We start from the raw sequence: 72,089 nt of genomic DNA on the forward strand, positions 1-72,089 counted from the left end.
ATGTGCCTCTGGGGATCGAACCCGGAACCTTGGAATATCCGGACAATGCTCTAACCAACTGAGCTACACAGCCAAGGCCAACATTTCTCCTATTTTAGCCTCAAGAATTCTTGTACTCAGATCCATCTGGACTGGATTTCAGTCCACTCCTTCACCTTCGTAATTAGTCTCCATGCTCAGGTCCCTAAAGCTCCAGTCTCCCCTGGCTCTGTTCTCTCTCATCTATTCTGACTCACCTTTATATCCCCTTTTCAAGGTTGGTTCTGTCCTTGGTGAAGTGCCGCTTCTTCGCCTATTGTTCTAAGCTGAGCTCAGTGCTTAGTCTTTCAGGGGTCAGATGGCCTCACTGGTCAGGGTCATCATGTCAGGGGCCTCTGCACTGCATGTCACAGCTGTCACACCACTGTCTCTCCTTCCTGCAAAGGCTCTGGCCACTGAGGGGCTGGCTCCCAGCACCATGGAGGGTGGAGGGGTCACTCCTAGATCTTCATCTACTTGTCATACAGAGCTGATTAGCATCCCTGAGATCAGTAAATGAATGAGCCTTCCTCTGTAGCTGTGAATGGCACCCCCTACTTATGTGTTTTCCCCATTGTGTTTGTTTGAAAAGCTAACCTGCTATAACAAAGAGACCTTGAATTACAGTGGCTTAAAAATAAAGTTTCCTTCTTGCTCATGTTACAGTTCAGAAAAGTTACCAGCTGTTTGCTGGGCGGAGTCATTCAAGGTCTCATTTATTTTATCTCCTTACCGTGTTTTAGAGAACTCTCCTATGTTCAGTAGATATTTGAGCACTTACTATTTAAAAGGTGTGGGTCACATTTCACGAGAGATACAGTCTCCGCCTCCTCCGAGTCCTGATCTAATGGGATGACAAACAAATAAATGAATAAGTATGTCCGGAGAAGAAAAACAAGCACAACAGAAGGTTTGTAGGTGTGGAAAAAGGGAGGCATCGCCTTCCATTCAAGGGCAACAGCAGAGCCTTCACAGAGGAAGTTATATGTGAGATGGAATTTGAAGGATAAGTAAAATTTTAGTAGATAAAGAAGAGGATAAAATGTTACCAGTGGAGAAAACAGTATGAACCAAAGCTTAGAAACAATAAAATGTAGAAAGTCTAGGAAGCAGTGAGCATAAGCACATAGTGTATTAGCAGAACAAGGCTCAGGGGAGAGGGCAGAGCCTCATTGTAGAGGGTGGATGAAGAACCAAGCCTTCAGGTGTGTGGAGGGGGGGGCGGGGAAGGGGGATCTTTTGGGGTTTCAAGTTGAAGAGTGAATGGGCTGAGCTCTGAATTTGTTGAGAGAGGTAGATTAAAGGGGAAGGTTGGAGATGAAGGAACTAAAAGAAAACCACCGCCCAGTCGGGAGGAGACAACACTGTCTGCAACCAGGTTACACGTCAGAGAAAGGAGCCGGGAGGGAAGCCTGCAATGGAGACAACACAGATGAGATCTGACAACTGTTTGAATGTCAGAAGTGAAAGGAGAAAAACAACACAACTCAGAGCGGGCACAGTTCAGCTCCCCAAAAATGGTGCTGCTGCTGAGCCACACATGCCCATCATTCACTTACTCCCGCCTTCCCCACTAAGCCACGAGCTCCCTAAGAGAATGGACTTGTAGTTGCCTCGCACACAGTAGGGATCCATTTGAAGAACTGAATGAGAATGAATTTGTATTCCTTACTAGAGGAAAAGGTTGACAGCTTGGAAAAATTAATACTCAGACACACAAAATTTATGAGTACTTTCTTATTTCACGGGTTCTGAGATAGCCATGTTTTCACGTTTCAGCATCTCTGAAATGGAGTGACCCCTGCCATCCAAGCAAGAGTAATGGCTAGTTGTCACTGCCTGACAGGCAACTTGGTCATAGCTGTTCATGCTGCCACCTCAGTTGAGGTTAGTGTCAGGTAACCACGGAATTTAATCCTCCAGACCAAGACTCTTTTGAGAGTGAAAGGGGACACTAGCCAGATGGGATGCCATGACCAGAGTAAACAGGGGCTGCCCCACATAGACGCGGGCAGGGGGACACCTCGGCGAGGCACCTTGTTGGTACCACGTACATTGGATCTAAATGTCATTCAAAGTGTCTTCAAATAGAGGACACTGTGATGGCCTTGAGGTTCACACTGCCATGTCCACAAAAAGCACAGAAACAGCAGTGGGACATGAATTAGATATTAGTAAAACAAATCTTCATTTATGGAGAAATGCCCCCAACTCCATATTTTCTTACAAAACAAAAACTAAGTAGATACTTCAAGTCCACAGAGATGGGTTACATTTGGGGGGGTTGGGAGTGGGAAATACATTGCAAAAACATATTTTAATAACTATATTTACATGCCAAACAATGTGACTAAAAACAGAGAAAATCATCACATCCCTCAAAATGGAAGACAGAAATGTCAAACCAAGGAGAGGTTCTGTAACCAGTTCATATACCGGTACTGTTGTCACTGACCATTTAAATGGCAGCTTTTGCTTTCTTTCTCAGTGACACACAAAATCATGGTGTGTTTTGCAATCCTTGGCACCGTAACTTCGAAAGATACAATACTTTGTCCAGATAAATGGAAAGACCATCCTCATCATCGCAAACCAGGCTGAACCTGACCATAAGTGTTTGTCGGGGCGCTGTATCAGGGCCCCTCAGGTCCTCCCGAAGTGTGCTTTGGCCAACTTCAGGCCCAGCTCTGGTCAGAAAGCAAGACTCTCTGAGTGGGCTTACCTGCCTCTCATACCCAATGAAGGTGAAGGAAACCCCTAGGCAGATAAAACCTACTGTCTGCTTCCTGATGTGTACCATCAAGCTCTCTCCTTCAATGGTCGCATTCAGGATGCCTAGGATATGGGAACCTTATGATCCTAAATCCTGGCATTTTGCTAACCAAGGATTCTGCTTAGGAAGATGGTTTATTTCATCCCTCCCACCAGTGCTTCTTCCTCTCCCCACACCATAGTTAAGGGACTCAGAGCCTCTTCCACTAAAGAACAGGCATGGGAGTCAGAGGTGGGAGTGGACGGGCATCCACCAGCTGCACCACCATACCCGCTCACTCCGCGATTTCCCTGATCCTTAAATTCTTTCTCTAATGGATGCTGGGAATGGGCTCATGAAATTGACTGGTATCTTTAAGGGCAAGATTCAGGGTCCAAGACCCTCTTCAGGCCCTATGCACTGCTGTTCAGAAAATAAACCCATCTACTTCCCCTGCCCCAAAGAGCAATCTCATTGCTTCCTGGAGGGGGCAGTGGGTATCACTGAAAGTTGTGAGAAATCAAGTAAAATCCCTGAAGGCTTCCTTAGGTCATCTCAGTCATCCTCTCCCAGGGCTAGGGGTCAGCCTACCCCCAGCATGCCCTGCCAAAGGAGCCTCCTGGGGCAGACCTCCAGACCCCTCTCATCTGTAACTCCATTGTGCCTGTGATACCAAAAAAAAAATGTCATGGTGGAGCCTGGCCAGGTGGCTCAGTTGGTTGCAGCATCATCCCACACACCAAAGGGTTGAGGGTTCAGTCCCGGATGGGGAGCATGTGGGAGGCGACCGATCAATGTTTCTCTCTCTCTCCCATCCTCTCTCTCTAAAATCAATAAAAATATCCTGGAGTGAAGATTTTTTTTTAAAGCTAAAAAAAAAAAGTCATGGTACATTTAATCATTTTTCCAGGGGTGGTGATGTAGGATCTTGGTCTGGCATAGTGATTTTTCCCACGCAAATTAAGGAAGATAGGCTGCCTAATCTCCAATGTTCTTTCCAGTGGAAACTCTGTATTATCAACATTTGATTCTTCACCTGAGTGTCCACATGTCAAAATGCCAGAGTATTTGCACAACTATTTTGGGATTCAAGGGGAAGCTTGTGGCCATGAGACTGGCTGCCTGTGGAAGAATCATAATAAGTGGCCAGGACGCCCTACTATCAATGCCAGACAGGCCCCTCCAGATGACAATTCAGCTGGTTTCAAGTGGCCACATCTGGCATCTTCCCTGCCCTTCATGGTTCCTCAGGGCAGCCTCTGGCTCTGTTCTCGAGCCATCTTCACCCTCACATGGCAAACTCCGTTGGTCAAGGCCCTCCACCCTGCTCAGTCTTCATCAGGGTGACTATTACCTCCCCCCGATCCTCCCCCCCTCCCGCCCCCAATGAACTATGAAGATGATGGAGAGACCCAGAAAGGTGCCACTCCCTCAAGGGTGCCTGAGCCACACCGATCCTCACACCTCTCCAAGTGTAGGGAAGACAGAAACTTCCGTCTGCACGTGAGAATTCCACTGGGTCCCCTGGGCATGTGCTTGTCTATGCCTAAAAGGAAAACAAGTGAGAAAGTTCTCTACTCACAACACTTCTGACACGGAATGTGTGGGTTTTCTCACACCAAGCAGTTCTCCAACTCTTGGCAGAACCTGACGGTGTCTCCTGCAATTAAACTCAATTCTGACACTAACTACCCAGAGTTAGTGCAGACAGTACCCTAAGACGTCCTCCCCACTTCACACGCCAATCACAGCCCCAGGTTGTCCCATGTACTCTGACCACTCAGCTATAATTCAGGAGTTCCCATGACAACCTCCTCAGGTTCAATAATTTGCTAGAACTGTTCACAGAACCCAGAAAAAAAGCGTTTGCTTACTGTTAACTGATTTATTATAAGGGGTACCACTCAGGAATCGCCAAATGGATGAGATGCATAAGGCAGGGGAGACAGTGCTGCCATGGCCTCTCTGCATCTCTGTGTATTCACCAACCTTTAAGCTCTCTGGAGACTGAAGGTTAGGGACTTTTCTGGAGGCTTCACCTTCTAGGTATGATTGTTATCTTAATCTCCAGTCTCTCTTTCCTCCCGGAAGATGGGAGGCAGGGCTAAAAGTTCCAAGTGTCTAATCCAGTGACCAGCCCCCATCCTGAAGCTAACCAGGAGCCGCCAAGTGTTGCTTCATGAGAACAAAGACACTCAATCACCCAGGTCATCTCAAGGGATTTAGGAGCTCTATGGAAGTAGCTGGAATCAAAGACCAAATATTAAGGGGAAAAAATATGCTCCTAGCACTCCTAACGCTTAGGAAATTACAAGGGTTTTAGGAGCTTTGTGTCAAGAACCAAGAGCAGAAACCAAATATCTATTTCTAAGTTTGTCACAATTTCATTCTTTTCTGATATAAGAGGCATCTCATGTGCTACTAGCACTTTGCTCCCCTGCCTCCCAGTATAATGCTCTCCCTTCCTCTCCTCCCTGTAGTAAGGTGTCCTCGAGCCTCTGTGCACCGTGCGAATGGAGCCTGGCATCGCCCAAGCCACTGAGCCGCTTATTGCTCCCTTCAGCTCTTCCTCATAGATAGGCCTCAGGGACAGAAAGCCCTGGAACAAAGGAGGGTGGGGGAAACAGAGGTGCCTGCTCCGGGGTCCCTCACACTGCCCTCCACAACCTCCCCTCCCCTCCACCATGTCTGCCAAGCTGTCAGGAGCTACCAACCCACGCAGCAGGTGCCCAGCCATGGAATGAAGGAGGAAGCCAACACAGAAACTTCGTGGTTGGGAGTATCTGAGGGTTGTTCCCAATACAAGGGGAAGGAGATGAATACTAATCCTGCCTGCGCTCTGCGGGTTTGTGTTTACTCTAGCCAAACCTGCCTTGTTTTCCCCTCAACATGCCGCTCAGGCCATCACCATACCCACTGAGACCCAACAGCCCGCCTGACTGCACATGTGCCCTGTTTCTGAGCCCTCCAGCTACTGAAGCCAAACCGGCAACACCCACAGCCAACCCACATCCTTCCAGCAACAACCAGCCACTCAAATCTGCAGAAAACTTGTTTCCTTGGTATATGAAAACAACCTTTCCTGGGATTTTTAAAAATGTGCTTAATTCTACGTAAACAATTCTGGAATTATGCAAATGAAGTGTACTGAAGGGTGTTTTCAGCACAAGCACTCGGATCTTTTGCAAATCAATTTCTCAGCTTCCATGCATTTCAGCTCTTCTGATGACATTTAACATCTGCCATGCTTCTGCAGGGCACTAGGCATTTCTGCATCAAACTTCCTCTAGGAAATCATTAGACTTTGAGTTTGGGGTGCAGGAATGGTCTACAGGTCAATGGTTACAAAGTCTTCAGTGTTGGGTTCAGTTTGTGGAAAGAGAAAGGGGTTATACTTATAACATTTCTTAACAAGGAAAACTGGTGGAATGTCCTCGGCTTTGTTTTATCTTCTATGTACCGCTTATACCCGGAGACCATTATCTCTGCTGGATTCTCTGGCAGGGTTCAGCATGGCTGGCGCTCATGGGGGGCACACTATGTGCACAGCTCCATAAGCACAGTAAAGTGCTGTGGGAATACAGAGAAGAAGAAAGAGACTACCTGGTTGGGGATGGTGGATGGATATGCAAACCACTGACCAGAATGGAAAGCAGCATGAATTCAGCATCATTTCAAGTAAGAAACAGCATGAAATGGTCCATTGAATCTATCCTGGTGCAAACTACGTGGAGAAGGCAGCATTCCTAGTGAATCTGGAAAACCACTGAGTTATCAGGTAGAGCCAGAGCAGGGTCTCTCAACCTTCAGTATTCATTAATAATCATGGGTGGCAGTTATTCCACTTCTGGGAATATGTCACAAGAAACCCTAACCACTAATTCCAAAGAACATCTACCCGTTTTGTTCATTGCAGCATTATTTGTAATAGCCAAGGTCTTGAAACAGACCAAGTGCCCATCAGTAAATGAGTGGGAAAAAAGCTGTGGTACCTTCACACAATGGAATATTACTCAGATATTAAAAAAGAAGGAAATCTTAGCTTTTATGACAGCATGGATAGACCTGGAGATGATTGTGCTAAGAGAAGTAAGCCAGTCAGAGAAAGACAAATACCATATTTCACTTATATGTGGAATCCAATAAACAAACACTAGCAAACAAAATAGAAACAGACTCACAAATACAGAGAACAGACTGACAGCTATCACAAGGGAAGGGGTTAGGGGGTCTGTGTAAAAAAAGGTGAAGTGATTAAGCAAAAACAGCAGCACACATAGACACAGACAACAGTATGATGATTACCAGAGGGAAAAGGGGATGAGGGAAGAGAGTAGAGGGTATAGGTGGAATAAATGGTGATGGAAGGAGACTTACTTGGGTAGTGAACACAAAATGCAATATATAGATGATGTATTATAGAATTGTACACCTGAAATCCATGTAATTTTCTTAACCAATGTCATCCCAATAAATTCAATTAAAAAAAGAATCACTTGGGTGGGAAGGGCAGGGATTTCTTTTAGAAATGTAGCAACTATAAGAGATGTATTCTATCAGTCAGAGAAGTGCCTACACAAAGCTCTCAAATCTGCCTGGGCATTAGAGCACCCCAGAAACTCATCCAAACTGCAGATATCTTTCCCAATGAGCAGATGAGCAGGTCTCAAACATTTTGCTCTCAGAACCCCTTTTCTTTCTTATAAATTATCAAGGACCCCAAAAAGATTTATTTTAATATGACTTATTAAAGTGTTAATAAATTAAAGTAATTAATTAATTAAAATGTACTTATTATATTAGAAATTAAAACTAAGAAATTTTAAAATATTTACTAGTCATTTAAAATAACAATAACGCACCATTACATATCCACAGAGATAATCTTATAATAAAAAATAACAGTGCTTTCCAAACTGAGAAAGTTACTGAAAAGGTTGGCACTGTTTTACAAATTTGTGAATCTCCCGAATGTTTGGCTTTGTGGGAAACAGCTGGATTTTCTGCTCCTCCAGTCAATCTGTTAGTCCATCACAAGTCAGATAGCCTCTAGAGACCTCCTCTGTACATTCCTGAGAGGATGAAAGAGTAAAAGGCAAACTAATTTGTTATGAAATTAGTTTGCACTTTGAAGATCTTCTGAATCAGTCTCAGGGAACTCTGAGTACCTCCGGAACACACTTTGAGAAACAAGGTTCTCTAGATTTCATGGTCCTAAATGTGGTTGGGCCATGAGATTCAGAGCCAAGATTGGAAGACCAAGAGATGATACCCATCTGAAGCCCTGAAATATCAAGTGTTATACAAATCCAGACAGACTAGAAAGGTGTCCAGGAACTCACTCTGTTTAGGACCAGGAGACAGAACCAAAATTAGGTTAAACAGCAATTGTGGGTAAAGATGAATGAGAAAAATGTCAGAAAATACCTAACATGTGATTTCTTTACATTTTGCTATAGAGGAGTTCACAACACTGACTGTACATCAATATAGACCCCCTTTTCCCGTTTTCAAATCATTTTTACTTTTCAATTACAGTTGACATACATTATTATATTAGTTTCAAGTGTATACCCCAGCGACTGAACATTACATAACTTACTAAGTGATCAACCCAAAAAATATCGCACCCATCTGACACCATACATAGTTATTACAATATTATTGACTATATTCCCTATGCTGTGTCTATTTTGTAACAACCAATTTGTACTTCTTAATCTTTTCACCTTTTTCACCCATCCCTCAACCCCCTCCCATCTGGCACCTGTCAAAATGTTCTCAGTAACCATGATTCTGTTTCTGTTCTGCTTGTTCGTTTATTTTGTTTTTTAAATTCAGTTGTTGATAGGTATGTATTTATTGCCATTTTATTGTTCATAATTTTTATCAAAAAATACCCTCTTTTAAAACATCAGGAAGTGTGGTTTAAAATACAGCTATCTTGGGCCTCCTTTCAAAAGATTCTGAATTAGGAAGGGATAGAGGCTAGGCAAAGATATTTCTAACCAGCTCCACTGGTGGCTCTGCTATAAAGAATATATAAATCTGTATTATATAGTTTATACATAATGAAAAGGCTAGTCAATTATATTAAAATGGCATTCATTTTTATTCTTATTCCCAAACAAAAATCTTTTCTTAGGATTCTGCCTATATCTGAAAGATAACTAGCTTTTAAAAATCATGTACCCATTATCTAAGTATTATAAGCACAATACCTACGTTTTGAACAGGGAAATATGGGCTTTTCATACATTTTATTTTTGTAAAACCTAACTAAATTAAAGGGATCGGAAATGCCACTGCTATTCATAGACAAATAATGGATTCCTTGTTTACATAATAAACTTTTAAAAGCCTGTGCTCCTAATGGAAACTCATTGTTACTGAATAAAAATCCTCTTAGGGAGGAAAAAAGTACCTTCATATATAATCTACAGTGGGGATGCAAATTGTAGAGAAACAGACTCCAAGGATTTGCATTTAATAAAATCTCAAGCAAGTCATTTCAGAAGCATCACTACCGTGTGCAGAGGCCATTTCCTTCAGGATCAGGCTGACTGTGTAGGAGGCCAGGACCTTTACCCAGGAGAGCACGCCGCTTGCTCACCAGAAACCCTGCATCCCGTCAAGAAGGATATTCACCAGAACCACCAAGAATGGAAGGTGGTGAGTCAGCATTGATTTTTACATTTTTTATAAAGCTTTTAATAAACCTTATGTTTATTTTTGTCATTGTAAAATCATAAATGAAGCTAAGAACCAGAAGAAATATCCTTAGCCCTGGCTAGAACATATACAAATATGAAAACACACACCAGACACCAACAATTTAGAACTCTTGGTAACATTTTCATAATTCTAGTCACATATAATTCTTAATTGTTAGATTTCGTTTTGTTGCATAAAGTTTAGGTTGGCACTTTTTCTGAAAGATCAACTCTATTGAACATTATTTTTATGAAGTGAGGACTTGGATATTAAAGTATTCTTTCAGTCTAGTGAAATTTTATGTTAAATGTAACGATTTCCAGTAAGCCCTTTGCTATAAGGAAAGTGCAAGAGAAAGAGCCACATATATACAGAACTTGAAATATCTTTTACTCATGCATCTTGCTTTGAGCTCTTAAGCTAAGGATGAAGGTCTTCCCACATACACGTAAGGGAGAACCTGAGCCGTTATTTCATGAATTCAAACTTTATACAGATCTTTCTCAGCTTGTTCACTCTGAAGACATAGATGCTAGAGTCAGCAGAGAGGAAAACCCAACCAAATTTGAGATGAAAAAGTGAACATTTTAAATGTCAATAATGACAAGAACTATTTCAAATATTCCTTGGGCAGTACCTTGGAAGAAAAACTAATATTTTAAGGCACCACAGCTCTTCAAAGTCTGATCTCAGAAGATAAGGAGACAGCCAGAGCCACACAAGCTCCTATAACCTGCAGCATGGATTGGTTATTGGCAGAATTGCTAAGTTTCTGGATCCAGCTATGAGGCTCTAAAGGTGCGAAGGGGGGCTGGTGGGGTATTGGGAGGGGCTGTGATGGGTGCCTGCTACGTGGGCTAGACAAACTGACAAAATCCTAACAGGTTAGCTAATTTGGCTTCACTTCTTAAAAAGTTTTAGTCTTTATTTCAAAAACAGTATATATTATTTTCTGCTCAATAATCAATATTTGGAACATTTCTAGAGAAGTTGCTGAATGTGCCTTTCCTTGTGTCCTCCTGGAGGTTCCCCATAATAATACTAAAATGATACCATTTCCCAGATAAGACATGGAAGCACAGACGCTGAGACTTGTGAAGGTAGACCTAGCACTATTATTCCTGGGTGGCATCTGCCTCCCCATGAGGGGATCTGCCCCTCAGCAAGGCAGGCAGAGCTGGGCTAGTGGCCCAACAGAGCCCCACGGTGCCAGGGCTGCTCCTGAGCCAGGTGGTGCACCGACACACTGCATTGCCACTGGACTGTCCGGACCTCATTCTTGGCACTTTCCTGACAGACAGAGAAATAAAACCAACATGGGTGCTGTTCACCAGTAACTCGTCACTTAGGATTTTTATTCTGCTCTGTCTTGAGTGAGAGAGTGCCTATATTCTGTACCTTGAGAGTCTACGATGCAGGGAGAATTTATCTATTATCTTTTTTTTTTTTTTTAATCCTCACCTGAGGATATTTTTATTGATTTTCGAGAGAAAGAAAGGGAGAGAGAGAGAAACATTGATGTGAGAGAGAAACATCAATTGGTTGCCTCCCATATACACCCCAACCTGGATGGAACCCAAAACCTAGGTATATGCCCTGACCAGAAATCAAGCCCACCACCTTCTCTGTGTATGGGGTGACACTCCATGCAACTGAGCTACCTGGCCAAGGATCATCTTCTATCTTATTCTGGAATTGTCTAATGATATAACTCAAAATATAAGTTATTATTTTCTAAAGTTATGAGATGAGTTTTTGTTTTATTCTTTTTCTGTTTTGAACTATCTCTTTATTCCCTTCCTATGTGACAAGCACCTACTTAGAGACTCTAAAATTTTGAAAGCAAGAAAATGTATTCCAGAGAATGTCATAAAAAATAGAAAAATAAGTATGTACTTCAAATACCATAAATGTATTCAATATTTAATAACAAAAAATGGTTTGGGAATCATATACATTTAAAATATTAAATTTCAAAATATATGAATTTTATTTGATGCAGAAACTGTTTAATTTTCAAAAATAATATTAAGGTAACTGCACCATTATATTTACTATGGGCCAAATTATTCAGCAAAATAAACGGGAATAAGGAGTGGGCATGACTGAGACAATTTGGTGCATATATATATATCACAATACCACAGTACAATTTTTTTCCCAAATTGTAAAGAACAAATAGATTCTTATTAATAAATTTGTGTTGTTTTCTCTCCGGAAACTTGTCTTTGTTTTCTCAACAACTGATCTGAATGCAAGCTTGTACATAGAGTATTTGAATAACAACTCAAGTGTCTCCAGGTTTATACAGGTGTGTAATCTTTAAATAGACACAAAACACAGGGAAAATAATGTTTGGGAGTAGGAATACTGGAAACATTTTTAAACTCTAAATATTACTGCACTCCAACAAAGGAGGGCAGGGTAGTTAAGCCACTTTGAGAATTCTCAAAAACATGAAGACTATTCCAGATGATAATTGAAATAATTTGTACTAGGTTCCATTGCTTAGTTAAACTTTATTTTAATTCACCTTAGGTGCTGTGGGAAATGTTGGCATTTGCTTTTTTGTACCACTGCTTCAGAGCATGATTTATCGCCACTGCCACTGTTTTCTCACAACCAGAGAAAGGGTTTCGCTGCCACCTCTTACAAAACTGCTCCCCTGTGCGCTCAAAAAGATCCGCCCCTTTGCAAACCTGTGGTCTTTCTGGGCCTTCATTTTCCTCAACTTCTCTAAAGCACTTTATTTACTCCACAAGTTTTTATTGAGCACCTACTAGTTATTTCTCTTTCTCTACGGGCCCTCTTTCTTTCATTTCTCTGATGCTGTCCTGATGGTACATTACTTATGTTTCTGATCCTCCCCGCTTTACCCCTGCCTTCCCCTGAGAACCAGAACTGTAGCCTTTCCCCATACTCATTGCTTGGATTTCTATTCCTCTGTTGCTACAAAGTCTTCGTTGGAGAACTTCATTTTCATAGCTTTCATTACCATACATTTAATAATGTTTCTTAGATGTACAGTTCTAATCCTTGTCAAAGTTCCTGTCCTATATATTTTATTTTATTAAGCCACCACAATTACACTAGTTCTTCACCCTTTCTTCACATGCCTTGCTCCTTCTTGCCTCTGCTTTTGCTCATGCCATTCCTGATGTCTAAAACACCTTTCTTCCTCCTCCTAGCCCATCCACATCCTTCTAAATCCAACCCAAGTCCCACCCCTTCCCACAAAACATTTATCAACAATCCAGAGTGTACTCTTCCCCTACCTTTCACCTGTGAATGTCTTATTTCTCTCACTAAAATAGGATCTCTTTGAGGACATCTGTTATATGTTCTAAACTTATTTTGCATCCCCTGTGGCATAAAGCCCCATACAACAAGTCGGTGCCAACTGGTACGTAAGACTGATTGTTTTATGATAAAACTTCAGAAGTGTTGATCTGGTTGTTTACCATCCCATGAACTTTATCCCTCTATTCATTGCTATGTGGTTATTTGTTAAACTTATTTAGAATAGGTGTAATCCCCCTAGGTTTTTTGGCATACACATAAAGCATAAGTAGATCATTCAGATGGAAATCAGCAATTAAAAAGCCTTCAGAAAAAAGTGAAGCCAAGACTGCAAACACACAAAGGATCCAGCCTGGACCTCTTCAGCTTCCACCTCCTCCTCGCAGACCTTAGTTCACACCTGCCATCAATCAGTCAGGTGTTCTCCTTTATGCTTAGCCAGGATGCCTCTTTTAGAGTTGGCCCCCACCTCTGCAGGAACCTTATCCAAAGTCCTTCCTCTTATGTATGCCTGTGGTTCTCATCAGAATCACCAGGAGCACTCATTAAAAAATGGATTTCTGGGCCCCCACCACTAAAGTTTCTGATTCGGTTCATCTGGAGGAGAGCCTGAGAACCTGCACGCCGTCCCAGCTTCTGGCTGATGCCCTTGCTGCTGGTGCAGAGATCACACTTGGAGGATCACTGGGGTGTATTCTCACATACGCTTGTCTATCTGGCTTTGACCCCTGCCTTCTTGTGACATTTAGTACTTGAGTTGTTCTCCTGCACCAGGCTGCTTCCAGGGGCACTAGAGTAGAGGTGCCTTGGTCATTGAGCATACCACCCCTCCCCCTTTCTTTACTCCAGTCTCAGAGTTTGAGAACCAACTTGTGCCCTTGACCCCAATTTCTTACTTCTTTTTCAAAATGTTCTTCCATCATTTTCTCTCTCTTTTCCTAAATCTTTAGTCCTTTCTTCTGTCCTACTTCAATATCCTCTAATCTCTACCATCCATCTATAATAATATGCTAATTAGACTGGATGTCCTTCTGGATGACCTTCCGGAAGAAGCCGAGGCTGTGAGGGAAGCGCAGGTCCTGGGTGCCTGCCAGCAGCCGGAGGGAAGCCCGGGTTCCAAGTGCCAGAGGGAAGCCGATACCGGCAGCCAGGGAAAGGAAGGCTTACTCTTGCACGAATTTCGTGCATCAGGCCTCTAGTAAGTACATAAATGGATTTAAAAACATAAACAAATGTCTCCTTGACCCTTTAGTTTTCTCCAGTTATCATCCAATCTCTTGCTTCCCTTTCTCATTCAAACTTCAAGAAGTCATTTCCCTCCCTGTCTCCACCTCTTCCCTTAACATTATTATCTGTAAGGAGGAGAGTATTAGGAGATGAGGTCAGAGGTATCATGGAACAAAGTTCTAGCTACCTTACTCTCCCAAAATTGCCATTGGGAAAGTCTAACACCACCCACTGCATTGAAAAGATGCTTTGCTGTCTCTATCTTCCTGGATCACTCTGCTGCATCTCATACCTTTTCCTTCTTTCTTAAAATCTCCTCCCCTAAATGCTGTGGTACCTTATTCCCCTGGTTTGACCTGGTTCTTTTCCAACCATTTCTTCTTCATTGGGTTTTCTCCTCCTCTGATAACCCTTCAAATGAGGATGTTCCACGGGACCATCTTTAAGCATTTATTTATTTATTTACTTACTTACTTACTTACTTACTTATTTATTTATTTATTTATTTTAGGCATTAGCAGTGTTGTCCGCACTAGATGTTCATTGGACAGTAGCGCAACCCCAAGAAAAGGATGGTTCCATCTTTAACCATTTAGTCCAGTGTTTTAGGAATCGGTGTTACGGGAGTCCCCAGGATATTGATTCTCTCAGCCCTCAGCAACAGCCTGGCCTGTTTATTCCCATATGCCAGACACATATTGTTTCTATGTGTGCCATCATGTGACTCTACCTTTTAAACACTCCTCCAAGAGATTTCATCTTCTTTCCTGGTATCATTACCATCAACATCATGATGGCTCTGGGCCTTCTGTACCTAGACCAACCCCATGATGGAAACTTGAGAATCACCCTTGAATCTTCCCTCTCCTTTCCCTCCCACATACAAATCATTGCCAAATCTGTCTGCTGCTTGCCCTCCTATCTACCGCTGCTCAGACCACATTACCTCTTGCCCAAATTATTCTAGAAACCCCCTGCCTGATTTCCTTGTGGTTTTGTGATTAAGTCCATTCTTCACACAGCTGACAGAAAAGTCCATCTAAAATGCAAATCTAACCACAATACACCCATGATTAAAAGCCTGCAATGGCTCCGTATCGAATAGGATGGAGTACAAACTCCTTCACATACCAGAAACTTCATGACTGAGCCCTACTCATTTTAGTCCCCCAGGCTCACTTCTTGCCACATCCTCCCTCACATACCTCTGTATTCTTGCCTCCAGGCCATTGTCCATGCTGTCTCTATGCCTGAATGTTCTTGCCCATTTTGCCATCACCACACACCCCTTATCTCAGCTCAAGTGTCACCTTGCCTTCCCTAACACCCTGCCAAACTCACAAGGAAGTGACACATTCTGTGTTTTTCTGAATATCTTAGGCATATTTCTCTTGTTGTACTTAACATATTTGCATTGTAATTACTTTTTTGGTATTTTTCTCCTCCCATTTGATAGCATGTTCTTTTGTATCCCCTGTTCTGAAATGCCTGACACAAAAAATATTCAATAAATAATTTATGAGTAAATACAGCCTTAGGCTTTTCTGAAAAATAAGTCATCACATTTAATTCTAGGAACAACACTTAGGTTCCTTTGGAAAAAAAATCATAAGGTCATTAAGCTTTAAATTTGAGGCTATTTTGAAAGACGAACTTTAAGCCTCTTTAATTAAAAGATACATAGTCTCATCCATGCTGTTGCAAATGGTAAGAATTCTTTCTTTTTTACAGCAACGTAGAATTCCATTGTGTAGATGTACCACAGTTTTCTAATCCACTCATCTGCTGATGGGCACTTAGGCTGTTTCCAAATCTTAGCTATTGTAAATTGTGCTGCTGTGAACATAGGGGTGCACATATCCTTTCTTATTGGTGTTTCTGTTTTTCTGGAATACATTCCTAGAAGTGGGATCTCTGGGTCAAATGGGAGTTCCATTTTTAATTTTTTGAGGAAACGCCATACTGTTCACAATGGCTGCACCAGTCTGCATTCCCACCAGCAGTGCAGGAGGGTTCCTTTTTCTCCGCATCCTCACCAGCACTTGTCGTTTGTTGATTTGTTGATGATAGCCAACCTGGCAGGTGTGAGATGGTACCTCATTGTTGTTTTGATTTGCATCTCTTGGATGAATTGTGACTTTGAGCATGTTTTCATATGTCTCTTGGCCTTCAGTATGTCCTCTTTTGAAAAGTGCCTATTTAGGTCCTTTGCCCATATTTTGATTGGATTGTTTATCTTCCTTTTGTTAAGTTGTATGAGTTCCCTGTAAATTTTGGAGATTAAATCATTATCGGAGATAACATTGACAAATATGTTTTCCCATGCAGTGGGCTTTCTTGTTGTTTTCTTGATGGTTTCTTTTGCTGTGCAGAAGCTTTTTATTTTGATGTAGTCCCATTGTTTATTTTCTCCATTTGCAACAGCATGGATGGAACTAGAGAGCATTATGCTAAGCGAAATAAGGCAGTCAGAGAAAGATAAATATTACATGATCTCATTCATTTGTGGAATACAATGAACAACATAAACTGATGAACAGAAATAGAACCAGAGACATAGAAGCATCGAACAGACTGTACAACTTATGAGGGAAGGCGGGGGGTGAGGCGGTAAGAGATCAACCAAAGGACTTTTATGCATGCATATGAGCATAGCCAATGGACACAGACAGTAGCGGGGGTGAGGGCTTGTGCTTGGGAGACGGGGTGGCGGGAGAGAGGTCAATGGGGGGAAAAGGAGACTCATGTAATACTTTCAACAATAAAGAATTTTAAAAAACGATATATAGTCCAACCCCTGTCAAAATTAGACCCAAGGGACCTTTTAAATAACTTTGTTTTGCTGAGACCAGATTGTGTGTGATTTTATTTGTATTAAACAATACATTGTCTTGGAACCTATATATTATTTCTTCTTCATGAGGCCAAGAGATGGTGATTTTCCCAAGTCAGTGACTAGTATGTGGTTGTGTAGCACTGACTCATAGGCCAGCAGCCTTTGTACCAATGCATCATCTTGCCCCTGGTTTGGGTTTGGTTTCCTCCTTCCTTCCTTTCATCTTCTTTGCAATGAGATTTTACTTATAAGTCAAATATATGCTAGATTATTTACAAATTCAACCAGATTGAAGAATATTTCTGGTTATATACCTAATACATATATATGTTAGTATGTTCTGCCATATACACTGATGCTGAATTCTAAGCCAGCTAAAATTGCTGATAAGCCAGCAACACCTCAATGAATCAAAACCATCCAACCTTCTACAGAACAACAATTTCAGAGTTTAAAAATGTCTTATAATTCCTGTAGTTAACCACCAATTAAGAGCTTAAATACTTCTATAATCATCCAAGCAAAAGGTTCTCCAGTCTTTGTTTGATCACCCTTAGTGACAAGGAACTTACTGTCCCCAAAAGCAATGTTCCCAATTTCAGAACCTTGGGGGAATATTTTCTCTATAGCCTGTTATCTCTCTGTCATTTCATCAGGGTAAAATAGCAAGTTTTCTGGTTGTTAGAGCTACAATCTGACCTCAGTCTGGATCCTAGCCACTAAGTCTGCTGCTTAGTAGCTATGAGACCTTGGCAAATCACTTAGTCCCAGACCGCAGCTTCTTCATCTATAAAATGGATCAAATGAAATAATACATGTACATTGTCCAGCACCATAATCTGGTTGATAAGTACATGTGGTAAGTGCTCAATAAATATTTTTAAATGAATGAATGACACTTCCCTGATCCTTGGACTAGTTTCAAAGCAGCAACTCCTAATGGTGTATAACTGTATTTTCAAAAATAAAAAATACATAAATTAGTACAGTGAACAGAAACAAATGACTTTCTCCTTAATAACATAATCTTCCTGCCCTAGCCTGGTGTTTCTCAGTGGCTGGAGCATAGGTCTGCTCAACAGATGATCACTGTTTTGATTCCCAGTCAAGGACACGTACCTGGGTTGCAGTCTCTGATCAGTGTGTGTGTAGGAGGCAACCAATTGATGTGGCTTTCTCTCTCCTCCCTCTTTTCCACTCTCTCTAAAAATCAATGGGAATAATATCCTGGGGTGAGGATTAACAACAACCAAAAAAGAACATAATCTTCCTGAAACAGTCCAATTGATCTGCTCACCCACAGCAGGTAGGAATGTGAGCCAGCAGGAACACTTTCCCTCTGTAATCTGAATCATGCAAATCCAACTTTGTACCATGTAGTTGTATCTAACCCTTGATCTTGCTATTAAAGCATAAATTTTAAGTCTTCCTTAAGTAGATCTTGGCAAACCAGAGTACAAATAAGAAGACACTTTGAAGAGTTGTTGTGTAGAAATTGGAATAGTGTTTCTTCCACTTAATCAGAGCTTGGTTGGGTTTCCATTCAGGGCCAGGAGATGGGACTAGAAGACCTCTGTGAAGCCACTTCAAATTCAATTCTATCAGTCTAACAAGAAAACAGCATTACAATCATCGGCTCTGAATACATCCCTCTAGTTGTTAACCTGATTACTCCACCCACATTTGATTGTTACTATTCCATATGCTTAAGTCCCAGGAGACTACAGCAAACGAGTATATCAAGGCGTGAGAGTGAAGCACACAGTCAAAGATCTGCTGGCAGAAAAACGATCCAAGCAGACAAGTAACTCAAGATTTAATGTAAGTCTCATACATTCTGAAGTCTTTTTTGGGAGGATGGGGGGTAAGTCTTATATTAAGATTAGTTATCTCCCCTCTTCCTTTATTTACACAGCAACCTCTCACCTCTTGAGTCTGATATTTTCCACTGAAAAACTTTCCTTCTACTGGCACTTACAGTATAATTACTATTATTAACACTATGGCACATCTGTCAAGCTATTCCAAGAGCTCTGCTCACTGTTTGGCTGACTACTGCAGCTGGCGGCAGTGGGAGGAAACTGTGCTCTGCCTTTTCAACCTCCTGCCCAACCCGTCATGAATCAACAAAGGCTCAGTTGGTAAAAATAATCACATGTTATTCTAAGCCTGATAGAGACAACTTAGAAGAATCCTCTCTGTAATATGCAAAGTCAGATTTTAAAATCCTAGTAAGACGCAGCCATGAGAAAAGATGAAATACTGCTGTTTGCAACAATATAGATGCATCTTGAGAATATCATGTTAATAGAAATAAGTCAAACAGAAAAAGTCAAGAACCATATGATTTCATTCATATGTGGGATATAAAACTGAAAGCAACAAGTCAACAAACAAACAAAAACTCATAGACACAGACAACAGTACGGTAGTTACCAGAGAGAATGGGGATGAGGGGGTAATAAAAGATAAAGGGGATCAAACAGATGTTAACTGAAGGAGTTCTGAGGTTGGATGGTAAACACACACTATAATATGCAAATGATGTATTATAGAATTGTACATTTGAAACCTATATAAGTTTATTAACCAAGTCACCCCAATACATTTAATAAAAAGTTTAAAGAAAAATCCTAGTAGGAGACATATTAAGTCTAACACCCTTATCTGCCAGCTGTGTCTCTATAAATAGCTACGCTCTGTGCCTAAAATGCTTAAGTAGTGGCACTAATTCTCAAAAAAAAGATTCAAGAATGGAAAAGTATTTGGCTATCAAGACAGTATATAATCATTATCTATTAGGTAAAATACAACAACATAAATATCAAGATCTGTCAGGGATTTCTGGGTGCAGGACACAGAGCAGATGACCAGGAATAACTGAGCAAGCATGGACAGCATCTCACCCAGGGGCTGGCATACAGTGGGCACTGGTCTCCCAGTGTGTCTACTCTGAATGTCAGCACCATGTCCAACACTGCTCCAAAATCAAATCTCTAGGACATGTCTTAAATGAGCAACCCCAGATTCTATTTCCTCCCATCCACATTTTCTGCCTCCCTTTCTTTTAAACCATCTACTCTCTTCTAGTTCAGCAAATGGAGCTTAGCTGACAAAGAGAAATCGAAATAATTGGCTTCTTGTCTGCTCCTAGTGCAGTGTTTCTCATAGTGCCTGCTTAGAATCATCTGGGGTGTGTGGGGCATGTGTTAAAACTATCCATACCAATCTAGAGGGAGAGAGAGAGAGAGAGAGAGAGAGAGAGAGAGAGAGAGAGAGAGAGAGAGAGAGAATTCAGCATCTACTCTAAATGAACCACAGCTTCATGGATGTACTGTAAATTGCTTGGCCACAACTCTAGCTAAAATTGTGCAACATGATAAAAGTTACAGGCAAACTGTCAATTGGGAAGATAAAGATCACAGTGAAGATAACACCATAGTCAAGGAGCAGATAATATATCTTCCCAGTGTGAGTGAGGAGGTAACTCACTCCTTGGCATTGTCATCAAACTATAATAATAAAAGCATAATATGCTAATTAGACTGGACAGCTGAATAACCTTCCAGACATCATTCCCAATGTCCTTCCGGAAGAAGCCACGGGGGCTGAGGCAGAGGCAGTTAGGGGTGATCAGGCAGGTAGGCAAGTGGTTAGAGGCAATCAAGAAGGCAGGCAGAGGGGTTAGGGGCGATCAGGCAGGCAGGCAAGCAGTTAGGAGCGATCAGGCAGGCAGGCAAGCAGTTAGGGGCAATCAGGCAGGCAGGCAAGCAGTTAGGGGTGATCAGGCAGGCAGGCAAGCAAGCAGTTAGGAGCCAGCAGTCCTGGATCGCGAGAGGGTACAGGCCTGGCTGAGGGACCCTTCCCACCCTCCATGCACAAATTTTGTGCACTGGACCTCTAGTATCTATATACAAATGATAAGGCCCTGTACCCAACAGAGTTACATAAAAAGACCAAATGGTAATATATTTTTCTTTTAAAAATGACCTAACATGACTTCTTGTTCAATATCTGTGACTATCAAATAGTGTTTTTTTTATTTGTTGATGTTACTTTTTAAAAGCTATAACAATATAAACATAATTAATAATAAACTGTATTATTTTATGAGAATGAAGATTCCTGGACCTTTTACCATGTCTACTAACACAGAGTTATTTGGCTGGAGCCAAGGAATGGTCATTGTTAATAAGTTCTTTGGGTGCATCTTTACACATCATACCTTGAGAATTTTACCATGGACCAAAGAGCAAGCATCGAAGCCTTACACACCACAGCCATAGTTCTAATCTTTACCCAGATAAGAACTTGTTGAACTACTGCTATTGGCCCAGTGACATTGAAAATGTTATAGTGAAAGTGGCTACAAGAAATTCATAATACATGGTCTGTGCCATTAAACACCAAATAACCTGGTGGAAAAGAAAAATACTTATCCACTTAACAATATACAAGACAATATAACCAAGCACGGGACTGAATGTTAAAGACAAAACACCAGGCAGCATGGCCATGTGATATAACACTGTTTACATAAGGACTTTTTAAAGTACATTTCCTTATGTGTTATCTCATTTGATAGACACATTAATTCTGTGATATTGAGATTTACATGGTTTCCCATTTTCGAGATTAAAAAGTTGAGAACAAGAGAAGGGAATTGATTATTTTTATGCTACAGTTAGCAAGTGGCATGTTTTCTGACTTCTAGTTCCATATTCCTTTTAAGGGAAAGATCAATGTGGAGAATAGAAAAATCTCTGACTCATGCTGTCTTTGTCCATTTCAGCTGCTATAACAAGATACCACAAACGGGGTAGCTTAAACAGCAAACATTTCTCATAGTTTGAAGGCTGGAAGTCTAAGATCATGGTCTCATTTTGGTGAAGGCCCTCTTCTGGAGAGTAGACGTCTCCTTGTGCTCTCACATGGGGCCTGGGGAGCTCTTGGGTCTCTTATAAAGGCACTACTCGCATTCCTGAGGGCTCTGTCTTCATGACCTAATCACCCCAAAGGCTCCCACCTCATAATATCATCTTATTGGACATTAGTATTTCAACATATGAATTTGGGGAGGACATAAACTTTCAAGCCATAACACATGCAAACAAAGGTAATGAAAACTCAAGAAAATATATTTATGTAAAAAGAACTTCTAGGACTAGAAAAGTGCAAACCAGCTCTGACTATGCACTTATTCTTAGGCATAAGCACGGGTCTGTATGAACTCAGCCTTAACCTCATTTATATACATTCCCAATGTCTCAATGCTAGTATCTTATTCTTATCGTCACTTCAATGGCCTTTCAAATTTGGGTAGTTAAATGCATATAAACTTGAAATGTGGTTATTTGAACTTTAGGTGTCTTCATGTATTGATTTCATTGTCTACCTGCTCATTTTTCATCTTCTCCACCACTATTCTAGAACATCTGCATATATCCCAAAAAGGCTATTGTATTCACTAATAATCCACTCTTGATGACCTGTTTATGTCCCTGTTGCAAATGAAACCCAAGAGCAAGAATTATGGAGAATCACATTACTGGCAGGCATTTGGGGGCTCTAATTGCATGGGTAATACTAAGACTACCTCCTATTTCTCTTACCAATGCACTAGGTGACAATGAGTCAGATATCTTGAATCATTTCAGATAGGGAAGCCATCCTTACACATGTTCAAAATTTGCTACTGACAAGATAGATTATAACCAGTCAAAGGCTAAATTAAGGAGATGGGAGGTCCTACCATATATATTGTGTTAGGCCAGAAATGGTTCCCAAAATATCCCATGTCATATCCCTGTCACCTGTGAATGTTGCCTTATGCGGCAAAATAAGTAATTAAGTTAAGAATCTTGAAAGGTAAAACCCTGGATTAACCAATCATGGGCCCTAACGCAATCATGTGTATCCTTGTAAGAATGAGTTTGAGAGAGACACACACACACATGAAGAAGGAGACACACAAAAGAGACAGAAGGAATGTGATGACAAAGGCAGAGGTTGGAGTCATGTAACCACAAGTCAAGGAATGCAGACAGCCATCAAAATCTGGACAATTCTCTCCTAGAGCCCTATATGGAGGACAGTGCTGCTGACACCTTCATTTGGACTTCTGTCCTCCAGAACTGTGAAAAAATACATTTCAGTCTTTTTAAACCACCCAGTTTGTGGTAATTTTTTACCAGTAGCCCGAGGAAGCTAATACACATATATTATGGAGCTGTGTCCCCTAAGAAGTATCCTTTAGAAGTTCCTACTTAATGTCCAAATTGCTGCTCTGCTCTTCAGGCCAACACTTTGACAAGTTTACACAGGTTGTGTTGACCCGGCTTTACCACAATTTCCCTAAGAGCATCTGTTTGTGATACCATGAAATATTTTTTACATCTTTGCAGGAGGAATCAAAGGGGGAAAAGTTCCTCCCATCAAAAAAACAAAACAAAACAAAAAAACAAACACTTTCACCAAAGACTGTACTTAAAACCACTGCCGTACACTGCAGCCACAATCATGTGGTTTGACACTGTTACCGGGGATATCTGCTTTTAAATAATGGCTTTTCTCTTTCTCTTTCAAATTGTTCTTATTCCTTACTACACTGCTAATCTTCTACCAGAATATTTAAGATATGAGCCATTCACCAACATGTCGTACCAAATATATATATATATATTTATTTGGTATATATATTTGGTATATATATATATATATTTGGTATATATATTTGGTATATATATTTGGTATATATATTTGGTATATATATATATATATATATTTGGTATATATATATATATATTAGAATTTTGATGTAGGTTCAGGTTGCATTTTTTTTTTCAATTAAAAACTATTTTCATTGAGATCCATAAAGGCTAATCATTGAGATATTTTAATAACGTCACAAAATTCAGTGAACGCTCAGTTACTTATAGTAAAGGGGGAAAAGGAATAGCAAGAAAAAGAAGCACTAAGCCTAATCACCACCGCTTTTCATTTTGGTTTGAAATTCAGTGAACTTCCACACTATTGAGCTTTCTAATCAAGTTTTTCATAAAGTATCAAAAGACTCATTTAAAATCATTGGATATATAACAGCTGGCATGAGGTGAAACTTTTTAAACTTGCTGAGCAGAAAATTAAAATCAGTTTGGAATTAAAATTATGTCATGGAAAGGGGAAATACAATGCAGCTGGGTGAGATTAAAATGTGCCTGGGGCCCAGGCAGCATGCTCAGTGGTTAAAGCATTGGCCCATACACTGGAAGGACTTGAGTTCGATTCCTGATTGAGGCCACGTACTTGGGTTGCTGGGTCAATCCCTGGCCCTAGTTGGGGCACATGCAAGATGCAACCAATCTATGTGTCTCTCTCACATTGATGTCTCCCTCTCTCTCTCTCTCTGTCTCTCTCTCTCTCCCCCTCCCACACACACACCCTTCCACTCTCTCTAAAAAAAAAAAAAAAAAAAAAAAAAGTCAATGGAAAAAATATCCACAGGTGAGGATTAACAAAAAATAAATGAGCCTGAGCTGATGCTCAATTTTTATTTATTTATTTTTGTTTGTTTATGGACACACTAATAGCTCATTCTCTGCTCATTTATCAGAATGCTATAGTGAGGAACAACAAGGAAATAGCTATGAAAGTTATTTTAACTTAATATTTTACATAAACATAAGGAAAAATACGTGAAGATTTCTAGTTGTTTTGGAAGGTCTAAACTGAGGAAAATATTGAAGGGATATATCCCAAGTGGAAAATATATTTATATTCTATCAACCTTGAATTATACATATTATACATTTACAGGCCAAAATTTAACTATCTCCACTTGACATGATTCTTTTATACCAGTCTCAAGTGTTTACTTTCCAAATCACAATTACTAATAATTCTTTCCTTTTTCTATATTTACCCAAATCCTTACTTTTATATGAGCTGCTAAAATCTCCCCATCAAGAACATATAAGATCAGGCCATATTGTCAGTTGGGCACTTTGATTAAAACCTTTCTTAGTTTTTGGAAGGAAATCAATGAACACACAGAAAGAAGATGACAATCATGCATATTGGTGGGGAAATTTGGAGGAACAGAAGGCAAATGGGTGCCGTATACTGCATTTATGGCATAGAGCAATTGAAAGTGTTTGATCTTGTTGAGAAGTGGATAGACTCTAACTGTGGAACAGATGTGCATTGCCTAGCTCCATGCCTAATAACTGTCTGTCTTTCTATCAGGGCTGCTAATAGAGGTTTGTTTAATTTAATATTCAGCTGCTGTTTTATGGCACCAATCACAGGCACACTTCAGTCACCACCGAGTGTAAACATTGTGATGTGCGTATCTGTGATTTGCATTTGGACTTCTTGAGAAATGTAAAAAATAAAAAAATAAAAAATACACAATTGGGAACTGTATATTGCAGCATCCCAAAGTTTCTTTGATTTCCCTAAAGCTTTGGAAAATGCACCCAAGACATGAGAAATTGCCCCTTCCTCAATCTGTTTGCATCACTCCTCTGGCTATGATGGTCTCAGGCAACTTTTCTCTTCTCTCTAAAAGTTGACAGTTGCATCTCTCCCATTTCAGTATTAAATTTTTTTATATATTTTATTGATTTTTTACAGAGAGGAAGGGAGAGGGATAGAGAGTTAGAAACATCGATGAGAGAGAAACATCAATCACCTGCCTCCTGCACACTCCCTACTGGGTATGTGCCCTCAACCAAGGTACATACCCTTGACCAGAATCAAACCTGGGACCCTTGAGTCCAAAGGCCGACGCTCTATCCACTGAGCCAAACCAGTTAGGGCACAGTATTCAATTTTAATACTCAAACTTTTAAGAGTTCATCCCATTTCTTTATCTTCTTTATTATTGTTATTCATGTTTCAAATGTTCCCATTTCACTGTTTAGGATTTTAAATAGATCTGAGTTTCTGAGAACTAGCTCATAGCCAAGTTGAAGCATCTTTGAGCTGATGCTTGAGATCACTCGTTTGTCTGGGACCCTACAGCACTCAGGGTGCCTGAAGTTCTTCATCTATGACATAGACAGCATAGTTGGGGGAAGAGTTTGGGCTCAGGATCCAGATGATTTGAATTCAAATCCCAGATCTGCCATTTGCCAACTGTGCAATGACTTGATCTTGCTGTTGAAGAAAGGCAATATCTGCCTTGCAAGGTTATCATAAGAGTTATATTTAATTTTTGTTAGGGGCTTGGCACATGGTATGTGTTCAATCGACGCTTTTGCTATTAATTACTGCAAAGAATGTTAGAATTCAAAGTGATACAAGTTTGAAGAAATGTACAGTCCAGCTGTGGGAGAAGGAATTATACATGAAAAAGACTTCTCAGAGGAAGATGAACCTTGACCTAGGCTTTGAAAGAAGATAGCTCAAGTGAGCGGTGAAGAGGGATGAAGTCCAAACAGAACACAGTGTGGTCTAGAAGGAGAGGCGGCACTCTGTGATATGAGGTGGGTGGACCAATTTGGTCTGCAGGATGAACTGAAAGAGAAGGTGTAGAGAGCTGACCTGGTACATGACCCTTCCAAATTCAGTGCTAGTCTTGCCTGCTAAGGTCTCCCAGACTCTCCCTCTACTCCCAGAGACTCCAGCATACCTATCTACTAAAATACTTATTACATTGCATTATGACTGTTTGTTTAAACCCCTCCCTCCAACTGGCTAATGTCTTTCTATTTCTATTTGTTCATTTTGGAGTCTCCAGCCAAGAGGAATGACAGTGTGATAGAATGGTGAAGAGCTCGTATATAGGAGACAGACAGACTGAGGATCTGATTGTACTAATAATGTGTGAAAGTGGTCTGACTTCTCTGGTCCTCAGTTTCCTCCTATGTCAATGGGGATAGTGATACCACCATAAAGTTGCCATGAAAATGAAATTAGATAATGTATACAAAGCTCCTGGTACAGCTGGTACATGGCATGTTGTAAGTGCTCAATAAATGGCACTTTCATGGTGTTTACAGTCCCTGGAACATGGTAGCACTTGATAATATCACAGCGAAAGTCTGCTGCACATAGGTAGATACTCACAAGACTGTGGCCAGCTCTGAATAGCAGTCTTTGCAGTTAGATACTCCTGTTTCCATTACTATAGATTCTAAAATAATATCATTAGAAAGGCCATTGGATGACTTTTTAGGTTGGAAAAATCGATTCACAGTGAGGAATGAAACAGAAGAAGCCACAGTTAGCAACTTTATTTTGTATTCTGACTCAGCAATTTCACCCTCGTCCATTCTGAAAGACAAGATGGCTAGAACCGAAGCTCCCACTTGGTGCATTTCATTAATATAAATCCAACTGCTCTCATTCTGCAGTTGTCAATATCTAAAGATTTAACCAGTCTTGGATAACAAACAAAGTATTGTACTTCCCAATCATGGAGTTTTCATGAAACTCCAACTTCAAATGGCAGGAAGAAGAAAATAAAAGTCTTAACATTTTGATCAAGATTTGCTACCAATTTGTTGACTTAAATAATGTTATTTTTTTGAACCTACATTTCCTCAATGACAAAAGATCATATAATCTTATGAGTGGTGTAGATGGGGTGGGACTGGTACTTACAGTGTTTCCCCTTCTCCCACTGGGTACAGCTCTTTCTCATCCTGACTTTATAGTTTTCCCAACCTCAGAACATATTCCATCCACTGGCACCTCTACCCCCAATCTCCAAGGCTAAGTTGAACTCTCTTATTCTTCTAAGAAAGATTAATCCTGGGTCGCCTTCCATCACTTCAGTTCTCTCTGAGGTACAAAGAACATCAATAATAACAACCATCATTTACTGTTGGATTCCTAATCGGGACATTACAAATATTTTCATTTATGCAGTTCTAAATACATCTCATTTATCAACAAGAAGCACAACAGTCTTGAGAGGGTGACACTCCTGTTTTCAGATGTGGAAACTAAACCTCATAGAAAGCAGTGAAGTTTAGATTTGGACCCAAGGCAGGACTGGCTTTGGAATAACCACTTTGCTTAGCCTCCCTGCTCAGTGCTCACCTGATTCTTCACATTCCATACCTGATGGCCGCAATCATGACTCTGGCTCCCTCTCCACCTCATGTCTGTCTCCCTGCCCGCCCTGTAGTGATTCTGCAGGCTGCTCAGATGATGCCACACCCAGTTCAAATCAGAACCAAAGCCTTTCTTTCCTATGATACTCAGACATCTACATGCAAGTTCATAGTTCTTTCTAGAACTATTCTCTAGTGTCATCCAGAACCTGCTTTCAGAATATAGTTCCTCTCTGTCATTCCCCACCACTGCTGGACCCCTAATCTCTTGGGCTCTCCATGGCACCCAGCCTTCTCTGTAAAAGAGGAAAACCTACCACACTGACCTTCTAGAAGCCTCTTTGCTGTCCTCCTAGAGTTCTCCAGGGCCTGCCTCACCCAACCCATTTGGCGCTGACCTTTTTTGCTATGCCTTTTAATGAGGGGAGATTTCTTTTCTGAATATTTTCAAGCTGAACTGAGAAACTGGTATCCCATGGCTCACTCCTGGGACTGGGTATAGAATGCCACTTCTCCCACTGCAAAGGCAGAAAGCACATCTGTTCCCTCTGAGGGTTGGAAGAGATCCCTGAGCCCAATAAAGCATAGAGCTGATAGCTTTTACCTGCTGTCTCTGGTGATCCACCTCTTATATGCTCTCCCAACCTCTGTGGTACTCAGAATTCTCTCATAGCTTTTTTCACTAACTAATCATATGCATATTCTTAATAAATGCAATAGTCATGAAGGAAAGGGGAGGGTAATATCTTTATGCTCTTCCCTTCTTATGAAAGTATGAGAAAAGATGAGGAGATGGGGACCACCAATGGATTTCATTCTTAAGTACAAAGCCAACTTTTGTATTCCATACAAAAGACATATGAAAGCCTACATATATACTAATATCAAAATTTAATTTTAAGAAAGATTATCCTCCGAACCCTACTAAAACTTGGGCAATGTGTATAGTGTGCTATTCTAATGGTGGTGCTAAACAACAATAAAAAGGCGAAAGAAGCAGAATGTAAATAAACTGATGTAAATAAACTAACTGATTATCCATGCCTTAAATGTAGTGAGTCGTCCATACATAAATTCAAGGGAGAAATCACAGCCATCGCAGACATCCCTATACTATCAAAGCTAAGAACAGAGCACACACATGTTGTATTCAATTTCTGCTTAGCAGGCATCCCAAGCTCTGAGGACATGTGAGTACAAAAAACGTCTGTACCATTGCTATCACAAGAAATATTCATGCTCTCCTGTGATTTCTTAAAATTTACCATAAAAACCATTTATCATCTCTTCAAGACTCATAAATTGAACCCATGCTACAATGTGTTCCAGCTTTGGTGAGATTTTCACGCTTACCTGGGTACAGCAAATGGTCATCACATGGCCCAGCATGTCTTGCTTTGCTGGGTATTATTTTTCTTATATGATTTTTCTTTTTCTTATTTTTAGCAGTACCTTCACTCTTTGTGTTTAGTTACTAAATCTCTTAAGGAAATGATGCTTTTTCGCTAATAAGTCCATCTCATTTGCCCTTCCTGCTTTTTTTCCTGAATTGCCAGAGGAGGGATCCATTTATCTGTAACATTTGCAAGGCTATTGATAAAGGGAATCAATGTTTACCCTGGTACATTTTTTGCTCATTCCAGTAGCACAGTGCTTTGCATATTGCTTGTTAACATTGCCAACTTACTCCCTTCATGAACCTAGAAAGAACCTAAAACACACACACACACACACACACACACACACATTTTCTGAGCAGGCAATGCCTTATAAACTCAAAATGCCAATGTTTGAATGCAGAGGTACACATTATATTTGCGCTATTCATTTGAATGAATGCTTTATCTAAGGCTTTCAGAGTTGCCCATTGTCTGACTTAAATTAGCCCACTATCCTGCCCTATTTAGAGAACTAAACCACATTTCCAGGGCTCTCTGTGTTCTATACCCAACCACCTGCTCCTTCACAATTGCAGAAAAATTTTAAAATAATAATAAAGGCGAACCTTTTGCAAGCAACTTATTTTTTCAGCTGTTCTATTGGTTCTGTCATTTTTTTTTAATGTCATGAAATTCAAAATATTTCCTGGTGGTGAATTCTTTTGCACAGCTCTCAAAAATAGCCAGGTTTTGCAACACAAGAGCCACGGCAAGTTCGTGGGCGGGGCTTCAGTCTGCAGATTCGGTTCTGGCCAAAGCGTACAGGACCACCTACCCACGTGCATCCCTGTGATTCTTGTTCTAACCTAGCTACAGAAATGCAAAAAGCATCCAATGGCACATGAAGGCCCAGGGATAAAAAACATAAAAATAAAAATGTGTTTCTTTTTGTAACTTAGGCAACAGAAATCACTTCCTCACAGAGACAGTCTGGGCATAATTTTGTGCCAAGCAGGAGAGTTTTAACAGCAAAATTTTAAGAAGTTGTCAGAGAGCTGGAATTCTGTAACTGCATTAGCTTTCCAAAAGATATAAAATAGTTCATGTACCAGAAATTTCAGACATTTGGAATCATCGTTTTATTAGGAAATTGTGATTTATGATAAATATATAAAACCTAAATTGTATTTCTTTAGCTTTTATTAGCTAGTTGTTTTAATTACAAAAGTGATGCATGGTAAAATTTCAAACGGTAAAAAGTATAAAGTAAACAGTAGAAGTCTACCAACCTCCTGCCCCCACTCATCCCCTCCTCCTTCCCAGGGCTCACCACTCTTGAGTTTCATGTACAATCTTCCAGAATTTTGTTATGTTATCTATAATAATAAAAGCATAATATGCTAATTAAGCTGGATGTCCTTCCAGACAACCTTCCGTATGACCTTCCAGACAAAGCTGGGGCTGCGAGGGAAGCCCAGGTCCCGGGTGCCAGAGGGAAGACAGTGTCGGCAGCTGGGAGAAGGAAGACCTACTCTTGCACAAATTTCATGCATTGGGCCTCTAGTTATATTATAAAGAAATTAAGTTGCTGCACCAACAAGTTAATGAAGATTGAAATCAATGTTAGATATTTATATGCACTATTACAAAAGGCATAAACCAATGTTTTCACAGTCAATTCCTTTCCCCAAGAGAAAATTTAAATGTCTTTTAGTCTTCATTTTACCTCTATACATTTGAAAGCCTTAAGCAAATCACTTAAAACTCATCCCCAAACCATCCCTGACCTATCATTTTCAGCACCAGATTAAATTACTTAGAATGCCACTGTCACCATGCCCACACTGCTAAAAACTTGTCAGGGACATTGCCTGCTACCAGATAAAGACCAAGTGCCTTGGCATGGTTCAAAAGTTCTTTCTGGCCTAGCTCCTCCACCCCACTGTAGCTTCTCCTCAGCTTTTCTGCCTGCACACTTCCTGCACACATTCGTATCTGTGACTTGCTGTCCACACATTTGAGCATTACTCTGCTCCCCAGCTGTCACACCACTTATTCTATCTGCTTATTCTTTCCTTTCATCCTTCAAAACTGGACTCAAATATCATCTACAGTATGATGTGTTCAGTCACCTTCCCTCAAGACAGCAGCCCACCTTCCCTTCCTCCCTTCATTCTTACCTCCAACTAACCCCTCACCCCTATCTACACTAAATCACGGTTATAATCAATCTAGATTGGAATCCAGCCTGTGTCACTTACTAGCTTTGTGACCTTGGACAAGTTCGTGATACTGGTACTATTTATTAGTTTTCTAATATATAATCTAGAGATGATAACTTACAACAATCTATTTCACTGGTTAATGGTACAGATTTGATAAGATAATGTATGTAAATCATCTAGGGTAGTGCAAAGCATGTAAAGCACACAAATGTTAGTTGTTACTAAAAAGGGTGAAACACACATTAATATAGGTAAAGTGTTTGACTCAGAGTCTAGCATGGAAGGGCTAGTGCAGAGAACCTGCTGGTTGTGTCATTGAGAGATTGCGGGAGCAGTCAGAGAAGTTGGCTTTAAATCTCAGTTTTGTAATTTACTAGATGGATGATTTGAGACACAATTACTTAACTTCTCTGTGCTTTCCTCTTTGTAAACCCGAGAGGACAATGACTACCTTAGAATGAGATAACATTATATAAAACACTGGACACATGACAGGTGCTTATAACTGTAGTTTCTATTCATTATGCAATACTTTTCTAATTTATGATTAAATTACTATAGAACTCAAGATAAGTGGTCCAAAAATCAAAACCTGTTTCAAACTTTGCAAAACAGCAAGATTTATTAGAACAGACTTGGTATAGTTTAGTCACTGTATAAGATTTCGCACCAATCAGAATGACCCAAGATCTACTTCATATTTGTCACAATAGCTCAGGCATCTAATTCTCTCTGCCCATTTTCTTCTGGAGGGGGAAGTATTTATACCTAACACAGGTACCTATATAAAAGCTGACTGTCTTACATTAACTTTCCATTCATTTCAGAGTTGGAGGAAAATCATGACCTATGGCGGATCTAAATTCAGATAGTAACATACGGTTTTAAAAATGTTCAGTATAACATCATCTGTTCCACCTCTCTCCCAACCATCAATATAATGACAATGAGTAATTAAATATATGAACTGTACATTCCTTAAAAAGGAATTTATTCACAAGTGGCTATGATTATTATTGTTTCAGCATTAATAGCACCATCTTCAAGTTTAAATCCATCTCTTTTTTAAATATATTTTATTGATTTTTTACAGAGAGGAAGGGAGAGGGATAGAGAGTTTCAATGAGAGAGAAACATCGATCAGCTGCCTCCTGCACACCCCCCACTGGAGATGTGCCCGCAATCAAAGTACATGCCCTTGACCAGAATCGAACCTGGGACCCTTCAGTCCACAGGCTGACGCTCTATCCACTGAGCCAAACCAGTTAGGGTGCACTATCTTCAAATTTAAAGAAATACTTTCTAAACTTTATAGTTAGAATTTAAAAAATATATTGTACGGTAGTGTGAAATGTCTTATGCTAGTCAGAGATCTCTTCCTTTCAATGTGTCCCTTCATCTAGATTGGCACCTAAAAATATTATAGGGTCATAAAAATGGACTATAAATGTGCTCAAGGGAAAGTCTTATCACTTTACTACCTTGGTGACCTATTAGTTCAAATTAACTCATTTTCATGGGAGGGCTTTGGGGGCAGCTGTGAGACTGCTGTGTTAGCTACAGGAAGTTGCACACTGGCAAATTTCATTCAAATATAAACCTCTAAATTTGAGTACCTGGCATTGCAAGATCCTGTTGTTTGCAATATGCAAAATAAAAATTATATACCATCTCGTTTGGTCAAAAGTTATGGGCTCTTCGATATTAATATTATTTCTAGAGGATTCACATGGTGCCCTAACCGGTTTGGCTCAGTGGATAGAGCGTCGGCCTGCGGACTGAAGGGTCCCGGGTTCGATTCCGGTCAAGGGCATGTACCTTGGTTGCGGGCACATCCCCAGTAGGGGGCGTGCAGGAGGCAGCTGATCGATGTCTCTCTCTCATCGATGTTTCTAACTCTCTATCCCTTTCTCTTCCTCTCTGTAAAAAATCAATAAAATATATTTTTAAAAAAAATTTATTTTTAGAGGATTCACATGGTGAGTGGCAACATGGTGAGTGTTATATCTTAAACAAGTAAGAAAGGAACATGAGTTCTCCTTTCACATGAACAATGACAACTGGTGCTCATGCTGAAGGCTCATGTTTTAGGCTGTTCTCGCTCAACCTCTGACATCTGGGAATCGGATGGGGAAGTTCCGTCTCTGAAACCTATCCAGTGAAATCCCTCCCAGTCCCATGCAGGCCCTTCAGGACTCTTCTATATCCTGTGAGATGGAGTGAAGTGACGCATTATCATTGCTTTTAATATTTATCCCTCTAAATATTTCCCAGGCCACCATAGAGAGGGCAGCACTAATTATAGCTAAAAACAAATTTATGGAAATGTTTTATGTCATGATTTTGGTGGTGGGTCACAAGAGTTTATTAAATTTCTCATTCATCAAATTGTATACTTACAATTTGTCAATTTTACTATATGTAAATTATTCCTCCATAAAGATGACCCTCCAAAAACAGAATATTCATTGAAAGACTAAGGAGATGATTGATTGATAGATAGATACCAGACAGGGAAGTATAAATCCTACTTGATCATTTTGGTGAGCTTTTAGATAATTATATAATTAATCTCTCTTAGATGTCCTTAATCTCCTTTATACTTAAAAACATTTTTAACTATGATGCTTTCCTATTTTTATTTTTGAGCTAAAAATGCTTAGAAGGCAAAAGGTTTTTATTTGATCCCACCCACCACTAGCACAACCTGCAGGGGTGCTTGGGTTATTCTCCCTGGGGTTGTTGTGATAATTAAATGAAATAATACATATGATACATTTGGCCATGTATTTAACAGTATGTTTATGAAATTACTATAAGTGGTAAAAACTGTTGAAAGTCACAGAAAAATAAAAGCTTTTGTGCTGTTATTAAAAACTAAAAATCAGGAATATTTAGTTTTAATGTTTAGGGATTCCATTTTGTTTCAGGCAGATGGATGGTCTGGGGTGGGAGATCTCACCCACATAAAACTGGATCCTTCATGAAACACAATTGACCTGGCAGGAAGCAATGGAAATCTCCAAAGCTGGGTCTAGTAGTGGGTAGGGTTGACATAGGAGGTCTGGGAAAGGTTTGAGCAGAAATTAAGACGGAATAATGAGAAAATGATTACACCAAAAGACAGGCTCCCCTGAGGATGGGTGTCAAAAATAGCTTTACATGTGGAGACTGGGCCTTGAGCTGTTGCCAAGTTTGACGGGCTCAACCTGGGACTCCAGGATTAATTTGGGAAACCTGGAAGAGAGCTGGCTCCCAAGAAATGTAAACATAAATCTTTTTGGAGGAAAGCAGCCTCAATTTAGGACCCTGAATTTTCACAGATTCAGATTAACCAGATATGAGTTTCAACCAAAGATCACCAAATGCTTAAGGAAACATACCACAAAGAATAAGAGTCAGCATAAACAATAAATTTAAATTCCCAGAATTTTCAGGTATTAGAATTACCAGATACAAAGTATATAATAACTTAATAAATAATGAACACTCAACAAAAGACTTAAAAAATTACCAAGCATATAATTTCAAATTGAATTTATAGAAATGAAAAAATATAATCATATATACATTTTTAAAACTCAATATATGAGTTAAACAGAAAATTAACTATAGTTGAAGAAAGAATAAGTGAGCTGGATGTAGATTTGAAGAGCTCTATACTAATCTATACCGAAATATAGAATGGAAAATCATGAATATAAAGTAAGGAGTGGTTAAGGGATACAGAGGATAAAAGTAAAAGGTTTAACATTCATCTAAACAAGGGTCCCAGAAGGAGGGGATAAAGGTAATACAGACAAGGCACTATCTAAAGAGAGAATGGATGAAACTTTTCTAGAACTTATGAAAAACATAAATCCTCAGACACATGAAGCACATCCTATGTGCTTGCAAGCAGGACAAGTTTTTAAAAATCTATCTCTAGATAAAATGAGGTGAACTTGAAAAATCTTAAAGACAAAGGAGTGTATTAAAAATCACTCAGAAAGAAATGAAAGATAGTCATAAAGAATAACTGTGAGGTTGGTAACAAACGTCTCAACAGCTATAATGGAAGCCAGTCATGGAGTGGTATGTGCCAGCAGAAGAATAACTATAAAGTTATAGTTGTGAACACAGCAATATTACATTTCAAATACAAGGGCCAAAGAAATAATATTTTCAGGTAAATAAAACTGAAACAGTTTATCACCAACGCCACCCTCACAAAAGGAATGTTCTAAAGTTTTAGTTTAGAAGAAGGAAAAATGAATCTAGGGGAAAAGTCTGGAAGAGCAAGCAGATAAAATGATAATAATTACAATGCCTAATTTGTATAAGTTTAATAAAAAATAAAAAATAAAAAACTAGCTAAGCCAAAACCGGTTTGGCTCAGTGGATAGAGCGTTGGCCTGCGGACTGAGGGGTCCCGGGTTCGATTCCGGTCAAGGGCATGTACCTGGGTTGCGGGCACATCCCCAGTGGGGGGTGTGCAGGAGGCAGCTGATCTATGTTTCTCTCTCATCGATGTTTCTAGCTCTCTATCCCTCTCCCTTCCTCTCTGTAAAATATCAATAAAATATGTTTAAAAAAAAAAAAAAACTAGCTAAGCCCAGCTGATGTGGCTCAGTGGTCGAGCATTGACCTATGAACCAGGGGAGGTCATGGTTCAATTCTCAGTCAGGGCACATGCCCAGGTTGGGGGCTCAATTCCCAGTGTGGGACATGCAGGAGGCAGCTGATTAATGATTCTCTCTCATCATTGATGTTTCTCTCTCTCTCTCTCTCTCTCTCTCTCTCTCTCTCTCTCTTTCTCTCTCTCTCCTTCCCTCTCCCTTCCTCTCTGTAATAAATAAATATTTATTTTTTAAAAACAACAAAATAATAAAAACTAGCTAAAATGAAAGAAAATGTACATATATAAAGTAAGAGAGCAGTAGTAAGAGTTAATGTTCTAAGGATCTTGTCTGTCGGTGAGATGTTTAAGATATTCTTTGTAGTCTTTGATAAATATACAAGGTAACATTTTATGGGTAACCATAAAGAATTGGGATAGAGAGTTTAATTTCCACATCAGGAAGGGGGCAAAATTATGCAGGAAAAAATGAACACAGGAGGCTTATTTTCATCATATAATAAATGAAATAAACTACACTCAAATTGTAAAACCTTTGTAGAGTCCTCAGGTATTAAAATTGGGTTGGAGAGAATATGGTGCTGGGAATTCCACAGTAAGAATTAAACCTGGGCCGAAGAAGAAGAAGGGGTGTAAGAAGATTCTGAGGATTGGTGGTGGAGGGAAAGCTTTTACAGCAGAGAAGTCAAAAGCTGAAGGGCCATGGCAGCATGGACTGAGCTTTATCCATGCTTTCCGTAGAGGCTAGAGGCAGAGCCATGGCAGCTGGTAAAAGAATGGCTGACAGATGCTGAGGAGACAATAGGTACTTACATCCATCAAACTGGATGTACCCCTCTCCCCCATAAACCCCACTCTCACCCCACACCCACTCCTCCCAGGCCTTCACCACAATATTTATTATTTGCGTCCATGGGTTATGCATATATACATATAAGTTACCCATTAATCACTCCCTCCCACAGCCCACCACCCCCAGCAGATTTCTTTATCACTAGAAGCTACCTGCATGCAGTGTTAACATGGAGGGGATTTCAACACTGAGTGATTGGATGAGACTATCTATAAAAATCTCTTCCACACTTAAGAGTCTGCAGGACTGTGAGGATCAGGGCTAAGAGCTCAGATCCATAGAACTGGATACTGAGGATACAACTTTTAAAACAGCTATATTTTCCACTTAACTTTGTCCCTGAGCATCTTAAAGCCAGATTGGCATTGGTATATTTTAAGACTCTATACACCTGGAAACACTTCCCTTCAGATGTTAGCTTAGGCACCACTTCCTCCAGGATGTGTTCCTCACCCCATCCCTAATTCTAGCTCAAGTGCCTTCCTCCCACATCTCCCCCAGACCATGCCATTTCTCACACTGTAGCAACTCATCTGTTTCATCATCAATCAGTCCTTGTATTGGTTTCCTAGGGCTCAAATAACAAAGCCACAAATGTGGTGGCTTAAAACAACAGAAATTTATTGTCTCACAAAGTCCAAAATGGAGGTGTCAGCAGGGCCCGCTTCCCCTGAAGGCTCTAAGGGAGCCTCCCTCCCTGCCTCTCTCTGGCTCTGGTGGTTGCTGGCAATCCTTGTGTTCCTTAGCTTGAGGGTGTATCACTCAAATGTCTGCCTCTGTCTTCAGATGGCTTCTCCCCTCTGTGCCTGTGTCTCTCTCCTCTTCTTAAAGGGACACCAGTCATGTTGGATTTAGGGCCCACCCTAATGCCGCATGATTTCATCTTACTTTAACTACTACATCTTCAAAGTTTCTTTTTCCAAATCAGGTCACGTTCACAGGTACTGAGTGTTAGGACTTCAATATATCATTTTTTAACTTTTTTTTATTTCTTTATTGATTACGCTGTTACATATGTGTCATTATTCCCCCACTACCCCTCTTGCCCCCCCCTCATGCCCTCACCCCCTTGTTGTCTGTGTCCATTGATTAGGCTTATATGCATGCATACAAGTCCTTTGGTTGATCTCTCCCCCTTACCCCCACCCTCCCCTACCTTCACTCTGAGGTTTAATGGTCTGATCGATGTTTCTCTGTCTCTGGATCTATTCAATATATCTTTTGGGGGATATAATTCAACTGACAATATCCCCCAACCTCCCATGCTCACTACCTGTGGTTTAGAGGACTGTGTATTTATGCTACATGTTTTTATGGTGTTGATTATGAACCACACTCTGATCTGGCACTGAAGATAAGTCACAGTCAGTGTCCCCACCCTCAGTGGCACTTGATTCTACATGGGGGCAGATAGTGAAAATGTGGCAATTCAATGTTGAAGCCATATGCCATGCAGGTAGGGATAGATAGATAGATAGATAGATAGATAGATAGATAGATAGATGCTATGCTTGATATAGATTTGATGAAGGATATTAATGCAAACAGTAAAAAGCAAAGGGTAAATTATTCCATTTCATCTAGCCAGTGCTTTTTGGCATGATTACCAGAGTCTAAAACTTTGGTTTCTCTTTGTCCCCTGTAAAACTTTGTTCTACAGTGCTTACATTCGTAGTCTCAGTTGACTTCCATCAATCTAGCCCCCTAACCAGTGCTCCTTCCTATCAGAAAATAAGGTTTGTAAAATATATTCCTGACCTTTTTTTTCTTTAAATCCAAACGTGCCACTAAAGAAGAAAACACTCGCTGTCTTTGCCTTCCAGGGCAGCGTCGGTTCCTCTTCGTCTCAATTTGTCCAGGTGCCAGGTGAGTACTTCAGCTCAACGAGCAATTCATCCATTCCCTTTTGAGTTTCAATGGGACACCTGGGTCCTGGTTCTTTTATAACTGTCCAACAGCACATGTTAAATGTTGCTTCCTTAAAATAGTTGTTTTTAAAATATAAAATCAGTGAAGAGAGAGCTAATTCAGTCATTCCTGAATTTAGAATTCATGCTGTTTTGCAGGCAGCCTTTGGATCACCTGCCTAGCATAAGCTTATTGGGCAAAAGCAATAGCATTTAGGCTCTTGATACAATTTTAAAAGGTCTAAAATTCTGGCATCATGATCTGGTGGATTATGCACCTGCTTTAGCACACAAGGAGAGAGACCTGTGGGCAGATGGGAAATGAGCATATATTGAGTTCTCTCTATATGTCAGGCACTGAGTTAAGTGTCTTGTCTTCATTTAAATACATAGGTCTCATTAAATGCCCCTATGGGGACCCAAATAGGGCATTCTTGATGACAGTGGTGGGCACTCTCATATGTGCACACACACATTCTTTCCAGATCCCAAACTCAGAAGTGCCGTAGTGTTAATAATTTTAGGAACCTTCAGAGATGGATAGGGAAAGGAGTAAGCAGAAGGTTCACATGTCTGAATGTCTCTATTGTGTTTCCCATTCACATTTTTTTAAAGATATTTTATTGATTTTTTACAGAGAGGAAGGGAGAGGGACAGAGAGTTAGAAACATCGATGAGAGAGAAACATCGATCAGCTGCCTCCTGCACATTCCCTACTGGGGATGTGCCCACAACCAAGGTACATGCCCTTGACCAGAATCGAACCTGGGACCCTTCAGTCCACAGGCCGACGCTCTATCCACTGAGCCAAACCGGTCAGGGCTCCCATTCACATTTTATTGTCACTGAATTCTGTTCCTTTTTATATAAGGAAAACTTATATAGCTTCTCTTACCACCTAAAATTATTCTTCCTCTTCTTAAGGAGAAAAAAAATGCTTAACAGAGCAGAGGGTCTTTCTTTGTGGTTGTTTTTATTTGAAGATTGGAAATATAAACATAAGACCCTGGATCCCGTGTACATAGTCTTAATTCTGTTCTCGGCCATAGCCACTCCGTTGGATATAGCTTTGTGGTATGAAACAGAACCTTAGATATTGATTCTGATTTTCATTTGCTCCAGGTTTCTCCCCCCCCACCCTAGGGAAATGTGCTTATAGTAAAACCCCTAACTGTAGCTTTCAAATACATGAGCAAATTAGAAGTGCGAGGCTATACATTTTAATATAAAAATGGAGTAAGTAGCATTGTGCTACACATTTCTACAAGGACTTCTGGATGAATGAGTAAGTTTACATGTAGTTGTTGAACACAGTAATAAAATAACTTGTTTACAGAAAATGTATAAAAACATAAGCTCTGCCCACAGGGCACTCGTATGAAAGAGGTTGTAACTCAGGTGAGAGAGTAGTGAGCATAACATGAAGTGCCACATCATGCAACAAGGCCAGAGTGCTGTGTGTGGAGTGACATCTGACTGAGTCATGATACAAAGGACAGTCTGACTTCTCTCCCTACAGAAGAGTGGGCAAGGTGAGCAGAGGCAAAGCTCAGAAGTGGTCACTGGTTGGGGGGAGGTGGGAAAGTCAAGCATCTGCATCTTCCTCCTACTTCAGCCCTTCTGTGGCCTCCAGGTGTCGGTCTTGGCTGACAGGAGCACACCCACCATGGGCAGGACAGTTTTACTGATCAAGTCCATGCCCTGAACATGTTCTCAGTGATTATGTTTCCTGCTGTGACTGAGCTACAGCGTCAGAAAGTCCTTAGCAAACACCTCTTTTCCCTTCTGGGTCCATTGCACTCGCCTTAACCTTACATATGACTCTTCATAGTTTCAGCTTCTTCCCTGTTTTCCCCAGAGAAACTGTGCCAGGCATTCTCTTCCCAAGCATGCAGTGTCCCCACTATGGCCACAAGAGGGCAGCAAATAACACGAGTCTCCCGAAGCCTGACAATTTTTTGTGGTCCTTCCCCTAACTTGACTGCACAGAAGTCATATCATTCCCAAGCAAGCCAGGTGGGTGCTAGACACGGTGTTAAAAGTCAGTTAGTAGCCCTAGCTGGTTTGGCTCAGGAGATAGAGCGCCTGCCTTCGGACTGAAGGGTCCCAGGTTCAATTCCAGTCAAAGGCACATGCCGGGTTGTGGGCTCAATCCCTAGTAGGAGGCCTGCAGGAGGTAGCCAACCAGTGATTTTCTCTCATCATTGATGTTTCTATCTTTCTCTCTCTCTCCCTTCCTCTCTGAAATCAACAATATATTGATTTTTCATTAACAGTAATTTTGCTACTGTTAATGAATCGTAATGTAAATATCTGTTTTCCGATGGTCTTAGGCTCTACAGCAGCGGTTTTCAACCTGTGGGTCGTCCCACAGGTTGAGAACCGCTAGCAGGGTCACCTAAGACCAACCAAAAACACAGATATTTACATTACGATTCATAACAGTAGCAAAATTACAGTTATGAAGTAGCAACAAAAATAATTTTATGGTTGGGGGGTCACCACAACATGAGGAACTGTATTAAAGGGTCGTGGCATTAGAAAGGCTGAGAACCACTGGATTAGAGGAAGAATACAACCTGCCTGGGGATTGGGATGGGTTCCGAGTATCACCTTATCCAGAGACACTGAATCTCAGATAATATGCCAGAAGCAGGCTCTTGTGGATGGTCCTGTGTGTGTGAGGACAGAGCTCAGAAGCTGTGGGAAAGATGCTTCATCAGATAAAATGTCAACGCCAACTTATTCTCATCTCTTTAGGCCCAGCCCCTCCCTAGCTCAGTGCCTGACACATAGAAGGTGCACAACACATGTACACTCCGTTAGTGAACCATTCAATAGCTATTGCACCATCTAAAGTGAACTCATCCGCGAAGGAGAGAGAACTTTAAACATATCATTATTTGGGCTGGACCAGATGAAAGCGGTGATGTGGCCATACTTAACACGCTAGAGACATGTATCTATCTAAACGCGGCCTTGATGGGAGCATGTGCTGGAGCATGTGCCACAGACGCCTTGACTCTCCCAGGAGGAAACGAGTGCTTGTTTGCTTTTTCATTTGGCAACAGGTTCACCGGTCATGTCAGGGTACTACGGCGTCCGAAGATCTTTCCTGTCTGACTCGGACTTCCACAGCACCAAGCAATTTGCAAACGATGTGTGCACCTCCAGCGTGGCCAGGCCCTTTCCCTGCGAATCCTCGGCCGGGCAGAGCCACCCCGCCCTCCTGGACTCCTACTTCCCGGAGCCCTATGGGGACCACCGCCCGCAGGCCCTGACCCCCAGCGCGGGCCCTCTGTTCGGTGCCTCGCCCCTGACACCGCTCCTGCCACCGCCCTTCCCCAGCGACCCCACACACTTGGTGCTGGTGAGTATGCAGCTATTTCACTTAGGGGGTGACTGCGATCAGGGTTGGGCGGTCCAGCGAGCCCAAGCGCTTGGCAACAGAACTGAAGCCGGGTATGGTCGCCCTGGAGATCCCTGAGGCTGCCCTGCACCTGCCCCCAGAGATGACAGGACAGATGCCCCGCAGGGTACTCTCCAAAGGGGCCTTCCTCAAAGATCCGCGCCACCCACGACAGCAGGCGGGTCTCTCCTGAGGCCTGAACGGGTCTGACTAACAAGATAGGTTTTACATCCATTTTGTTAATACTCCGCTGGCTTGGCCAGGTGTTCTCCCATCATTCCCCCAGCGCAAGGGGAGAGCCCTGCAGTTACACCTCAGACCAGGCACCTGCATCCCACTGTGCTTCCCACCCCAGACCCACCCCTCCCACAACACTTCACCCTCTAGAACCTGTTCTTTCTCAATCCTTCCAAAGGGGAGTTCATGCAGATCTGAACACCAACACCCTCCTTAGAGAAAACAGTGAAGCCTTCAACCTCAAAGGAATGAATCTCTCTAAAAATAGGATTTTAGATCAATATTGGGGGGACATTACTAAGCACCTACTCCAGCCAGGAACTTTTCTGTGCCTTTGTTCATTTACTGCTTGCAACATCCCAGGATATAGTTGTTAAAGCCTCATTTCACAGATAAACAAAGTGAGTGCTCAGTCAGGAACCTAGTAAGTGTCACAGGATGGGAAGATTGAACCTACTAAGTGTCACAGGATGGGAAGATTGAACCTACTAAGTGTCACAGGATGGGAAGATTGAACCTACTAAGTATCACAGGATGGAAAGATTGAACCTAGTAAGTGTCAGGATGGAAGATGATTGGACTCACAATCTTTCCATCCTGAGCCAATGCAATTCCTACCTCTTTGCTCAGCAAGGCAGGTGGCCTTCCTGGCCCACTCAAACGCCCATTAATAGCCGAGAGGCCCACTCCTTCCAGGAGCCGCTGCCCAACTTTCCACTGTGGAAAGGGCTTTCTAGGACCCTGACTGTTGTGAGGCTCAAAAAGAATGCAAGACATGGTGCATTGTAAATGTCAAATTGCAGTATAAATGTTCATTTTCTTATTCTCACATTTCATTCATTTAATGTGGTCTGGGAAAAGAATCTTACTACTTACAGGGAAACTACAACTTCACTGCTGTGTCAGTCCCAGAGGGAAAGGCTGTGGGTCAGGAGGCTTCGGACAGGGAGGGCACCAAGCCCTCTCTGAGCAGCACCCCATGCTGGGGAGGAAGTCTGTCCACATGAGAGTCTCATGTAATGACTAACCCTGGTGACCTTTCCATTCTCCTCAGAGAGACTCCTGGGAGCAGACAGTGCCGGATGGTCTCAGCCAGCTCTACCCTGTGCCCACCGACACCCTGCAGACCCTGCCACCCAGCACGAGTTGCCTCTCCCAGCTGGAGTCGGGGAGCACTGCCCAGCACCGGAGCCCAAGCTGGGGGCCTCCCCTGGCTGGGGCTCAGTCTTATTCATTGCATGCACTGGAGGATCTGTACCACACACCAGGGTACCCCACCCCGCCTCCATATCCCTTCGCCCCCTTCACCACAGTGTCCAACGACCTACCACCCAAGGCAGTGCCCCTCTCCCCAGACGAAGGGTCAGATGCCTCTGCCCTTCAGGACCCTTCTCCATGGACCAAAGAAGACGGGGGCATGGTGTGGGGGTCATATGAGTGCCGTCGAGCTTACTGAGGGATGCACCACAGAACATCTCTGCTTTTCTTTAACTGGGGTTCTGTATCCCACAGATTGTCTTTGGTGTGGGAGTCACTCAGAACTGGATTTTCAAAATAAGCTGTCATGCCCCCCCTTTGTTAATGGACAATGGTATTTATTTGTACTATTGCCCAGGCACCACATTCTAAAGAGACAACCTGCCAGTGGGGTCTTGAGGAACTTTAGTAACTCATTGCACTCTGAATCTTCTGTTATCTTTGAGGTATCATTTTTGGCACTGATATTTCCTCTTAAATTACATTAAAAGGTATATGGAGATCCATAAAACATACTGATTCTCCTGTTCAGTTTTTCTTAGTTATGAACTATGTGTGTTCTTTAGTAAAGAGAATTCATAGGATACAATGTAGATTAGGGCACATAAGACAAACTTCATTTTATGCCATGTGACTTTAAAGCATTCTCCTTACTGTGGCCTGTAAAGGCCCAGTGACAAATCTAACACCACACAAGAACACTTCATTGTCATTAAAGTAGGAAGGAGTCAGGAGGCTATGGCTTCGTAAATATATAGTCTTGACTTTTCCTTAAAACACAGGATGTCCAAAAATTAGGTTACTCCAAAAAGCAATAGAGGCCCAAACTTATTTTTGATCAATGGTTGCCACAATTTAGCTAGATATTGTCTCTCTGATTAAATAAACCTACAGTTCTTAGAGTGGGTTAGTAGAATGGGCATTCTGTGATCCAATAAGAACAAGTGCGTTGCAAAGGAAATACAGAGAGCAGGACTGCATGGTGGGCAAGAGGCAGCAGACCACAGAACACCCAGAGGCAGAGGCACTTGAAAGAGGGACATATTGTCAGGTGTGGGTCAGCGTTATACACATCTCCCATGTGAAGGAAGACCTTGTTGGGAGCTCATTGGTCAAAACTGTACACCTCTTACTGCGTATGAATGAAGAAACTGACATCTGAAGCAATCATCTGTCTCATGTAAGTTTGATTGGTGTGAATTTCTTTGCCAATTAAGTCCCCAGAGTAATTTCCACCAAGCAGAGTGCCTAGCTAAATGCCTCGCAGACACTTGGACTTTGCAGTGCATGAATCAAGGCCCACAGGCTTTACACATGCTCTCCCGCTTATCTTCTTACCACCTTCCTTTATTCACTTAACACATTTTCCTCCTGACCCAATGCATATTCCCTCCATTTCCTGGGGGCCCAATGCTCTCATTTTCCACTTGGTTGCCCAAAGCCCCTAAAGAATCTCCATCACACCCCTGAGACAGTGTCCCTAAGCTCTACCTCAGCGAGGTAGGAGTCCAGAAAATCAAATGGAGACATTAGTTAACACTTAGAAGTGAATAATTGATCTTCCTCTTTCTCCAGGTCTTCTAGAGTGTTTTCTGGTTAAGCAAACACTCTCCTAATATGTAGAACACCCACTGCAATGCTTGGATAGAGAGATTTTCTTTACCTCACACCCCTCAGCACCCTCCTGGGAGAGCATCCCTGCAGGAGATCTGGGAGCCTTGTGGTCCTCAGCTGCTGCGCTGCACTGTCCTGGTCCCCTGCCCTACTCCTGCCCTCTTTTTCACCCCTGATCTTTACTTTGCTTCATATTTGCTCTTCAGTGGATTGGGAGCCACGTTTACTGTGAGGGAGAGAGCTTCTCTTTAAGTCCACTGAGTCCTGGTTCGCAGTATCCTAGGCAGAGCCATCTGTCATCCAGCATCACTCATACCTGGACAGCAGGTCCCTGCATCAGAAAGAGCTCTAGCCCTCTCTATAGACTTAGGGATCTTCATCAGGGTCTCAAAGTCATTTTTCTAGATTGGTTGTATAAAATGTATAATAATTACAGTCATCTGTTTACCATCTATTACCAAGTGGCGCACACAATAATGGCTGCGTAAATCGTAAGTATACCCCCACAACACTTTAACTTTTGCTTGAGTATAATGCCGAGTGGTAGGCATGCTCACCTCTCTTAATTCACTGTCGTCTTCTCACATATCACGTTCATCTCTTCACAACCGGAGTACGTGTTGGCTCTCGGATAGGTACAGCTCAGGAACCAGTGATGTCTACATTCTTCCTAAAGCATTAACGCCCTTTTATGGCATTTAACAAAATTAACTTATAGAGAAGGAAACATACACAGGCCCATACTCTATCTAGAATCCATTTCAGTTGTCTAGTCCCGTGGGCTGCAAACTGCGGCTCACGAGCCACATGCGTCTCTTTGGCCCTTTGAGTGTGGCTCTTCCACAAAATACCACTGCCTGGGCGAGTCTATTTTGAAGAAGTGGCGTTAGAAGAAGTTTAAGTTTAAAAAATTTGGCTCTCAAAAGAAATTTCAATTGTTGTACTGCTGAAATTTGGCTCTGTTGACTAATGAGTTTGCCGACCACTGGTCTAGTCTAATGGGGATGGTGACACGGAGTGGTTCTAATAATTCCACATGGTAAATGATTTTTAAGAATTCTATTTAGCTTTATAGTGTGTTTCTATATTACATATACTTCAATTTGGTTCTTTCATTGTTCTAGGGATTTACAACACTTTCTTCAAAAGTGAAACCAAGCTATAAAATTATGTCAGGGAAATTAATTGTATTTCCCTATTTCATTTCCCATCTGAGTACTCTCCATTTCCTACTTCATTCCAGAGACTAGCTGCATCTTTTCATAATAATGAGCAATGCCAGCATAAGAAGAAAAAAGTGCACCTTCTCCCTCACTCTCCTTCCTTGAATCTGCTGTGCTCTCACTCGCAGCTTTCCTGGGGAAGCCAGAAAAAATTAGAGAATTCGGGTTCAAGACACCATCTCTTTCAGGTCCTTTAAGACTAAGCAGTGATGCCCTGGCCAGTGTGGCTTAGTTGGTTGGCATTGTCCCTTGCACTGAAAGGTTGCTGCTTTGATTCCCAGTCAGGGCACATGCCTGGGTTGTGAGCACAATCCCTGGTAGGGGGCATGCAGGAGGCAGCCAATCCATGATCCATGTTGAGCTCTGACATCAATGTTTTTTTCTCTCTCTCTCCCTCTCCCTTCCTCTCTCTCTAAAGTCATCTATAATAATAAAAGCATAATATGCTAATTAGACCAGACGTCCTTCTGAACATCCTTCCGGATGACCTTCCAGATGAAGCTGGGGCTGCGAGGGAAGCCTGGTCTCAGGTGCCAGAGGGAAACCGGTGCTGGCAGCCGGGAGAAGAAAGGCCTAATCTTGCACTAATTTCATGCATTGCATCTCTAATCTTACCTAATAATAGACAAACATGTAAATTGACTGTACCTCCGCTACGCCCATAGCCAATCAGAGTGAGTATGCAAATTAATCCAACAAAGATGGCGGTTAATTTGCATACATAGGCGCCCAGCGCCTTGGTCCTGGGAACATCCTGGCACCCAGGTCACTCTGAGATAAGCCCTGCCTGGGCCCTGAGCAGCCTGGGAAGGGCCTGAGTCAGGGGGCTTCTGGGCAGGGCCGAGCCTGCGATCAGAGCTGAGGGGGCAGGGGCGGAGCCAGTGATTAGAGGGAGCTGGGGGTCCCCTACCCAAGGCCAAAAGCCTTGGCCAGAGGCTTTAGGCCTGGGCAGGCCTGGGCAGGGGCGGAGCCTGCGATCGGAGGGAGCTGGGGGTCCCCTGCCCAGGCCTAAAGCTTCGGCCAGAGGCTTTAGGCCTGGGCAGGGCCCAGCCAGCAATTGGTGTGAACTACGGAGGAAACACTTTTTCTGACTGCTCATTGGTTAAGCTTCCTGTATGCCACTGGTAATATTCTTAGTAACTTGGGTAATAAGAATCCAAAAAGGTGATCTAGGGTTTTTCCACCACACTCCTGGATAAAAAAAGAAAGGTCCGCTGCTGGAGGGCTGAGAAATGTCATATCCTGCCTCAGCCGGTTTGACTCAGTGGATAATGCCTTGGCCTGCCGACCACAGGGTCTGGGTTCAATTCTGGTCAAGGGCATGTACCTAGGTTGCAGGCTCCTCCCTGGCCGGGCCCAGGTCAGGGCTCATGCAGGAGGCAACCAATCAAAGTGTTCCTCTCACTTTGATGTTTCTCTCTGTCTTTACCTTTCTCTTCCACATTCTCTAAAAGTCAATGGAAACATATCCTCAGGTGAGGATAAAAATAAAAATAAAGAAAGAAATGTCATATCCTATGAAAGACACATCTTGAAAATGCCTAAAGAAAGTTGTCATTTTTTCATGGTGAAGGGACTGGAGTCCGTGTTGATGAAAACACCTTGGTGGCTGTGGTGACTGGCAGTGGCTGCAGCAGTGGGGTGATGGGGCTGGTGCCTTCCCCTGATCAGCCCGGTTGCCTCCCACAAGGGGAGGCCAGACTGCAGCTTAGGTCCACTCCCCATGGGGAGCGGGCCTAAGCCGTCAGTAGGACATCCCCTGAGGGCTCCCAGTATGTGAGAGTGGGCAGGTTGGGCTGAGGGACCCCCCACCCCCAGTGCACGAATTTCGTACACCAGGCCCCTAGTTAATAATAATAATAATAATATTAAGCAGAGATGGTGATGTCAAGTTCAAGCCACTTAAGAAAGCTTACTAGCCCTGGCCAGTGACACTAAGTGGTTAGAGTGTTGGCCCACGCACTGAAGGGTCACAGGTTTGATTCCTAGTCAAGGGCACATACCTGGGTTGCAAGGTTCACTCTCCACCCTTCGTCAGGGCACATTTGGGAGACAACCAGTTGATGTGTCTCTCTCACATTGTTCTCTCTCTCTCTCTCTCTCTCTCTGTCTCTCCCTCCCTCCCTTCTTCCTCCCCTCCCTCTCTCCCTTCCACTCTCTCTGAAAAGCAATGGAAAAATATCCTCTGGTGAGGATTAACAAAGAAATAAATGAAATAAAATAAAAATAAATAAATACAATAAAAAAAGAAAGCTTACTAGATGACAAGATAAAAAAGAAGTTGAAAGCAAAATGTGCCTCTGCAAAACTTGCAGTGTAGACAAAATAAATCATTGGAAACAAACATTAATCAGAGTAGTAGTTGAATGTATTTGTGTGACTCTTAAACTGTTATACAAACCCTAAAAATGAAAGAAGAAAACCACATCTTTACCTTATTTATTTAATAAATGCTAAATGAGCATTGACTTGCTACAGCTCATTTAATAACACAATATGATGCTACTCTAGTACTGAAGTAGTAGAAGTACACTATAAGAAATTCCACAAAGAGAAAAGACTTACTAATCTCAATAGTAAAAGATGCATTTACTTACATACATACATAATACATATAAAAGTATTACTAGTGGCTTTGTGACCAACTATTCAATATGTAAATCTAAATAATACATTCATAAGGAGTAAAACATTAGTTATATACTTAAAGAACTAAAATAAAACAGAAACATATTCATAGATACAGAGAATAAACTGATGGTTGCTTGGGGGTGGGGTGAGGAAGAATGGAAGAAAAAAGGGGAAGGAGACTAGGAGATGCAAACTTCCAGTTATAAAATAAATAAGCCACAGGGGTAAAATGTACAGCCTAGGAAAAATAATCAGTAATATTGTAATGACTTTGCACGGTGACAGGTGGTTACTAGTCTTATTGAAGTGATCATATCATAAAGTATATAAATGTTGAATCACTATGTTGTACACCTGACACTAATATAATATTGTATGCCAACTATGCTTTAATAAAACTTAAATTTAAAAAATAATTGAAATAACAATAGATGTCCTAGGTTGAAGTCACTTTACATTAGTGATTCTACCAACCACATGCCACATTCTTTCTTTAAGTTCTATTATTGGGTTCGGTATCAAGTCTCCTCTCTATTCAAAGCAACAGGACGATGTCCCTCTTATACACCATATTCAATAACTATTGGATCTAGAGAGCTTACATGCAAAATCTTCCACTCTAGCTAAAGAGTGATTCTCTCGCTAGACTCGCCAAGGAGAGGACTCCTGAGTGGCTCTCAGCACCTGGCTTAGTACCCAGCATGGTGTAGCTGCTCAGGAAATCGTTGTTGCATTGGACTAAAATCATACTACCAAGGTGAATAACTACCTAGCCCCTCATTCTGTGGGTGCCACTCATCTTCACCACATTTAGCATTTCACAATAGCAATACTCTCTGCAAGTGCTGAGAGTAGGGACATTGGATTTAATGATAATACATTTTAAATAATGAATTTAGTAACTTTAAATGCCTCTAAAAAGAAAAATTACTGAAGATTTGAAGTAGTACAGAAAATTTTTCATATATTCATTCTGTATCTACATGTATTATAATGTTAAGAAGTCTTATAAATAAAAGTTATTCAATGTTTGGTATTATCTACCGTGTGATTAAAACAAATATGAAAAATAGATCAGGAAGTTGAATACCCTAAAATCAGACTAAATAGTGAGAAAATCTTCTATAATTATCTGTAAATTATGATACCATGCTATCTTTGATATTTTATATAGAAGTGTCCTCTAATCATAAATATAATAAGATGTCTGGGTTTGCAATACGCAATATCATTGTCAGTACGTTACAAGCCAAGAGGAGAGAACTCTAAAAAATTTTATAAGTTCCAAAAGGGAAAAAATGTGGACAAAACAAATAATACCTAAGAATTAGCTCTTTTGCATTAGGAAAATTGATAGATGTCCCTACTAATCTTCTCTCTAAACCAGATATCTTGAATGGAATAATATAAAAGTTTAATTCTTAATAAATTAATTTAGTCATAAATAAAAGGTCCCTCAACTATGTTATTTCTTAACCTTGGTAGGCTTTTATCATGGTAATCTTTAGATATGTTTTTGTATGACATACATTACCTAATAAAAATGTTCAAGTAAAAGGTGAACTTTTCAAGCATTGACTGATGGCATTTTCCTATTTAAATAATAAATTATTACATGCTCATGGCCCATGGCAGCCTCTGAAAGAAAAATTAAAACTCTGAATATGCTTTATGGGAAGAGATGGACTTACCACAAATCATTAAATAACATCTATCTAATCGTCTTCCTTGTTATTTTCATATGGACCAAACATTCACTCTGGGCCCAGTAACTACTTATTTCCTCCATCTTTTTGGAACTTGATATTTCCCACAAGGTTTGGTAACAGTGTTCCAAAGTCAAAATGAAAAAAAAGAACTTTGCATTGATAGAGGTTAGAGCTGTAGTCAAATTAGGAGGGAATAAACCCCCTTTTCCTTGTACTGAAAGTCTTTTCATATTCATGTCTGAGTTCAATCTCCTACTTTTCGGGGGTGGGGGGTGGAATATAATGCTCTGCAATGTCATGTGCATACAAAAGACTGCTAAATTTCAGTTAAAACAGTTAATTTGAAACTTTAAAGAGAAATGTATTCTATTCCCATTATTCTGCATGCTGAGTGACTTTAAGAAGGTCAATGACAAGTGAAAGGGTTTCTGAGCTCAGTGACCCAGAGATCTGGAAATTATATATGAAGAACTAGAAACTACAGATGGGGAGCCTCAAAAAAAAAAGCCTTGAGTGGAGAGTGGGCATGATAACTTCTTCAGGTTTAGCACTGGGCCTGGTCAGAGCAGATAATCAGTATATGCTTGTTGAATGCATGCATGCATGAATGAATGAATGAAGCAATGAATGACCAAACAAACCCCTGGTGGAGAAGCAGGAGTGTGGAAGTGGGGAAGAGTTATCCCATGTTACTCACTCATAGAGCAGTTGATGACAGAAAGCAGGATTTAGGTATCTTTGCATTTCTGGTACTCTATACCTTGCCTGGTACATAGTTGGTGCTCAATTAATACCTAATTGACTGTTGACTCAATCAATGATCATTATATTTAAAGCAATCTAATAGTAGGACAGGTTGCTTGGTAAATAGCGAGCATCCATTTCCTCACCACTTGTCTATGGGGGGCCAGCAGCCCAGCAAGCAATGGAGGGAGCCTGGGGCTGGATGACCACAACAGGGATGTTGGCAAAAGACTTAGTCCCTCAGTACCGAAAAGATCCCTTCCAACATCTAAGCATCAGGACCCTGTGCTATACGTTTAAGCAAGTGAACCTGTTAAAGCCTGTTGGAAGTCCACAATATTTTTCAGCCTTGTATTAAGACCCTAAAATTATTATCAGGACACCCTAGAGGTGACAGTGCCTCAGGGAGAGGTAAGAGTTCCCAGTCTGAGAAGCACAAACTGTAAATAGCATAATTAATAGCTCACCCTCCCTTCTGGCCAGTGTCTTCTTAGGGTTCTGGTGTCCTGTGTTTACATTATACTCTCTAGTCCAGCGGTCGCCAACCGGTGGACCACGGACCACTAGTGGTCTGTGAGGTCCGAAAGGTTGGCGACTGCTGCTCTAGTCAGTCTGCTGTGCTGCCTTAGTCTCCTCACACACCTGACAGTGAAACACACAGCACACCACAACACTTCCACATGCATACACACACGTGTTGGCATGTCCTATAGGCAGTACCTTTCCAACATTAGTCCCTACGAATTAGTGGGCTGACGTTGAAGGTTTGAAAGTCTGTGCTATAAAAGATCGGGAGGAAGGGCTTCAGCCTCAGACATATCCCAGTTTGATTCCCAATCCTGCCATGTCTATGCTCAGTAACCTTGGGCATGTTGCTTGGCCCTCTGTGCTTGTTCCCTCATTTGTGAGATGGTGAGACTATACAAGACAGTGTCTGGCATCCAATCGACACTCAATAAATGACAATTTTAAAAAAAGTCTCCTGTGAGGAACATCCAACTCTCTGGAGTCTCACAGCAGACCTGGTGGCTCCTGGCCTCGTGGCAACGCAGGTGTAGAAGAGAGTCGCAGGACATGTCTAGAAAGGATTTTCCCTGATGCCCACAAGCCTGGTGTTTGGCTGTTGAATATGCAGATTGGGGTCTGCAATTATAGAAACAGCAGAAACTAAAATCCTTTAATACTGGGCTAAAAAAATGGGGACTTCTTTCTCAAAACAGTGCCCAGGCCTGAGGAAACCCAATTGTCTGAAGTTGCTGGCCAGCAGCAGCACGGGACCTCCATCCCAGCACCAGGTGCCAACACTGAAGCCCCCACAACGCTGCCATAGCTCAGGCAGCAGCTTCCTGGCAAAAGGACAGAGTTCATTATTGTCCCTACAGACTCGGTGACTTCCAAGGAGCTCATCTCTCACTCAGCGCTGCCTCCCTTCTCAGCAGGGCAGCCAATATCAGCATCAACTTCAGTGATGTTGCCAAGGGAACCTGTGGCCTCCTGCCATCCCTGTCCATCTCCACATACTTATGAATCAGGAGGTCACGGTTTGATTCCTGATCAGGGCACATGCCCAGGTTGTGGGCTCCATCCCCAGTGGGGGGCCTGCAAGAGGAAGCTAATCAATGATTCTCTCTCATCATTGGTGTTTCTATCTCTCTCGCCTTCTCCCTTTCTCTCTGAAATCAGTAAAAACATATTATATATAAACTAAACAGAAAGAAGTGAAACAGCACCTCAGTACAGGGGGAAACAGACATACACAGGGAGGCAGGGAGGAAAAAAAATCAATGCAGGCAAGAAATGGAGGAAAGCAGCCACAAGAAGGGAGACAAAAAGATATTCAGGGGGAAAAATAAACAAACAGGCCAAACGACAAAGAGGAAGATTTTTACAAGCAAACCAAAAAAATAAGTGTGAAACAAAAAGGTAGATGACAAAAGAAAAAAGAAATAATGGAAAAGCTATGAGGATAAGACCGTCCCTAATTCCCAGATGTTTGTCGTTCCTGCAGAAGGAGCAGTGCCCGGCAGGGCAGGGCAGGGCAGGACTGGAGACAGGAACTGGGGCTCTCAACTCTTCTCCCCTGCTCCTGAGACTGGTCTCCAGCTTGACTTCCAGCAGGGAGACACGGGACCCAGCAGGGGCCTGCGGAGAAAGAGACTGCAGAAGCTGTTACAGATTGCAGCTGCCCTGCCCTCCAGTGCCCAGTGCCACCTCAGGTGTTCCCAGTCCTGACCCACTCCCTAGAGACAAGGTTTGAGCTGCCAAGCAATGCCTACCCATCACAGACTCTGGTGTCTTGTCACTCAGAGTGCCCTGTCCCCCATTGCCTCATGTTCCACCCAGCATAGACACATTTGAGGGCATTCTCATGCCCTTTGGGACTCAATGCCACTTTGGCATTTCAGAGAACTCAGGGGACACAGCAGAGACCCAGGCCCCTCACCTGTCCTGGCCTCATGGGACTCCCACCTGCTTCTGTCTTCCAGTGCCTCCCCTCCCCTCAGGGGCTAGGAGAGGGCTGGGCCTGGCACTCTCTCCCTCCCTGAACCACATCTGCCTTCAAGCCTCCAAGTCACACGGAAGAGGCACCGGAAGTGCTTGGAGAAGATGACCCAACACAGTCCCAGATCATTTGTGAGGGGCTCGAGCCTGGACCACCTCCTTCCCACCTCTCACCCCAAAGTGTGAAGCTTGAGTACATCATGTCCTTACAGCAAAAATGAGCAGGAGCCAAGCGTATTCTCATTCCTAAACAAAGCTCCTGCAGCAAACCAGCAGGGATGCTCTGGGAGGAAAAAGGGGAGAAGAGGGAACTTCACCCTGAAGAAACCACCAGCCTCAGAAAATCTCCAGGCTGCCAGGCCATGGGCAGCCCAGCACATTAGGGGGAGCAAAGGGTCTTAATGGGCAGGCATTCTGGGCTGAAACCCCAGTGTTTGGGGCCCAGACAGAGAGCAGACAAAAGGGCAGGGGAAGCCTGCACATGGCCAGGTGGGGTCAAAAGGAGATGAGGTGCAGAGCTAAGGCCTCTGCTGGATCTCTGGCCTGCAAGCTGGGCCCAGCGTGACTCCTTGCTATGCCACACCTACTGGCTGTCATGTTCACTCCCCGAAATGTAAGATTTTTCCCTTAAAATACAGATTTGGAATGTGGAATTCCGTCTGGCCGGCCAGCCTGGTTCAGGTGCTCATGAAGGACAGCCTAAATCACCCAGGGCTCCTGGGGCTGCCTTTGAAGCAGAAATACAGAGCATCTTTGAGCACTCCTGCTCTGTCTGGGAGAAGGTGGGCAAAATGCTCAAAATAGAGTAAAAGCAAGGGTCAGGACCCAAAGGGGTCTCATTCCCTGTTTCTCTGGACTCTCTGTGGGGTGCCTGTGTGCAGGATTTCTGCAGAAGATAGTCCATTTTGTTAAGCCTTTGAATATTCAAATTGAAAGTACCGCGCAATCATTGATTGTCAAATCATGGGTTTCTAGAGGTTTTAAATACTTGGCATGAGGGGGAAAAAACTCAAACCTATACCCGAAGGTATAAAACATTAATTCTGTTTGTCTTCTGCTCCAGGAACCTGGATGCAGCTGGATGCTTTGTGAAACTTTAAAAATGTTGCATCTCTGCTTCTCTCCTTGCACAGGAGCCCTCCTAGGCGCTGAGTCCCTGCAGCTGCTGCATCCAGCCACAGACCCAGCTCCTGCTGACCAGCATGTCGGGTAACTCAGCTGCTTCTCCGGGGTAGGGTCACGCGGGCCAGGGGCATTTTGGTCTGGGTGTATTTCCACAGCTTTTCCTGCACAGAACAGAGAGGCACAAAGTCAGAGCATACAAGGGTGTGCCGGTGATCCGGAGAGGGCACGGGCCACACTGTGGCCGCTCCCACTCGGCGCCTGCTCCCCAGAGCAGAGGCCCAGATGCCCAGTTAGCTGCTGCGGACGTCTGCGTACCCCGGCCCGGCCCCCGACCCGCCCTTCCATTTTGCCACAGTTGTGACCCGGGGACTTCGCGGCCCGGATTCTGCGCGCCCAAAAGCGGCGGGGGGAGCTAGAGGCTCGCGGTGAGCCCGGGACGCGAGCAGGGCGTGCGGGGTTCACAGAGCTGAACTGCGGCGGTCCCCGTGCGACCCCGAGCCGCGCCCGTAGCCCGCGGAGCCGCAAACCCGGCGAGGAAATCGCGGGAGAGACTGGACGCCGAGAGGACGCGGCCCCCACGCCCTGCGGGCGGGGCGCGGGATTCCCTGGGTCTGGGCGACAAATAGCGCAACCTCCTTTCCGGGGGAGACCCCTAGCTCGCTGGACCTGGCCCTGGGGGGCTCCCTGCTGTCCAGTTGCGGTCTTCGCAATGACCAGGCGAGGCGCTGGCGGCCTGGCACTGTCGCCAGGCGCCCAGGCTGGCCGCGCGGCCGCCCGAAAGCGCGGGGCCCGGCCCCACCCCGGCGACTCCGGGCGCTCACTCCAAAGTGGAGCTCAGAGTCGGAGTCGCGCCGGGCTCCTGCGGCCACTCCCGACCGGGAACGTTCGCCCAGCCCGGCCTGCCCGGCCCGACCTACTCACTGCGGCTCGGCGGGGCCTGGGCGGGGGCCGCGGCTGCCCGCTCCCGGCGCGCTGGGCTCCCTCCCGCCGACCCGCCGGCGCGCTCGGCTGGCCCCGCCACCCGGGGCTGTCCGCCCGGCCCGCCGCCCCAAGGGCGGCCCCTTCCGGAGCGTGGCCTCCCAGCCGAGTGCGCGATCCTTGGGATCCCCGCACCGCTTTCCCGGAACTCGCGCTGCGCGGACTCGACTTGGAGCCTCCGCGCGCAGCGGAGAAATGCCTGCCCCAGAAAGGGAGGGGGTGGGGAGAGCCGGGAGGAAGGGGAGCGCAGGAGCGGGACTTGGGGTGGGAGGAGGAGAAGATGGAGAGCAGGAAAGGCGGAGGAAGGGGGCGAGGGAGGGGAGGCATAAGAAAATGATCGGTGGAAGGGAGGGACGGAGTTCCCAGGGTCTGAGTCCTTTACTGGGGTCAGATTGGCAGGTCGCTCGCTGGCCCAAGGACAAGGCTAGCCAGCCTCACCGCCGGCCCGGCTGCCTTCCAGACCAAGGGCACGTAGAGGTCGGAGCCTCCCCAGAAGCCACACCTGGACTGGTGGAGAAGGAAGGGACTCAGATTGCACACCAGTGGGAGCATCAGAGTGGGGTGGGCTAGGTTGGCCGCCACAGGTCACAGACAGAGCATCCCTGCACCAGCGCCAGGTCCCTTTCTGGTCCATAATACCCTCTCCCAGGCCAGCGGGCTGGGCCCAGGTAGCCCCAATTTGGCCAAGATGGTGAGCTCCGCTGGCCTGGTCTCCACATTCCTGAACAGAAAATCCTGTGTGCTATTGGTCTAGGGATAGGACCCTATCTGAGGTGGGTGGCCGCACAGATTTCCATATGTTCCTGCCTCTCTTCCTTCACCCCTTCAAGTTTGAGAATTTGAGTTTCTTTCCCACTTGTCTTTTAGCATTCTCTTTGTGTTCTCCAAACTTAAAAACCTGGCCTCAGATGCCATGGTCTATAAAGAGGACCTCCAGACCCCAGCCTGACACCCAACCTCACACTTGACCACTGACTCGGTTGTCTTTCCCCAGAAAAACCAAAGGTATATCAAGGTGTCCGGGTGAAGATCACGGTGAAGGAGCTGCTGCAGCAGAGAAGGGCTCACCAGGCAGCCTCAGGGGGAACTGTAAGCATAAACCCTTCACTTACTCCCAACTCTTGTTAGACCTCATTCAACCTGCATCTGGGAAAGTGTAGAGGCCACCCCAGAGCCCATGCACCACCCCAGACCTGCCTTCCTCAGCTGGTCTCATAACTTTGGTGCCCAGCTTCATCCTAGTTCACCACAGGAAGCCACAAAGAACAGCTGTGGTATGTCCTGGGGCTCAGGATTTGGGGAGCCCATCCCTCGCTGATCCTAATTGAGGAGGAAGGGCTTGCTGATCCTGTGTATGGAGAGGAGTAGCCAGCAGGTAAGTAGGTTGTTACTCTGTTAGGAAGACAGTGGATGTGCCCTCCCATACTCAAAGAACATCTCTCCCAGAAGTGTAGGAAGCCCTTCAAGGATAGAATCTCTGTGGAACAGACCCCCTCCCTCCTCATTCTTCTGGAACCCAGCCTCTGAGCTCATTTATCTGTAAATCAATGGTCACTAAAAGTTTCCAACAGAAAGGGGCCATCTCTCCTCCGAGGAGACAGATTGGAATGTAGAACCACCTCCTTAAGACGTAATGAAGCCTTATGCAGTTCCAGATTATCTCGAGATTAATCTGGACAGTCAGAGTCCCCTGCCACTTATATAGATTCTAAGCAGATAGTACTGCCGGGAGCTCTCAGGGCAGTGGCAAAACCAAAGAAAGGAGGTCGGGTTATCCTCCAAGAGAGGGAAATTCATCGCTGAGAGCCTTTGATTGTACAGTTGCTTGTCGGTTGGTTTAGATGTGTGTGTAGGACCTGACGGCTGGGACCTATATTGCCAGGATCAGCATTGCTGCTGTCTCCAGCTTATTGGCATCTGCCCCACAACAGGTGTTGTGCCTGGCACTATCTGTGTGCCATGCACAACTTCATGAAATGGGCTTTTGTGGGAAGAGGCAAATAATGTAGGAGTGGTGAGCACAGATTCTAGAGCCAGTGGACTGGGTTCAGATCTCAGCGCCTCTGGTGTGTATCCTCTGAGCAAGTTATTCCACTTCTCTTGCCTCAGTTTTCTCATCTTTAAACTGGAGATAATAAAGTTTTGTGAGGTTCAATGATTTATTGCATGTAAAGCACTTAGAGGAGTGCTTTTCATGTAATAAGTGCTCAGTTAATGTTAGCTCTCATTATTATTTGTGAAAAGCAACTACAGTAAAATTACAACCAAGGCTTGAAAGCCAGCTTTCCAGTAATGTTGATCCGCACCCTTGCTCAGAGTTTAGAGGTTCAGGTGTGAGCTTGCTGTGATATGGCACGTAGAGCACACATTTTACATTTGCTGGTAAAGTCAGTACCTCCATATGCAGAATTTCAGCTAACACAATAAAGCCTCCTTCCACTTGTAGAGGGCTTTACGGTGGTTCTTTTAAAGCATTGTTTGCACCCTCATTTCATTTAGTTCTTACAATAACCAGGGGAGGTAAGCAGATCAGGGATTTGTATGCCTCTATTACAGCTGAAGTTTCAAGTCTTGCAGTCACTGATGACAGAGCTAAAAATAGAACCAAGGTCTTATTCTTAAACACACACACACACACACACACACACACACACACCACTTCCCACCTATTAGTTCCCTAAATTCATCTTTATGCAGATCCAGCTGTGCTGAGCAGGAAAGTCTGGTAACCTCAACCACCAACCCCTTCAATTCAGAAATAATTATAAAATTAATAAAACCAGGATCAAGGGAACTGGGAAATGCTTCTAGAGAGAAAAAAAAAATCATCAAGACGTTCATAACAAAATGTAATCTTTCATTACGGAGCTTTGGTACATGGTAGAATTCTGCTTCAGCTGCACCTGGAGAAGTCCCACCGGGCGTGGCGATTTTATTGCTGTTGGCCTCTTGCAGGTTGGTTTGGCCACTGTTCCCCTGTTAGCTAGCTGCAGGAAGGAAAGCAAGGGGTAAGCATTTCGCTTGTGTATCTAACCAGGATCTGTTCCCTGGAGATGTTTGACTTATCTAAGTTTTTCTCAATCCCCCTTCCCACACCCCTCCTCCAAGAAATAATAAAGAATACTTCCAAACTAGTGCCTTGCAGAGGTTGGTTGCATAGTATATACGCCCATGCCCTCATAGGCAGGAGTAGCACCACACAGATGATTTAATTACGAGAGCCAGACCTACAGTCCCTCCGTGAAAGCCATCAGAAGGATCTGGGATTCCAGGAAAGCTGTGAAGGTATGCTCAGGAGGCATGGGGGCGGATATTAGGGGATAATGTGTGCCTGCTTCTTGGTGTAGACTTCTGGCTCCACAGAGGTGATCTCCAAGTTGTTCGGTGGTTAAAGGATACCTCTAGGAAGCTTTAAGCCAAGGAGAGAGTTAATTTTATAAAATATACAAAGCAGGAAGAAATGTATCTTAAATTGTCATAGAATCAGTAGTATCCACAATTTGAAATTTTAAGAAGGCAATTGTGAATGGAAGTTTTACACTGAGATAAATATCAGGGTATCAAACAGTGCCAGGAGAAATGTGTGCGTGCAATATTTGTAAATTTGACTTAAAAAAAAACTTATTTCGGCCAGGCCAGATCAATTTGCAAACAGCCCAGTGAGCACATGCGTACACACACACACACACACACACACACACACACACACACCTTTTACCTTTAGGATAAAGGGGAACTTGAGCTAGTACTTATCAAAATATATAATTTGCCCTTTTTAACCATTAATTTCTTAACAGCCTTGATGTGTTTTTTAAATTGTAGATTGTGGATTTTTGCGCTGTTTGAAATCTAAGAGAGGGGTGCCTTTCTTTGTACTCTTGGAGCAAAGTAGAAAGTGAACCCATGACTAGAAAGATAATATCAAGTAGGATATTGTAAACATACCTGAGGGAGATAAGGTGGGGAGGCAGACAAACAGACCATTGGGGCAGGGGGGGGGGGCAGGAATGGGGTTAATGAGAGCCCTACGATGAAGCAGTTTTTAAACCCACTCCTTTCAAGTCCTTTAGCTCAAGCTGCAGCCAAATATTTGCATGAAAAGCTGGTGAAGGATTCCAGCTTCCTGGTTCATGACATTACAGCATGGATCACTTTCAAAATTAACACCACCTCCTGTTTCAGCCGTGGCTGGCGGTGCTCTCCCAGTGGCTCTGTGTGTGGGAGTAAGCACACCCTGGAACCCGAGAGAGAGGTGTGGTGAGTCACAGAGCAACGCTGGTCCCTTTAAACGTTAAAGCCAGCACCAGGTTCTTTAAACCTAAAGAAATAATAATAACAAATCCTAAATTACTCATTAGTAAAATTATCGATTCAACTAGAAGATACAGGCTGCTTTACTTTTAATAATTAAAAGGAACAATCTCATAAACTTCAAGTATTTATAATAGTGAAAAAAGCAACTTTTATAAAAATGAGTAAAAAACATACAAAGAGTTGAAATATTTCCTGACCATTAACTAGAATATATATAGGCTCCAACTCAATGACTACAGCTTTAAGAAAAAATATTTTTATATAATTTTTAGTATTTCATAGCTGGTAAGATGTGAATATTTTGAACTATCCAGGATTAATAAAGTTAGGAATTGTGTCCTTTGGGGAAAACAAATCCCTAAGGCTAAGGAGCCAGATATTATATGAAAATTTTGAAGGAAATGATTGACTAAATCATAAAAGTTGGGATTAAATTAATTTCATATTGAATGGTTTAATTGAAAGGCTCTTTACTGAGTTTTCTTGAATTGTTACATTTCTTGTATATCAAAATCATATAAATTAAATTTTGATCATAATGAATAGCCTTTACATTTTAAGTGGGAAAATCTGATATTAGAAAAAATCCCCAAGCAAACCTAAAAATTAAAACTAATATATATATATATATATATATATATATATGTATATATATATATATATATATGTATATATATATATATATGTATATATATATGATCGGTTGTCTTTTAACTTTTTTAGAAGAAAGAATCTAGCTTACCTTAGAGCAGAACGCACATAGTTCACATCAAAATGTCTTAGCTTTCCCTGTGTAGACCTCTCATTTCGCTTTGCTTTATGGTTGTATTCTTGCTTTGGCAGCTGTCCGGAGGGAGCAGTGTCCACCTTTCAGATCCAGTCACACCACCTTCCGCAGGTCAGTACAGCAGCATTACAATTCCCTCAAACACTCTTTCAAAAGTGCATCTGGAAAGTCTTTCAGTGCTTGATTCAGGGGTTAAGATAGGCACCACCATTTAATTGCAATCCAACCAATCAGAAGGTGAAAAAGGCATAGTGACTCCAGATGGAAGCCCCGCAAGCAAACAAGTGCAAATGTTTTCTTCTTTCTGAACTCTCTTCTTTCCTACCTACTCTAGCCTGAGTTTGTTCTTCTCATTCATTCCAGTTCCCCATCTCCAAGTAACTAAACTAGACGAAAAGATCAGAATTGTTTTTAGAAACCTGTCTTTTGTCTCGTGCCGTTAGATGGACTACAGAACACTCTGAGGTCCTAGAATCTAGCCGACAGGGGCTTCCCTCCCCTTCTGTCTTCCCAGAAAGCAGTTCAAACAGCTGAAAGTTTTCTCAGCCCAATACGAATAACTCTATTATATAAACACTCCTACCTACGCCACTCAACGGCTAAGAGTTTAAAGAGTTCATATACAAGGAAACCTGGTTATGGTAGCTCACCACTGAATTTGCCACTTTCAGTTAACCTCAAAGGAACCTTAAGACTTCAAAGAATCCCTCTGATGGACATACTCTAAACCTCTTCTTTGAGCGTTTTTTTAGATTAATAACCACAAATTGGGCCTATTAATCCTAAAATGGAAAAGGAGTCACGGTTTCAGAATTATTCTTGTTTGGTATTGAACAATTTATTTTAATTCCATTATCATGTTAACACTAAGAAAATATTTTTGCTTTGTGTAATTTAAAGCAAGTAATACTAATTTGTCCTGTATGTTCCTGGTTTCTGTTTTTATAACTTGCTTGGTATTTACATCACTCCTCGGAATTTAAGTAACTTAGTAAGTGTGAAAAGTTTAGGAATGTATTAACCCTAAATCAAGAGAATTATTTCCCATGTCACCAGAAGTTTTCCTAACAATTCCGGCTCTTTCAGAGACTTGTGCTTGAACTGCAGGTAGAGGCTGAATGTGGATGCTTTTATGGTCCAAGAAAGTGCAGGCGTGAGCCATTATTCTCTGTGGCAGTTAGACACAGGTTGGATCACCATCCTTTTATTTTAGCCCTAGCCACATTCACAGCCAATGTTCATATTATTAACTAGATTCATTTCAATGAAACTTGAATTAGCTAAGGCAACTAAAAAAAACAAATTGCCTGACTGTTCACCTTTCTGGAACTTCATAAGCCCCCTTTTCCCCTAGGCATAGCAAATATTCAAAATGTAGACTAGAACTTCATTCAAATGCATAACTACAAACTTTAAACAGAAAAATCTTTTTTCCTTTCTCTGCTAGTGTATTTTGAACCTGAATCAATTTCTTCCACACCTAATTATTTTCAACCACGAGAATTTTCCAGTTGTGTTTCTTGTGAAGAAAACCCAAGCTGCCTCGACCAGATCTTGGATTCCTACCTTCAGACAGAGACACATCTGGACCCTTTGCTCAATTCCATGCAAAGTACTCCACACTACTTCCCGGACAGCTTCCAGGCTGCCCCTTTCTGCTTCAACCAGAGCCTGGTAATTAGCTCAGTTCTTAGCAAAACCTGTTTATTGCTTATTATATGGTTATAATGCTTTGTATGAATGTTTGCGTTGTCTCCTGAGAAAGCATACAAACACTGTCAACAAGGAAATCATCCAGGGAGCAAGCAAAGAACCATTCACAATTCATTGGAAGTAGAAATAACCACACATTTCCCAAGCTACTGTGGGGCAATATACATGTAATGTTTTTAAACTCTACAATTATGACATCTCCTAATTGGAAATCATTGATTTAAAAAATGGCCCTTGGATTTGGGGGTTCTTGAAAATGGAATTAAGGCCACATCTACACAGTACCAAACTGTCATTTTGATAAGTGCATTTTGTTTTATTTTAATATTGAATTGACTCTACTAACTGGTTCTTTTGGTCTGGTTTTGGCACAAGAACCATTTGAGTCTGAGATGGTTAGGAAAAATGAAGCTCTCATACTTGAAAAATTTGGATGGTCCATTCTGGTTGAACCTTAAGAATTTAAAAATAGATTATTTAAAATGCAGTAAGGTTTACTTTAGTAGGATACCAATTGTTTTAGAAGTTGAGTAGATACTCATAGATGTTTTTTAACCTTAAAAAGTACCATGTTTTGATGTAAATAATTTTTATTTCAGTTTGTCAAATGTCTGTGTAGGTATCAGACTAAATTTTAAGGGGGTAGGAAATTAACTCCACAGAATATGCATACAGGGCCCCCAGTCACCCAGTTCCTACCCAGCTTCCAACTTAGGCTTTCTCAGTAACAACTGTAGACCTGCTTAAGAGAAAAGTACTTTTCTCATCAAGGGACAAAACTTTAGTGGATATAAGTGTAGTTTCACGTCTTGGAGTATCCCAGACACTGGATCATTGAAGGCCCCAGTTCTACCTGAGTGTGCTCACAGCCAAGGGTGTGGAGAACCGTCCAAGGTGCCACCTGCAGCTTACATTGTGCCCAGAGCTTAGATTGTGGCCCACAGCAGGGTTTAATGAGCAGGTGACTTGAAGCACAATGGGATTATGTGGTTTAAGGACAAAACATCCTCTAAAGTATGGTTACAACAAAGGAAGCCAGTGAAGCAAGGCAATTTATTGTGGGGAAAAAAGTAGGTAAATATAGAATGTGGTGTCATGAAATCACACAATCAGCAAATAAAATTACTTCTACAGACTTGGGTTGGGTTGGGTGTTTTGTTTCTTTACCCCTAATGTTCTTACTCTGAGTTATTAAATCCACTCTTTTCAGTACCTTTAATCCTGTCTAAGTTATCAAGCTCTTTGTTCCTTGGTTTTTATTTTCCCAGACCCCAGGGTCACCTTCAGATTCCTCCACTCTCTCTGGCTCCTTAGACTTCAGTTATTCCCCGGCTCATCTACCTTCATATACATCGGAGAATTACAATTCTACCCCTTCTCTGGACACCAGAAACTGTGGCTATCCCTCAGAAGATTACTCCTACCCTCACTTGCCCTCCCACGCCCAGTACGACTGCTTCTTTCCAGCCTCGACCTCAGGCTGCTACTGTGTGTCCTGTGAGGCTGAACACTTGGCCACCATCAGAGCATCTGAGTACTTTTCCTGTCCTGGCACAGACTGTGTGACCCTGGATCCCTCAGCAGCAGCAGGCAGTGATTTCTACATGCAGGAAACAAACTGTGACATCTGCTACAGCTCATAGAGCTTCATTAACCTGGAACCTGACATGCATATGTCTGTTTTTCTGCCGCGCCAAACGAGAACTTGAAATAGACAACCTGTTAACAAACATCACAGGTGCAGTTTACAAGTCACTATTTTGCATTTTCCGGCGCTGACTTAGGCATTAAGATGAAGTCCTCAGACCCGGTCATGGCCCCACTCCTACTCTGTATGCTTCCAGTGAAAAGTTTTGTAGGGAACATTTAATGGTTTTACTTTTCTGTATAATGAACAAATTCTAATTTTTTTTTTACTAATAAATAATTTTGTATTATTAAATGTTGGCTTATTTTTTTTTAATTTGAATAATAGTTCCCAATGTTTTGAATAATATCACTTCTGGAAATCATTAATTACTCTTCAGTAGTTTAATCTTACTTACTCGTGAATTTAAAATGATTTTAATGTGGTGAGGTGCCATCACAGCTGTGATGGTGGAAAAGTGAAAATCCGCCTCCCCTTTAATTGAGGGCATATGTACATCAGAGAAAGACATTTATGAATCATTCGCTTTTTTGTATGTAACACTAGGCAATGAAATATTAATATGACCAAAAAGCACATCTTCCCTACAGCAATGTTAACCTGAAGATAATTCTTTTTATTTCCAAAGTACTGTTTTGTAAACTTTCTGGGCAAATATTTTTTTAATAGATTCTTTTTTAAAAAATATATTTTTATTGATTTCAGAGAGGAAGGGAGAGGTAGAGAGAGATGGAAACGTCAATGATGAGAGAGAATCATTGATCGGCTGCCTCCTGCTCTCCTCCTACTGGGGATCAAGCCTGAAACCCTGGCATGTGCCCTTGACGGGAATCGAACCCAGGACCCTTTAGTCCACAGGCTGACGCTCTATCCACTGAGCCAAACCAGGTAGGGCCTGGACAAATATTTGATCTTCTTTCTCCTGAGGGTTGCCTTGCAGTTGATGAATCACAAAGTTTAGAATTCGTTATTTCCTTATATTTCTGAATTTCTGCTTCATGTCCTTAAATATGCATCACTCATCTTTACAGATTGACTTGTAGGATTGGCCATGTTGTTTACAAGTGAATTTCAGAATTCACTTCCTCTGAATAATCTATTTGAACAAGCCCAACTGTCTTTCAAGGTGAAGAGAGCTACTTAAGCTGCCTATGCTAGACCCCATTGTTAAATCCTGTTGGCGCTGGATTAAATCCTCCCTGCATTGAAGTCTGGGAAGCATTTTCCGTGTCCCCAGGTTTAGCACAGTGACAGCAATGCTGGTACCACTGGCACAGGCCACAGCTGCCATTTCCTGAGCCCTTCTTGTGGGACAGAATTGCATAAGGGTTTTCTCACATAACTCATTTAATCTTCACAACATTGGTAGCAAAATGAGGCTCAGAGGGGTTAAGTCACCTGTCCAAGGTCACCCAGCCAATAAGCACTTGGGTCTGAAGGACCTTAAAGACAAGCCTCACCCTGGCCAGTGTGCCTCAGTAGTTAGAGCGTTGGCCCATGCACTGAAGGATCAACGGTTCGATTCCTGGTCAAGGGCACATACCTGGTTGGGGCATGCTGGAGGCAACCAATCAATGTGTCTTTTTCACATTGATGTTTCTCTCTCTCTCTCTTTTGCCCTCCCTCTCTCCCTTCCACTATCTCTGAAAAGCAATGGAAAAAATATCCTCAGGTGAGTATTAATAAAACAAACAAAAAAACACATGCTTCTTACTCACTCTCCCTCACTCTCTGGTGATGGTGAAAAGTTTGCTCCACCATTTGTGAAAGACTGTTCAGGAACCCGTGGAATCATCCCCCATTAAACCCCAAATTCCTCACACAGAGAAGTGCACCCCATCACAACTAGTCAAAGCTCCCCAGAAGGGCTGGCCTGTCCACAGGATCCAAAGATGCCTTGTGCAAGAGCTTTCAGAGGCCCCCACTTTGGGGACTAAGGGGAAGGAGCTGACCAACTGCCATGTCAGTGGGCCTCTTTCTATTAGGGGCAGTTATGCTTTCAAAATGACACTCTGATGGCCCTCTCCCTCGAGACTCCACTAAGGCTTGGGCAAACGGCACACGTTAAAACCTGTCTCACGGGGTAAATGTGCCAGGGAAACAGAACAATTACTGCCTTTCTGAGATGCCAACAAAACTAAATATTTAATAGCTTCAAACTGAATTGAAACTGGCCTGTTGTCAACAAATATCTGTTCACACAGACCAAACCCCTTACACACCCGCATCCTGCCCCAAGGGACAAAAAGCAGAGAACCCAAAGATGTGCAGTGGTTCGCACCAAAAAAAATCCCTTTCTTGGCTATCATTCTTTTTCTTTTTGATTCCCCATTTGTATCCTCTGCCTTCTGAGTCAGTTAACCTTGCAGCTGTAACAGAGAGCATTTCTCCCTTCCTGTTTCTTGTTTTTTTCTTCATGTCTCTGTTTGCCTAAATCCAAAGTGAGAAAAGGTTCACAAAGGAATGTGAGACAAGGACTAATATAGCTATTGTGAATCAACACTAATTACCTCTCCACCTTAAATTGATTTTTAAGATCTTTCTTAAATTTGGACTAGCAGGTCACCTGGCACACGATCAAGTGTATGATGCTGCCTGCCCAGTCTCCTAATCAGCACAGCTCACACAGAACACCTCGGGACCCGGATGGCGGCAAGCAAAACATCTGCCTGCAGCCCTGGGACAGTCTAGAATGCCTCTCATCAACATACATCCGGGAAGTTGTATAAAATACAGATGCCTGTGCCTCAGAGTGAGAAAGCATGATTTAGTAAGTCTGTGGTGGGGCCCAGGCATCTGCATTTTTAAATATACCTATGTTGATTCTGATACAGATGGTCCTCTGTCTACACCTGAAAAACACTGACATATTCAATGTCTGAATTGTTTATGTGTAGGACCTAGCAGCACAATAATAGGTTACATGGATTAAGCTCTTTCTATGGGCCAGTGTGGTGGGCCTTATCTCAGTTAATGCTCAAACAACCACAGGAGAGAGATACCACTTTTTATCTCCTCATTTTTATTGATAATGAAACTGAAGTTTGGAGAGATAAAATAACTTGCCCAAGGTCACACAACCTATAAATCAGGGTAAGAATTCTCCAATTCAGATTGTCTGATTCTATAATAGCCTCGGTAAAGTTTCCATTCATTATACTTAAAGGAATTTGATCTTTTGACTTAAAAATCACATGTATATCTGTAGCCAGTTACTCATACCATGGATGCGTTTAATAAGATTATTATGGAAGTTCAAATGATTTTATTATTCAGAGCCTCTAGAGATTGATAAAACAAAATATTGTTTACCATGTGCAAGATTGATCAAATGCCTTCAAAATGCAGTCAAAGGCTTAAAAGGGGATGTAATTTTTATTTGTTTTGTTTCTTTGTATTGAATTCATTTGGGTGACATTGGTTCATAAAACTGTATTGGTTTCAGGTGAGGGGATGTAATTTTTAAAATTTAAGACTTAGAGAATTTCAGTTAGGATGGGTATGTAGTGAATTTCAAATACTTAAGATATTTAAATTAGGGGTCCACCCTTGAAGCCTGAGAGAGATAAGATGGGACAAAGCCGAAGACAGTAAACATTTGGAAACAATTACTTTAGGCAATGGCCCAGAATAGTGCCATCTTGGCACCTGGCCTCAGCCTGCAGGTGGTCACAGGGAACAAGGTATAGATAAGCACAACTGAAATGGTAGAGCTGCTTGAGGGAGGGTGAGGAAGAAGTGGAGGTGGGGTGCTATCTTTGATTAAAAAAAAACTTTTAAAAATCATATTTAGTCAAGAAAGATGAAGGCTAAAAAGAATTAGAATCAAAGCTAATGAAATTATAAATGTGAATAATATAACTTAAAATAAACATGACTTACCATCATTTCTCTGTGTGTGTGTGTGTGTGTGTGTGTGTGTGTAAGAGAGAGAGAGAGAGAGATTCAATGTTCCTGATAAAATATCAATTCAAAGACCTGATGATTATTGGAATTGAGGAAAGATTTAGTTTTGGATAGTGCAGAGAAAACAAGACTTGAATTCTAAAGACCTCTACTAGAAAGCTGAGTGTGTTAAAGTAAGTGTGTTAATAAATATGTGGGCAACACAAAGAAAGGAGAGATTAATATCAGCTTGGGTTGAATAGGGATATGTCGTGATACACAAGGAATCACAGAAGGGTGACATAAAAATAGAGTGTGTTAGCAATGTCTTGTGCATAGAAGGTGCTCAGAATAAGTTTTTATTTCATTTATGATTCCAAAAGTATGAAGGTCTTAAAAATAGAGAAATCCTTCATTTGCTTTCTATACACACACACACAAAAAAAAATGTATTCCTCAGCTCCAGTAACTATCTTTCTCAAACTGTTCCATGACTTCCATGTTGGGAATACGCCCAGCAGGTAAAAAGATCCTGCATCTGTTTGCAGTAAAACGGCACCAGATTGTCACCCATGATTGGACCTCGATTCAGCAACCTCAGGGCTTGAGTTCTGGCTCAGAAAGAATTCAGAACCAAGACTCAAACTATAAGAGAAGGCTTATTTAGAGGTAAAAGAAGTGATCCATAGAAGAAATGGGCTCAGGAAACAAGTTAGAGAGGTAAAAGAAGGGCCCTTGGAGCTGAGGAGAAAGAGAGAGGTCAGGAAAATGCCCTGGGGAAAGAGCGTGGGGAAAGGCACCAGCATTTTTGAGAGAGGAAGCCAAAAGCCGAAAGCCACCATACTATCATTTCTAAATCCTCAAACCCTACCTAACCCCCAGTACATGCCCACGGAAGACTGCCCAGGAATGTAAATTAACCCTCACACTGCCTCCCTTCCTCTTATAGATAAAGGGATGAAGATGTCCTGCCTAGAAAACAGGGGCCTAGATTTTAGTGTGGCCAGAGTGGAGCCATTCTGGGCTAGGTGGCTGTGTGCTTTCACAGGCAGGGTAATTGGCATCATTGCATATGCTTCAACTAGAGGCCCTGTGCTCAAAATTCATGCATGAGGGCCGGGGTCCGTCCCTCAGCCCGGCCTGCACCCTCTCTAATCCAGGATACCTCTTGCAATCCGGAATGACTGGCTCCTAACTGCTCACCTGCCTGCCTGTCTGATGCCCCAACTGCTCCCCTGCCGGCCTAATCCCCCTAACTGCTCTCCCTTTCTGGCCTGATCGCCCTAACTGCCTATCTGCTCTCCTTTCCTCTCTGCACCCTTCAGACCCCCGGCACAGGTGTGCTGAGAGCTCTCCACTGTGGCCCTGTCCCCGTCCTGATTGGTTGTTACGTGATGGCATCCCATCCAATTTGCATATTCTTCTATTGTTAGTATAGATAGGCCACTGGCCCAAAGGTAGGCACTGGAGGATAGACAAATCTGAGAGGACACAGCTCTGCATAATAATAAAGTGTCAAACTCATTGAGGGCAGGAATGTGTCCACTTAGAAAACAGTTTTTCTCCCTTAATATGGATAGAGAACAGGTGGTTGGTCTTTGGCAAATGTGGAAATGTGTGTGTGTGTGTGTGTGTGTGTGTGTGTGTGTGTGTGAGAGAGAGAGAGAGAGAGAGAGAGAGAGAGAGAGAGAGAGAGAGAGAGAGAGATCCTTTGCCACCTGGATAATCAGGAGGAAAAAGGAGACATCTGCCTTTTAACTTGTCAGGATTGGACCTGGAGTGCCCAAAATGCAAAGTCACCTGCTCCCCTCATTGTGCAATTCTTGGTGGAATACACCAGATTTTGAGAAGAGCTCTGCTGTTAGTCAAGTCCTAGAATTGCCTTGATGGGAGGAGGGGGGATTCCTAGGGAAAGACCAATTTGGGGGTAGGTGACACTTTTCCTAAAGCGGGGGTAAGGTAAGAATCGTGGTTGTGCAAAGAAGGAAGCATTCTCTGAAAGGAAGGCTCCTAAGGGGACAGAGAATCTAGACTAAGAATTAGGTACATCCTTAAGTGGGATCCTGTGAGAGGTTTAATTTTGGGGTGCTTTCCTTTCTAACTGGGATCCCATTCAGCCCCATTCAGCACTATGTTTGAATTTCTCCCCTTTCATATTGTAACTCCTCTTGGTTGACTGCCACTGCTCAGGAAGTCTGGCTACCCATAGAACTTTGGGTATAAATATTCTATCTAATAAAAGACTAATATGCAAATTGACCATACCTCCACTACACTCACAAGCCATGCCCACTAGCCAATCAGGAGCAAGTATGCAAATTAACCCAACCAAGATGGCTGTGGCCACAGAGAGAGCAGGAGGCTTGGGTTTCCCCGGCAATGGAGGAAGCCAAGCTTTCTGCCTGCCCTGGCCTGCCTTGGCCTCCACTTAAGGCTACAAAGTTTCAATTATAGAAGATAAATAAATCCCAACAAAAATGGTGGCAGCCACAGAACTGGAGAAAGCAGGAGGCTTGAGTTTCCCGGCAATGGAGGAAGCCAAGTTTCCACAGCCCTGGCCTGCCTTGGCCTCCGCTTAAGGCTACAAAGTTTCAATTATAGAAAATAAATAAATCCCAGATACCAGGGGCTCTGCTTGGGTCACTGGGGGGTGTGGCCAGCCTGAAAACCACCACAGGCCCCTCGCCCAGGCTGCCCCATACCCCAAGGGAACCCCCACCCTGATCCAAGACACCCTTCAGGGCAAACCAGCTGGCCCCCACGCGTGCACCAGGCCTCTATCCTATCTAATAAAAGAGTATTATGCAAATTGACCATCACTCCAACACACAAGATGGCTGCCCCCATGTGGTCAAAGATAGCTGCTTCCATGTGGACACAAGATGGCTGCCACAAGAAGGCCAGCAGGGGAGGGCAGTTGGGAGGAACCAGGTATGCAAGGGAGGGCAGTTGTGGGCAATCAGGCCAGCAGGGGAGAGCAGTTTGGAGGGACCAGGCCTGCAAGGGAGGGCAGTTACGGGTGACCAGGCTGGCAGAGGAGGGAAGTTGGGTGCAACCAGGCCTGCAGGGGAGGGTAGTTAGGAGCAAACAGGCTGGCAGGGGAGTGGTTAGGGGGTGATCAGGCTGGCAGGCAGAAGCGGTTAGGGGCAATCAGGAAGGCAGGCAGGCAAGCAGTTGGGAGCCAGCAGTCCTGGATTGTGAGAGGGATGTCCAACTGCCCGTTTAGGCCCGATCCCAGGATCGGGCCTAAACGGGCAGTTGAACATCCCTTGAGGGGTCCCAGATTGGAGAGGGTGCAGGCTGGGCTGAGGGACACGCACCCCCCGTGCACAAATTTCGTGCACTGAGCCTCTAGTCCTATATAATAAAAGCCTAATATGCTAAGTGTCCATTCATCTAGGCACCCATTCAACCAATCAAA

General features: G+C 42.6%; 2 protein-coding genes across 4 annotated transcripts; both read left to right on the plus strand.

Moving 5' to 3' along the window:
- Nucleotides 1-18,563: 18,563 nt before the first annotated feature.
- Nucleotides 18,564-43,994, plus strand: POU2AF2 (POU class 2 homeobox associating factor 2; the record flags this gene model as incomplete). The annotated part of the gene is made up of 4 exons (XM_080640835.1): nucleotides 18,564-18,668; nucleotides 38,809-38,851; nucleotides 41,964-42,262; nucleotides 43,593-43,994. The coding sequence occupies exons 3-4, from the start codon at nucleotides 41,975-41,977 to the stop codon at nucleotides 43,992-43,994; spliced, it is 690 nt and encodes a 229-aa protein (XP_080496961.1). The 5' UTR covers nucleotides 18,564-18,668; nucleotides 38,809-38,851; nucleotides 41,964-41,974.
- A 12,628-nt stretch (nucleotides 43,995-56,622) lies between these two features.
- POU2AF3 (POU class 2 homeobox associating factor 3) lies at nucleotides 56,623-65,074 on the plus strand (the record flags this gene model as incomplete). 3 transcript variants are annotated; one of them, XM_080640903.1, is made up of 4 exons in its annotated part: nucleotides 57,580-57,696; nucleotides 61,479-61,533; nucleotides 62,870-63,096; nucleotides 64,404-65,074. In XM_080640903.1, 4 exons carry the CDS (start codon nucleotides 57,676-57,678, stop codon nucleotides 64,776-64,778), a joined length of 678 nt encoding a protein of 225 aa, XP_080497029.1. In that variant the 3' UTR covers nucleotides 64,779-65,074. The 3 variants fall into 3 exon arrangements, 2 of the variants coding, with proteins under 2 accessions (XP_080497029.1, XP_080497028.1); XM_080640902.1 differs by lacking the exon at nucleotides 57,580-57,696 and having other exon boundaries at nucleotides 61,455-61,533; XR_013959011.1 differs by lacking the exons at nucleotides 57,580-57,696; nucleotides 62,870-63,096; nucleotides 64,404-65,074 and adding an exon at nucleotides 56,623-57,410.
- Nucleotides 65,075-72,089: the final 7,015 nt, after the last annotated feature.

Source organism: Plecotus auritus, assembly GCF_963455305.1.
Source record: "Plecotus auritus genome assembly, chromosome: 9".
Lineage (NCBI taxonomy): Eukaryota > Metazoa > Chordata > Mammalia > Chiroptera > Vespertilionidae > Plecotus > Plecotus auritus.